The 72089-nt window shown below is 44.4% G+C and overlaps 1 protein-coding gene and 1 pseudogene across 1 annotated transcript; one reads left to right on the top strand and one right to left on the bottom strand.

Moving 5' to 3' along the window:
• Positions 1 to 33280: 33280 nt before the first annotated feature.
• On the top strand, positions 33281 to 47571 carry LOC125541772 (annotated as a pseudogene).
• Positions 47572 to 47797: 226 nt separating this feature from the next.
• On the bottom strand, positions 47798 to 48796 carry LOC125541771 (23.2 kDa heat shock protein-like). The gene has a single exon (XM_048705105.1). The coding sequence runs from the start codon at positions 48658 to 48660 to the stop codon at positions 48001 to 48003; it is 660 nt and encodes a 219-aa protein (XP_048561062.1). The 5' UTR covers positions 48661 to 48796; the 3' UTR covers positions 47798 to 48000.
• Positions 48797 to 72089: the final 23293 nt, after the last annotated feature.

Below are 72089 nucleotides of genomic sequence, written 5' to 3'. Positions count from 1 at the left end.
CAAACCCTAACAAAACTAACTCGATTACATGATAAATCTCATCCAACCCATCACCGTCTAGCAAGCCTATGATGAAATTACTCACGCACTGCGGTGAGCATCATGAAATTGGTGATGGAGGAAGGTTGATGATGACGATGGCGGCGGATTCCCCTATCCGAAGCCCCGAACGGACTCCAGATCAGCCCTCCCGAGAGAGATTAGGGCTTGGCAGCGGCTCCGTATCATAAAACGCGATGAATCCTTCTCTCTGATTTTTTTCTCCCCGAACGTGAATCTATAGAGTTGGAGTTGAGGTCGGTGGAGCACCAGGGGGCCCATGAGGTAGGGGGCGCATCCAGGGGGGTAGGCGCGCCCCCACCCTCGTGGACAGGGTGTGGCCCCCCTGACGTGGATTCTTCCGCCAGTCTTTTTTATATATTCCAAAACTATTCTTCGTTGATTTTCAGGTCATTCCAAGAACTTTTATTTCTACACAAAAATAACACCACGGCAATTCTGCTGAAAACAACGTCAATCCGGGTTAGTTCCATTCAAATCATGGAATTTAGAGTCCAAAACAAGGGCAAAAATGTTTGGAAAAGTAGATACGATGGAGACGTATCAACTCCCCCAAGCTTAAACCTTTGCTTGTCCTCAAGCAATTCAGTTGATAAACTAAAAGTGATAAAGAAAAACTTTTACAAACTCTATTTGCTTATTGTTGTAAATATGTAAAGCCAGCATTCAACTTTTCAGCAAAGATTATGAACTAACCATATTCACAATAACATTTAGGTCTCATGTTTACTCATATCAATGACATAATCAACTAGCGAGCAATAACAATAAATCTCGGATGACAATATTTTCTCAAAACAATCATAATATGATATAATAAGATGGTATCTCGCTAGCCCTTTCTGAGACCGCAAAACATAAATGCAGAGAACCCCTGAAGATCAAGGACTGACTGAAAATTGTAATTCATGGTAAAAGAGATCCAGTCAACGGTAATTGCCTTTGGCTCCTAGCTAGGTGCATATGCACCTATTGTCGAAATACACATTTCTAAAAGTTAAAAAATTTGGAACAAAAATACCGCGTGTATATCCGGACATTTTATGTGTGTGCACAAGGTTTCGGTGAAAAACAACGTTTTTTGTGGCTTGTGTAAAAAAGACAATTTCTGATGCTTCATTCTAACTATTCACAAGGCATTTCTTTATCTTTTCTACACAAGCCACAAAAAAAGTCGTTTTTCACCGAAACCTTGTGCACGGACATAAAATGTCCGGATATACACGCGGGATTTTTGTTTCGATTTTTTCAACTTTTCGAAATATGTATTTCGATAATGGGTGCATATGCACCTAGGAGCCAAACCACCGTTCTCTCCAGTCAAATCATACTCAATGTAAACTAACAATAATACATGCAAATGACAGCGGTGCACTCCAACTGGTGCTTTTTAATAAGAGGATGATGACTCAACATAAAAGTAAATAGATAGGCCCTTCGCAGAGGGAAGCAGGGATTTGTAGAGGTGCGAGAGCTCGATTTTTGAAATAGAGATGAATAATATTTTGAGCGATATACTTTCATTGTCAACATAGTGATACGTCTCCAACGTATCTATAATTTTTGATTGTTCCATACTATTATATTATCAACCTTGGATGTTTTATATGCATTTATATACTATTTTATATGAATTTTGGGACTAACCTATTAACCTAGAGGCCAGTGCCAGTTTCTGTTTTTCCTTGTTTTTGAGTATCGCAGAAAAGGAAAAACCAAACGGATTCCAATTGACCTGAAATTTCACGGAGATCATTTTTGGACCAGAAGAAGCCCACAGAGTACCGGAGATGGGCCAGCAGAGTCCTGAGGCCACCATGAGGGTGGGGGCGCGCCCTACCCCTTGGGCGCGCCCCTACCTCGTGGCCGCCTCGGGGACCCACCTGACTTGTTCCCGACTCCAACACCTCTTATATAACCCAAAACTTCCAGAAAGAAACCTAGATCGGGAGTTCCGCTACCGCAAGCCTCTGTAGCCACCGAAAACCAATCTAGACCCGTTCCGGCACCCTGTCGGAGGGGGGAATCCCTCTCCGGTGGCCATCTTCATCATCCCGACGCTCTCCATGACGAGGAGGGAGTAGTTCACCCTCGGGGCTGAGGGTATGTACTAGTAGCTATGTGTTTGATCTCTCTCTCTCTCTCGTGTTCTTGATTCAGCACGATCTTGATGTATCGCAAGCTTTGCTATTATAGTTGGATCTTATGATGTTTCTTCCCCTCTACTCTCTTGTAATGGATTGAGTTTTCCCTTTGAAGTTATCTTATCGGATTGAGTCTTTAAGGATTTGAGAACACTTGATGTATGTCTTGCATGTGCTTATCTGTGGTGACAATGGGATATCACGTGATCCACTTGATGTATGTTTTGGTGATCAACTTGCGAGTTCCATGACCTCGTGAACTTATGCATAGGGGTTGGCACACGTTTTCGTCTTGACTTTCGGTAGAAACTTTGGGGCACTCTTTGAAGTTCTTTGTGTTGGTTGAATAGAGGAATCTGAGATTGTGTGATGCATATCGTATAATCATACCCATGGATACTTGAGGTGACATTGGAGTATCTAGATGACATTAGGGTTTTGGTTGATTTGTGTCTTAAGGTGTTATTTTACTACGAACTCTAGGGCTGTTTGTGACACTTATAGGAATAGCCCAATGGAGATCGAAAAGAATAACTTTGAGGTGGTTTCGTACCCTACAATAATCTCTTCGTTTGTTCTCTGCTATTAGTGACTTTGGAGTGACTCTTTGTTGCATGTTGATGGATTATTATATGATCCAATTATGTTATTATTGTTGAGAGAACTTGCACTAGTGAAAGTATGAACCGTATGCCTTGTTTCCTAGCATTGCAATACCGTTTACGCTCACTTTTACCACTTGTTACCTTGCTGTTTTTATATTTTCAGATTACAAAAACCTATATCTACCATCCATATTGCATTTGTATCACCATCTCTTTGCCGAACTAGTGCACCTATACAATTTACCATTGTATTGGGTGTGTTGGGGACACAAGAGACTCTTTGTTATTTGGTTGCAGGGTTGCTTGAGAGAGACCATCTTCATCCTACGCCTCCCACGGATTGATAAACCTTAGGTCATCCACTTGAGAGAAATTTGCTACTGTCCTACAAACCTCTGCACTTGGAGGCCCAATAACATCTACAAGAAGAAGGTTGTGTAGTAGATATCACATAACAACTGAGAGATCTCGATATCTTCCATGCTACACACATTATAGGCGGTTCCCAAATAGAATGGTAAAGTTTATACTCTCCCACCACGAACAAGCATCAATCCATGGCTTGCCCGAAACAATGGGTGCCTCCAACTAACAACAATCCTGGGGGAGTTTTCTTTGCAATTATTTTGATTTGAGCATGGGACTAGGCATCCCGGTGACCAGCCATTTTCTCGTGAGTGAGGAGCAGAGTCCACTCCTCTTGAGAATAACCCGCCTAGCATGGAAGATACAGACAACCCTAGTTGATACATGAGCTATTCGAGCATACAAAACAAAAATTTTATTTGAAGGTTTAGAATTTGGCACATACAAATTTACTTGGAATGGTAGGTAGATACCGCATATAGGAAGGTATGGTGGACTCATATGGAATAACTTTTGGGGTTTATGGAGTTGGATGCACAAGCAGTATTCCCACTTAGTACAAGTGAAGGCTAGAAAGAGACTGGGAAGCGACCAGCTAGAGAGCGACAACAATCATGAAAATGCATTAAAATTAATCAACACTGAATGCAAACATGAGTAGGATATAATTTACCATGAACATAAATATCGTGGAGGCTATGTTGATTTTGTTTCAACTACATGCGTGAACATGTGCCAAGTCAAGCCACTCGAATCGTTCAAAGGAGGATACCACCCTATCATACCACATCACAACCATTTTAATAACATGTTGGCACGCAAGGTAAACCATTATAAACTCCTAGCAAATTAAGCATGGCATGAGAAATTATAATCTCTAATTGTCATTGCAAACATGTTTCATTCATAATAGGCTGAATCAGGAACGATGAACTAATCATATTTACAAAAACAAGAGAGGTCGAGTTCATACCACCTTCTCTCATCTCAATCAGTCCATCATATATCGTCATTATTGCCTTTCACTTGCACAACCGAACGGTGTGAATAATAATGATAGTGCACATGCATTGGACTAACCTGGAATCTGCAAGCATTCAATTCAAGGGAGAAGACAAGGTAATATGGGCTCTTTGTTAGATCAACAATAATGCATAAGAGAGCCACTCAACATTTTCATCATGGTCTTCTCCTCTCGACCCCCAAAGAAAAGAAAAGAAACAAAACTATTTACACGGGAAAGCTCCCAACAAGCAAAAGAAGAACGAGAAATCTTTTTGGGGTTTTATTTTTAATTACTACTGCTACAGGCATGGAAAGTAAACTAACTAAAAGCTATGCCTAATTTTTTGGTGTTTCTTAAGGTTTTTCAAACACACAAGAAGAAACCTTAAAAATAAATTAAATTAGCATGGATGATACAATGAAAAAGTATGAGCATCAACAACTGGCATGAGTGTGTGAACATGAATGTAATGTCGGCGGGAGATACGTACTCCCCCAAGCTTAGGCTTTTGGCCTAAGTTGGTCTATGGCCACGACTGGCCTAGTGGAAATCCAAAGTTGTAACTGGGGTCATACTGGGATGCAACAACTATTGCCTCATGAGCTGCAGCTTGGAGGCGGGCTGCCTCCTTCCTCCTCTCGTACTCCTTTGCCTCCTCCTTGGTTATAACATATCTCCCTTTTGTCTGAAAATCAAAGAAAGCAGGAGCAGGGAGAGCAACATGGACGGTGCGCCGTCTATCAAAGATTAGTCGGTACTGGAGGAACCGATCATTCCTCTCAACAAACTGATGACGAACCATATCATTATAATCTAGATAAGCAGGAGGCAACTCAATATCATCCCCGCGTATGGGTATATCAAGAAAGTTAGCTACACGAGTTGCATAAATTCCACCAAACAAATCTCCAGTAAACTATTAAGATGCAACCTACGTGCAACAATAGCCCCCAAGTTGTATTGTTTATCTCCTAATACAACACTCTTGAGAACACTAAGATCGGGAACACACATGTGACATGCCTCATCCTTAACGTTAATGCATCTACCCACGAAGAGAGCAAAATAATGTATGACAGGAAAATGGACGCTCCCTATGGTAGCTTGTGTTATTTCTCTAGATTCCCCCACAGTGATACTAGTAAGAAATTCTTTAGATTCAGATTTGCGAGGTTCACTAGCACTACCCCACTGCGGGAGTTTACCAGCAGTATTAAAATCTTCTAAGTCCATGGTATAAGATTTATCATAAAGATCAAATAGGACATTGTGAGAATTGCGCGAGGATGTAAATTTAAACCTTCTCACAAATGAATCAGTTAAATAGAGGTATTACCGGCACTTATCTGACACGAAGATCTCAAGATCAGCGTTACGCACATATGCGTCAAATTCTTCCTTGATGCTTGTCTGGACCATGAAATCCTCTGACGGCCATCCACAAGGCCGCACTTGAGCCTCCCTTGGTAGTTCATTGTCCGCCTCGCGTATTGCGGGCCTTGGGCCTTGCTTCCTTGAGGAACCACCTTGGTATATTTTCCTGAACATATTTATTCCTCTGAAAAATTTCTGAAATTTTTAGTGACTCAATATAAAAGTGAACCAAACTCAACAAAATTGATAGCAACTACTCCTACAAGTGCCTAGAGGCTATATCATGCATTAAAACTACTTTTGACCACATAAATTTGACATGCAAGCTCAAGAACAGGGTCACCTAAGCAGCAAAAATTTGCAACAAATAAAGCACTAGACAAAAACTAATTGGACCATTAGAGGAGTCACATACCGAAGAACAATCCCCCAAAGCAGTTTTGTGAATGGAGCTTTGAGCAAGGAGATCGAAAATGGCAGCAAGATGAGCTAGAACACGGGTTTGAACTGGTGGATGATTTTCTCTCGAGGAAGACGAAGTGTGTGGGTGCAAGTGGAGGGGGCCCACGTGGGGTCCACGAGGCACGGGGTGATGACCCACAAGTATAGGGGATCTATCTAGTCCTTTCGATAAGTAAGAGTGTCGAACCCAACGAGGAGCAGAAGGAAATGATAAGCGGTTTTCAGCAAGTATTCTCTGCAAGCACTGAAATTATCGGTAACAGATAGTTTTGTGATAAGGTAATTGGTAATGAGTAACAAGTAACAAGTGTAAATAAAGTGCAGCAAGATGGCCCAATCCTTTTTGTAGCAAACGACAAGCCTGGACAATTTCTTACGTAGAGAAAGCGCTCCCGAGGACACATGGGAATTATCGTCAAGCTAGTTTTCATCACGTTCATATGATTCACATTCGGTACTTTGATAATTTGATATGTGGGTGGACCGGTGCTTGGGTACTGTCCTTACTTGGACAAGCATCCCACTTATGATTAACCCGCATTGCAAGCATCCGCAACTACAACAGAAGTATTAAGGTAAACCTAACCATAGCATGAAACATATGGATCCAAATCAGCCCCTTACGAAGCAACACATAAACTAGGGTTTAAGATTCTATCACTCTAGCAACCCATCATCTACTTATTACGTCCCAATGCCTTCCTCTAGGCCCAAACAATGGTGAAGTGTCATGTAGTCGACGTTCACATGACACCACTAGAGGAGAGACAACATACATCTCATCAAAATATCGAATGAATACCAAATTCACATGACTACTAATAACAAGACTTCTCCCATGTCCTCAGGAACAAATGTAACTACTCACAAAGCATATTCATGTTCATAATCAGAGGGGTATTAATATGCATAATGGATCTGAACATATGATCTTCCACCAAGTAAACCAACTCGCATCAACTACAAGGAGTAATCAACACTACTAGCAACCTACAAGTACCAAACCCAGGCTATGAGGCAAAGATTGGATACAAGAGATGAACTAGGGTTTGAGATGAGATGGTGCCGGTGAAGATGTTGATGGAGATTGACCCCCTCACGATGAGAGGATCGTTGGTGATGACGATGGCGATGATTTCCCCCTCCCGGAGAGAAGTGTCCCCGGCAGAACAGCTCCGCTAGAGCCCTAGATTGGTTCCGCCAAGGTTCCGCCTCGTGGCGGCGGAGTTTCGTCCCGTAAGCTTGCTTCTGATTTTTCTCAGACGAAAGACCTCATATAGCAGAAGATGGGCATCGGAGGGCCACCAGGGGGCCCACGAGGCAGGGGGCGCGCCCAGGGGGTAGGGCGCGCCCCCCACCCTCGTGGCCAGAGTGTGGGCCCCCTCTGCTATTTTCTTCGCTCAGTATTTTTTATTATTTCCAAAAATAACTTCCGTGGAGTTTCAGGACTTTCGGAGTTGTGCAGAATAGGTCTCTAATATTTGCTTCTTTTCCAGCCCAGAATTCCAGCTGCCGGCATTCTCCCTCTTTATGTAAACCTTGTAAAATAAGAGAGAATAGGCATAAGTATTGTGACATAATGTGTAATAACAGCCCATAATGCAATAAACATCGATATAAAAGCATGATGCAAAATGGACGTATCAACTCCCCCAAGCTTAGACCTCGCTTGTCCTCAAGCGAAAGCCGGAATCGAAAAATATATCCACATGTTTAGAGATAGAGGTGTCGATAAAAATAAAATACGGACATGAGGGCATCATGATCATTCTTAGAATAACAACATATATATATTGTCATATGATCTCTTATGCTAAAGTAACAATTCAATCACAATTTCAAGTATGAATCATAAACTTCATTGAGAACCAACAAACTCTAATCTCAGTCATTGAGGCAATTGCAATTTATCATAACATAGAAAAGAGTCAATATAAGAGCTATTCAGCAAGTCCACATACTCAACTATCATTTAGTCTTTCACTATTGCTAACACTCACGCAATATTTATGGGTATGGAGTTTTAATCAGACACAGACAAAGATAGGGCTTATAGTTTTGCCTCCCAACATTTTACCTCAAGGGTAATGTCAACCATAATAGTTCATGAAAACTCACATCCAATTAGCTATATATATCTGGATCTTTCCAACACATTGTGCTTGCCAAAGGATAAAATGTAAAAGGAAAGGTGAAGATCACCATGACTCTTATATAAGGTAGAAGATAAAAGTAAAAGATAGGCCCTTCATAGAGGGAAGTAGAGGTTGTCATGCGCTTTTATGGTTGGATGGACAAAATCTTAATGCAAAAGAACGTCACTTTATATTGCCACTTGTGATATGGACCTTTATTATGCAGTCCGTCGCTTTTATTTCTTCCACATCACAAGATCGTATAAAGCTTATTTTCTCCACATTAATAAGTCATACATATTTAGAGAGCAATTTTTATTGCTTGCACCGATGACAACTTACTTGAAGGATATTACTCAATCCATAGGTAGATATGGTGGACTCTCATGGCAGAACTGGGTTTAGGGATATTTGGAAGCACAAGTAGTATTTCTACTTGGTGCAGAGAACTTGGCTAGCATGAGAGTGAAAGGCAAGCTCAACATGTTGGATGATCCATGACAATATAATTTATCTTAGATGTAAGAAAACATAACCCATTACGTTGTCTTCCTTGTCCAATATCAACTCTTTAGCATGTCATATTTTAATGAGTGCTCACAATCATAAAAGATGTCCAAGATAGTATATTTATATGTGAAACCTCTCTTTCTTTATTACTTCCTATTAATTGCAACGATGACCAAAACTATGTTTGTCAACTCTCAACAACTTTTAATCATCATACTCTTTATATGTGAAGTCATTACTCTCCATAAGATCAATATGATCTCTTTTTATTTATTTTTATTCTTTCTTTTTCTTTTATTTTACTTAATTCCCTCAAGATCATAGCAAAATAATCAAGCCCTTGACTCAACACTAATCTTTATTATATATAGCTCACGGACTCGATTACATAGAAGGATCATAAGCAGAACTCACAGCTAGATCATACTAAAACTTTATTCTACTAGATCAAGATATTACCAAAAGGATCGAACTAAGAAAAACAGTAAAGATAAAAGGTGTGATGGTGATACGATACCGGGGCACTCCCCCAAGCTTGGCAGTTGCCAAGGGGAGTGCCCATACCAGATACTCAGTTCTTCTTTGTTGGTGAAGAAGGTGGAGTTGTTGATGATGGATAGTCGCACATCGAGCGTAGGAGGTCCTCCAACTTGCGGATAATGCCCTTGAGTGCGATGATATGCTCCTTCAACAAAATATTTTCACGTGTGAGATACTTGTTTTGTATACGAGCTAACTCAATCATCTTGAAAGCTTCGATCTCAGTTGGGGTAAGAATATTGTGATCAAGTTGAAGGATGTCTTCTGCTGCCGGTACTTGGTCCTCCATGGCCTTCTTCATCCCTTCATCCTTGTTGATATCCATAGGTTCTTCCCTCTTCAGTTCTATCTTCATTAGCCAAGCATCGTTGTCACCATTGTTGGAGGAGGAGGGAGACGACATGATGCCTAGCCTTGACAACCCTGACAGAAAATAGCTCGAAACAAAGACAGGAGATATTTGCGTGATACGGTGGTCAAAACCTTCGGGAGGTTATATAGTGAATTTTTACTGACCAAAAGAAGTATCATGCAAGAAAACGGAGTCCGGAGAGCACATGAGGTGCCCACGAGGCAGGGGGGCGTGCCCAGGGGGTAGGGCGCGCCCTCCACCCTCATGGAAGCCTCGTGTCCTTTCCGGTCTGCTTCTTATTTTCCTATTTTCTTAAATATTCCAAAACGGAGAAAATTGCCATTAGAACTGTTTTGGAGCCGGTTTACTTACCGTACCACGTACCTATTCCTTTTCGGAGTCTGAAACATTCCTGAAAGTGTCCATTATGTATTCCTCCGGGGTTACAGTTTCAATAATATTAGTTTCAACATTTATAGGATTACCTGAGATACGATGTTTGATTCTTTGACCGTTCGCCACCTTCGGATTTGTGCCTTAGAAGTTGTTGATTTTTATGGCACCAAAACGATAGACCTCCTCGACAACGTAAGGACCTTCCCATTTAGAGAGAAGTTTGCCTGCAAAAAAATCTTAAACGAGAGTTGTATAACAATACATAATCACCAACATTGAACTCACGCTTTCGTATCCTTTTATCATGCCATCTTTTAACTTTTTCTTTAAACAACTTGGCATTTTCATAAGCCCGGGTTCTCCATTCATCAAGTGAGCTAATGTCAAAAAGCCTCTTCTCACCAGCAAGTTTGAAGTCATAGTTGAGCTCTTTAATAGCCCAATATGCCTTATGTTCTAATTCAAGAGGTAAGTGACATACTTTACCATAAACCATTCTATACGGAGACATACCCATAGGATTTTTATATGCAGTTCTATAAGCCCATAGTGCATCATCAATTTTCTTGGACCAATTCTTTCTAGATCTATTAACAGTCTTTTGCAAAATTAATTTAAGCTCTATATGGCTAAGTTCTACTTGACACTAGACTGCGGGTGATATGGAGATGCAATTCTATGATTAACATCATACTTAACAAGCATTTTACGAAAGGCACCATGAATAAAGTGTGAACCACCATCAGTCATTAAATATCTAGGGGCTCCAAACCTTGGGAAAATAACTTCTTTAAGCATCTTAATAGAGGTGTTATGATCAGCACTACTAGTTGGAATAGCTTCTACCCACTTAGTAACGTAATCAACAACAACTAAAATATGTGTATACCCATTAGAGGACGGAAATGGTCCCATATAATCAAAGCCCCAAACATCAAATGGTTCAATAACAAGTGAATAATTCATAGGCATTTCTTGACGTCTACTAATATTACCAATTCTTTGACATTCATCACAAGACAAGACAAACTTACGGGCATCCTTGAAGAGAGTAGGCCAATAAAAACCGGATTGCAATACCTTGTGTGCAGTTCTATCTCCAGCATGGTGTCCTCCATAGGCTTCGGAGTGACACTTGTGTAGGATATGTCCCTGTTCATGCTCAGGTACACAACGTCTAATAACACCATCTACTCCTTCTTTATAAAGATGTGGGCCATCCCAAAAGTAATGTCTTAAATCATATAAGAACTTTTTCTTTTGCTGGTATGTGAAACTAGGTGATATAAATTTAGCAACAATGTAATTAGCATAATCAGCATACCACAGAGCAGTACGAGAAACATTTATGACATTTAATTGTTCATCAGGAAAGCTATCATCAATAGGTAGTGGGTCATCAAGAACATTCTCTAACCTAGACAAGTTGTCTGCAATGGGGTTCTCAGCTCCCTTTCTATCAATAATATGCAAATCAAATTCTTGTAGCAAGAGAACCCATCTAATAAGTCTAGGTTTAGCATCTTTCTTTTCCATAAGGTATTTAATAGCAGCATGATCAGTGTGAATAGTTACTTTAGAATCAATAATATAAGGTCTGAACTTATCAAAAGCAAAAACAACTGCTAAAAATTCTTTTTCAGTGGTAGCATAATTTCTCTGGGCATTGTCTAGAGTTTTACTAGCATACTGAATAACATTTAATTTCTTAGCAACTCTTTTCCCTAGAACATCACCTACAGCGTAATCACTAGCATCACACATAATTTCAAAGGGTAAATTCCAATCAGATGGCTGAACAATAGGTGTAGAAATCAATGTTTTCTTAAGTATTTCAAATGCTTCTACACAATCATCATCAAAGACAAAAGTAATATCTTTTTGTAATAGATTAGTCAGAGGCTGAGAAATTTTTGAGAAGTCCTTAGTGAACCTCCTATAAAAACCAGCATGACCAAGGAAACTTCTTATACCTTTGATGTCCTTGGATAAGGCATCTTTTCAATAGCATCAACTTTAGCTTTGTCAACTTCAATGGCTCTTTCGGAAATTTTATGCCCCAAGACATTACCTTCATTAACCATAAAGTGGCATTTCTCCCAATTCAGAACAAGATTAGTTTATTCACATCTCTGCAAAACTCGATCAAGGTTGCTCAAGCAATCATCAAAAGAGGATCCATAAACGGAGAAATCGTCCATGAAAACCTCACATATCTTTTCACAAAAGTCAGAAAATATAGCCATCATGCATCTTTGAAAGGTTGCAGGTGCATTACATAAACCAAAAGACATACGTCTATAAGCAAAAGTACCGAAAGGGCAAGTAAAAGTGGTCTTTGCTTGATCATCAGCTGACACAGGTATTTGAGAGAAACCAAAGTAACCATCTAGAAAGAAAAAATGTGTATGTTTGGATAATCTCTCTAGCATTTGATCAATAAAAGGCAAAGGGTAATGGTCTTTTTTAGTAGCTTTATTTAATTTGCGGAAATCAATTACCATCCTATAACCTGTAATAATTCTTTGCGGAATTAATTCATCTTTATCATTAGGAATGACAGTGATACCTCCCTTCTTAGGGACACAATGGACATGACTTACCCACTGACTATCAGCAACAGGATAAATTATACCTGCCTCAAGGAGCTTTAGTATTTATTTTCTTACCACTTCTTTCATCTTAGGATTCAGCCGTCATTGGTGATCAATAACTGGTTTGGCGTCTTTCTCTAAGTTTATTTTGTGTTGACATAGAGTGAGACTAATGCCCTTAAGATCATCAAGAGTATATCCAATAGCAACACAGTGCTTCTTCAGAGTTTTAAATAATTTTTCTTCCTCCTTCTCTGAAAGGTTAGCACTAATAATAACAGGATATATCTTCTTTTCATCAAGATAAGCATATTTAAGAGTATCAGGTAACAGTTTAAGCTCAAACACGGGATCACCCTTGGGTGGAGGAGGATCCCCTAGGATTTCAACAGGCAAGTTGTGTTTAAGAATAGGTCCTTGTTTAAAGAATACTTCATCTATTTCCCTTCTTTCATTCATGAACATACCATTTTCATGGTCTAGCAAATATTGTTCTAAAGGATCATTAGGAGGCACCGCAATAGAAGAAAGACCAATAATTTCATCCTTACTAGGTAATTCCTCATCACGGGGTTGTCTACGGAATTTAGAGAAGTTAAACTCATGAGACATATCACCCAAACCAATAGTAACAACATCGTTTTCGCAGTCTATCCTAGCATTAACAGTATTTAAGAAGGGTCTACCAAATATAATGGGACAAAAGCTATCTTGAGGGGAACTAAGAACAAGGAAATCAGCAGGATGTTTAGCCTTCCCACACAACACTTCAACGTCTCTAACAATCCCAATTGGTGAAATAGTATCTCTATTAGCAAGCTTAATGGTAACATCGATATCTTCTATCTCAGCTGGTGCAATATCATGCATAATTTCTTTGTATAAGGAAATAGGTATTGCACTAGCACTAGCACCCATATCACACAAGCCATGATAACAATGATCTCCTATTTTAACAGAAATAACAGGCATGCCTACCACAGGTCTATGTTTCTCTTTAGCACCATGTTTAGCAATTCTAGCAGTCTCATCACAAAAGTAAATAACATGCCCATCAATATTATCAGCCAAGAGATCTTTAACAATAGCAATATTAGGTTCAACTTTAACTTTCTCAGGGGGTGCATAAGTTCTAATATTACTTTTACAAACCACAGTTGAAGCTTTAGCATGATCCTTTATTTCTAACAGGGAAAGGTGGTTTCTCAACATAAGCAGTAGGAACAATGGGATTATTATAAGTGATAGTATTTTCTTTAACTTTAATAGGTTCAACTACTTTTAATTCTATGGGAGGATGATATTTAAACCACTTCTCCTTAGGGAGATCAACATGACTAGCAAAGTATTCACAGAAAGAAGCTACTGTCTCAGAGTTAAGTCCATATTTAGTGCTAAATTTACGGAAAACATCGGTATCCATAAAAGATTTAACACAGTCAAACTTAGGTGTTATACCTGACTCCTTACCTTCATCGAGATCCCAATCTTCAGAGTTGCGTTTGATTCTTTCCAATAAATTTCATTTGAATTCAATAGTCTTCATCATAAAGGAACTAGTACAAGAAGTATCGAGCATGGAACGATTGTTGTCACAAAGCCGAGCATAAAAGTTTTGGATAATCATTTCTCTTGAGAGCTCATGATTGGGGCATGAATATAACTTTGACTTAAGCCTCCCCCAAGCTTGAGCGATGCTTTCTCCTTCGCGAGGCCAAAAATTATATATATAATTACGATCACGATGAACAAGATGCATAGGATAAAACTTCTGATGGAATTCCAATTTCAACCGTTTGTAGTCCCATGATCCCATATCATCACAAAGCCTATACCATGTCAATGCATCTCCCTTCAAAGATAAAGGGAAGACCTTCTTCTTGATAACATCATCGGGCATACCTGCAAGCTTAAATAATCCACAAACTTCATCCACATAGATTAAGTGTAAGTCGGGATGTAATGTTCCATCTCCTGCAAAAGGATTAGCTAGCAGTTTCTCTATCATACCCGAAGGAATTTCAAAGTAAGCATTTTCAGTAGGTTGAGGAGCAACTATTTGCTCTACCGGTCGGGGTGAAGATACCCCGAACAAGCCCCTCAAAGGATTACTTTCCATAGTAACAAGTGACAGTAAATTTCAGCACACTATATACATTTTTCCTTACCAAATTCCACCTACCAAACGCGCTTCACTCCTCGGCAACGGCGCCAGAAAAGAGTCTTGATGACCCACAAGTATAGGGGATCTATCATAGTCCTTTCGATAAGTAAGAGTTTCGAACCCAACAAGGAGCAGAAAGAAATGATAAGCGGTTTTCAGCAAGGTATTCTCTGCAAGCACTGAAACTATCGGTAACAGATAGTTTTGTGATAAGGTAATCGGTAACGAGTAAAAAGTAACAAGTGTAAATAAAGTGCAGCAAGATGGCCCAATCCTTTTTGTAGCAAAGGACAAGCCTGGACAATTTCTTATATAGAGAAAAGCGCTCCCGAGGACACATGGGAATTATCGCCAAGCTAGTTTTCATCACGTTCATATGATTCGCGTTCAGTACTTTGATAATTTGATATGTGGGTGGACCGGTGCTTGGGTACTGTCCTTACTTGGACAAGCATCCCACTTATGATTAACCCCCATTGCAAGCATCCACAACTACAACAGAAGTATTAAGGTAAACCTAACCATAGCATGAAACATATGGATCCAAATCAGCCCCTTACGAAGCAACACATAAACTAGGGTTTAAGCTTCTGTCACTCTAGCAACCCATCATCTACTTATTACTTCCCAATGCCTTCCTCTAGGACCAAAAAATGGTGAAGTGTCATGTAGTCGACGTTCACATGACACCACTAGAGGAGAGACAACATACATCTCATCAAAATATTGAATGAATACCAAATTCACATGAATACTAATAACAAGACTTCTCCCATGTCCTCAGGAACAAACGTAACTACTCACAAAGCATATTCATGTTCATAATCAGAGTGGTATTAATATGCATAATGGATCTGAACATATGATCTTCCACCAAGTAAACCAACTAGCATCAACTACAAGGAGTAATCAACACTACTAGCAACCTACAAGTACCAATCCCAGGCTATGAGGCAAAGATTGGATACAAGAGACGAACTAGGGTTTGAGATGAGATGGTGCTGGTGAAGATGTTGATGGAGATTGACCCCCTCCCGATGAGAGGATCGTTGGTGATGACGATGGCGATGATTTCCTCCTCCCGGAGGGAAGTGTCCGCGGCAGAACAGCTTCGCCAAAGCCCTAGATTGGTTCCGCCAAGGTTCCGCCTCATGACAGCGGAGTTTCATCCCGTAAGCTTGGTTCTGATTTTTTTCTCTCGGACAAAAGACCTCATACAGCAGAAGATGGGCATCGGAGGGCCACCAGGGGCCCACGAGGCAGGGGGCGCGCCCCCACCCTCGTGGCCAGGGTGTGGCCCCCTTTGCTATTTTCCTCGCTCAGTATTTTTTATTATTTCCAAAAATAACTTCCGTGGAGTTTCATGACTTTTGGAGTTGTGCAGAATAGGTCTCTAATATTTGCTCCTTTTCCAGCCCAGAATTCCAGCTGCCATCATTCTCCCTCTTTATGTAATCCTTGTAAAATAAGAAAGAATAGGCATAATTATTGTGACATAATGTGTAATAACAGCCCATAATACAATAAATATTGATATAAAAACATGATGCAAAATGGACGTATCAGGGGGGCGCGCCTAGGGGGGTTGGGCGCGCCCTCCACCCTCGTGGGCACATGGTGGGTACCCCTGGTGTGTTCTTAGTGCCAATAATTCTCAAATATTCTGGAAAAATCATATTAAATTTTCAGGGCATTTGGAGAACTTTTATTTTCGGGGTATTTTTTATTGGAAGGATAATTCAGAAAACACACAGAAAATACTATTTTTACTTTATTTAATATAAATAACAAAAAGTAAAAAAGAAGGTACAGAAGGTTGTGTTTTCTAACTTCATCCATCTCATGCTCATCAAAAGGAATCCACTAGCAAGGTTGATCAAGTCTTTTTAACAAACTCATTCCGAATTGCATGAAACCGGAGAAATTTCGAATAACACTAGGTTACCTCAACTCGGATATGCACATCCCCAACAATAATAATATCATATTTCTTCTTGGCAGTAGGAAGAGGAAATTCAAAACCTCCAATAGTAATCGTTGAAAATTTTCCAATAGAACTGATACTGTGGACTTGAGGTTGTTTCCTCGGAAAGTGTACCATATGCTCATTACCATTAACATGAAAAGTGACATTGCCTTTGTTGCAATCAATAACAGCCCCTGCAGTATTCAAAAAGGGTCTACCAAGGATAATCGACATACTATCGTCCTCGGGAATATCAAGAATAAAAAAGTCCGTTAAAATAGTAACATTTGCAACCACAACAGGCACATCCTCACAAATATCGACAGGTATACCAGTTGATTTATCAGCCATTTGCAAAGATATTTCAGTAGGTGTCAACTTATTCAAATCAAGTCTACGATATAAAGAGAGAGGCATAACACTAACACCGGCTCTAAGATCACATAAAGCAGTTTTAACATAGTTTCTTTTAATGGAGCATGGTATAGTTGGTACTCCTGGATCTCCAAGTTTCTTTGGTATTCCACCCTTAAAAGTATAATTAGCAAGCATGGTGGAAATTTCAACTTCCGATATCTTTATTTTATTAGTAACAATATATTTCATGTACTTAGCATAAGGATTCATTTTAAGCATATCAGTCAAACGCATACGCAAAAAGATAGGTCTAATCATTTCAGCAAAGCGCTCAAAATCTTCATCATTCTTTTTCTTGGATGGTTTAGGAGGAAAAGGCATGGGTTTCTGAACCCATGGTTCTCTTTCCTTACCGTGCTTCCTAGCAACAAAGTCTCTCTTATCATAAAGTTGATTCTTTGATTGTGGGTTATCAAGATCAACAGCAGGTTCAATCTCTACACCATTATCATTGCATCAACATGAACATCATTATTAACATCACCACTAGGTTCATGTTCATTACCAGATTGTGTTTCAGCATCAGAAATAGAAATATCATTGGGATTCTCAGGTGTGTCAACAACCGGTTCACTATAAGATGTAAAGTCCTATCATTTTTCTTCTTCTTTTCTTCTTCTTCTTCTTCTTCTTAGAAGAACTAGGTGCATCAGCATTAGTTCTCTGAGAATCTTGCTCAATTCTCTTAGGATGGCCCTCGGGATACAAAGGTTCCTGAGTCATTTTACCCCTCTAGTCATAACTCTAACAACATTATCATTTTTCTTATTATTTAATTCATTGAGCAAATCATTCTGAGCCTTGAGTACTTGTTCTACTTGAGTGGTAACCATAGAAGTATGTTTACTAATAAGTTTAAGTTCACCTTTAACTCTAGACATATAATCACTCAAGTGTTCGAGCATATCAGCATTGCGTTTCAATTGTCTATCAACATAAGCATTGAAGTTTTCTTGTTTAACAATAAAATTATCGAACTCATCTAAGCATTGGCTAGCAGACTTATTATGAGGAATATCACCTTCATCAATTCTATAGAGATAATTTACCTTTACTACCTGTGTCGGGTTATCAAGACCATGTATTTCTTCAATAGGTGGTAAATTCTTAACATCTTCAGCTTTAATACCTTTTTCTTTCATAGGTTTCTTTGCCTCTTGCATATCTTTAGGACTGAGAAATAGAATACCCCTTTTCTTTGAAGTTGGCTTAGGAGTTGGTTCAGGAAGTGTACAATCATTTTCATTACTCAACATAGTATTAAATAGCAATTCAGCTCGGTCAACTGTTCTTCCCCTGAAAACACAACCAGCACAACTATCCAGGTGGTCTCTGGAAGCATCAGTTAGTCCATTATAAAAGATATCAAGTATTTTATTTTTATTGAGAGGATGATCAGGAAAAGCATTAAGTAATCGGAGAAGCCTCCCCCAAGCTTGTGGGACACTCTCTTCTTAAATTTGCACAAAATTATATATTTCCCTTAAGGCAGCTTGTTTCTTATGAGTAGGGAAATATTTAGCAGAGAAGTAATATATCATATCCTGGGGACTATGCACACAACCAGGATCAAGAGAATTAAACCATGTTTTAGCATCACCCTTTAATGAGAATGGAAACAACTTAAGGATAAAGTAATAGTGAGTTTTCTCATCATGAGTAAATAGGGTGGCTATATCATTTACTTTAGTAAGATGTGCCACAACAGTTTCAGATTCATAGCCATAGAAAGGATCAGGTTCAACCAAAGTAATTAACTCCGGATCGACAGAGAAATCATAATCCTTATCGGAAATAAAGATAGGTGAAGTAGCAAAAGCAGGGTCATATTTCATCCTAGCATTCAAAGACTTTTCTTTAAGCTTAGCTAATAATTTCTTAAGATCAGATCTATCATTGCAAGCTAAGAAGTCTCTAGCAGTTTCTTCATCCATAACATAACCCTCAGGCACAACAGGCAATTCATATCTAGGGGGAGAATCTTCATCATCACTTTCATCAGTATTATCAGTTTCAATAATTGCATTCTCTCTAACCCTAGCAAGTTGTTTATCAAGAAATTCACCTAGTGGCACAATATTATCAAGCATAGAAGTAGTTTCATCATAAGTATCATGCAAAGCAGAAGTGGCATCATCAATAACATGTGACATATCAAAATGAATAGCAGGAGTAGGTGTCGCAAGTTTACTCAACACAGAAGGTGAATTAAGTGCAGAGCTAGATGGCAGTTCCTTACCTCCCCTCGTAGTTGAGGGAAAAATCTTGGTTTTTTTATCTTTCAAGTTCTTCATAGTGATCGGCAGATATAAATCCCAAGTGACTCAAAGAATAGAGCTATGCTCCCCGGCAATGGCGCCAGAAAATAGTCTTGATAACCCACAAGTATAGGGGATCGCAACAATTTTCAAGGGTAGAATATTCAACCCTAATTTATTGATTCGACACAAGGGGAGCCAAAGAATATTCTCAAGTATTAGCAGCTGAGTTGTCAATTCAACCACACCTGGAAACTTAATATCTGCAGCAAAGTATTTAGTAGCAAAGTAATATGATAGTAGTGGTAACGGTAGCAAAAGTAATAGTTTTGGTTTTATAATGATTATAACAGTAGCAACAGAAAAGTAAATAAGCGAAGAACAATATGTGAAAAGCTCGTAGGCAATGGATCAGTGATGGATAATTATGTCGGATGCGATTCCTCATGCAATAGTTATAACATAGGGTGACACAGAACTAGCTCCAGTTCATCAATGTAATGTAGGCATGTATACCGAATATAGTCATACGTGCTTATGGAAAAGAACTTGCATGACATCTTTTGTCCTACCCTCCCGTGGCAGCGGGGTCCTATTGGAAACTAAGGGATATTAATGCCTCCTTTTAATAGAGTACCGGACAAAAGCATTAACACTTAGTGAATACATGAACTCCTCAAACTACGGTCATCACTAGTAAGTATCCCAATTATTGTCACTTCGGGGTTAACGGATCATAACACATAATAGGTGACTATAGACTTGCAAGATAGGATGAAGAACTCACATATATTCATGAAAACATAATAGGTTCGGATCTAAAATCATGGCACTCGGGCCCTAGTGACAAGCATTAAGCATCGCAAAGTCATAGCAACATCAATCTCAGAACATAATGGATACTAGGGATCAAACCCTAACAAAACTAACTTGATTACATGATAAATCTCATCCAACCCAGCACCGTCCCGCAAGCCTACGATGGAATTACTCAAGCATAGCGGTGAGCATCATGAAATTGGTGATGGAGGAAGGTTGATGATGACGATGGCGACGGATTCCCCCATCCGGAGCCCCGAACGGACTCCAGATCAGCCCTCCCGAGAGAGATTAGGGCTTGGCGGCGGCTCCATATCGCAAAACGCAATGAATCCTTCTCTCTGATTTTTTCTCCCCGAACGTGAATATATGGAGTTGGAGTTGAGGTCGGTGGAGCACCAGGGGGCCCATGAGGCAGGGGGCGCGCCCCCACCCTCGTGGACAAGGTGTGGGCCCGCTGGCCTTGATTCTTTTGCCAGTATTTTTTATATATTCCAAAAATATTCTCCGTTGATTTTCAGGTCATTCCAAGAACTTCTATTTCTGCACAAAAATAACACCATGGCAATTCTACTGGAAACAACATCAGTCCGGGTTAGTTCCATTCAAATCATACAAGTTAGAGTCCAAAACAAGGGCAAAAAGTGTTTGGAAAAGTAGATACGATGGAGACGTATCAGCATCAGACTCAAACTCTGCAGTAACTGACGTTGGCTCACCTTGATCTGGTATTTGCAATGCTGACAGCAGTTCCTCGATAACATGTAACTGTACTAAGGTAGGACACTTATGACCAGGCCCAAATTTTTCGCCACACTTGAAACACTCTTCTCTTGCCCTGCATTGAGCTCTCAGGTTGTCGACCCTGTCAGTTAAATAGTTTTATCATCATGCTTCTTATCAGGCACAACACCAAGTATCCCTTGATGCACATATGACTTAGACTTAGACCCTTTTTGCTTCTTAGCCTGGTCCTTTGCCAACAAGGTTTCCTGAATCTGTGCCAACTGAAATGCAGAATCCACAGTACCTTCCTGATGGAAGGCAAAGAACAAATCAATTGTCCTGGCATACTTGTTCTTGTTGAATTTAGCAAAGACCGCAACACACAATGCCAGCCTGTTGTCAACAATATGCATAGCTTCATATGTTTGCAACCAGAAGGCTGGCTGCATTTCCCTGGAAATGCATAGTCGCAAAGTCGACCCACAAAGTCGGCTGGACTGTATACATGCGAAAATATTTCTCACACTGCTTCTTCCACCACTTCGGGTTCTCACCATCAAATTTAGGAAAATCCGAGCGAGGCAAACGGGCAGAGAAACGAGCACTAGAAGGAAACTGAACTGAATTCGGAGACAGACACTGCTCATCATCGTCAGATAACTCAGGCAATTGTTGACCCTGGGGCTTGGACTGCTCACCCGTGTGCAGGGAAAATCTGGGAAGCAGAGGACCACGTTGCTCGAGCCCGTGATGCCGAGGATCAGCCCGATGCACATCATGTCGAAGTGGATTGAGCCGCTGCTGCTGGCGTGGCGGATCAATGGATGGGGGCGGTGGCCGCTCCAGCACCTCCACGCGCTGCAGGACAGCCCCTAACGACTGCTTCATGGTCGCCACCGCCTCATCAAGTGACGTGTTTGAGAGAAGCACGCGCCCCATCATCGCCTCCGTACGGTTGAGCCTTGCCGTAGTGGACTGGGCAAGCGCATCAAACGCTTTGGCCAATGACTCCGCGTACGTATCAACTGCCTCACGCAGCTCCTGCACCGAACGCGCCGTCTGCTTGCCCGCCTCCGAGACCGCCACACTCTGGACGATAATGTCCTTGACGAGCTGCTGCAGCTCCGCCAGCGACAGCTCCGCCGAGGCCATGCGACCCGAGAGCGCATGCTTACCAGATATCGCTGTGGAAGAAACTCTGATTCGATTCGCCCTGATGCAGGTATGCAAAGGCGTTTTGCGTGTATTCCCGAAGGATCCGCACCTTTTGCCAGGAATTAGGGATCAAATTGCAGGAACACCGAATTGAGAGAAAAAAATTGCGAGAAATCCGAGGATCTAATACAAGGCTCTAGATACCAAGTGCTACCATCAGGTAGAACTCCCTAGCCATGGCTGGGGTCTGGATCATCGAACTCAGAGAAGGAAACGTGGGACGGAAGGAAGAGATGAGGAAAGAGGTTCGATTCATAGGAGGAGGAAGATAAGGTTTGTCCAGTACAATGATCGATGCCCAAACACGGCTGCCTAATGACCGCTTATACTGTAGCCACCGCTTGGCTCACATGCTCACCCTCCGGCCCACACACAACCGGCCCACACACAACCGGCCCATATATAAGGAGCGTAGCATGCGGCTACCTACTCTCTTTTCCCCTTTCCCCTGTTCTCGTGTTCGTCCTGTACCAAAGAATTCTTCTCCAATTCATGTAATCTCTTGTACCTAAGCTACTACTTCAGAGAGCTAGATCAAGAGAGGATCACTGGTATCTTTACATCTGGTATCAGAGACCATCCTCCACCCTTCCTCGCGCCCCAATCTAGCTCTGTTCATGGAAACACGTCGTCTACGTCAAGCTCGACCCCAGATTGAAGCCATGGATCCCACCATGAAATAGTACATGGTGAAGATCACTAGTTCGATGGAGGAGTTCCACATTGAGCTTCGCAACAACACGACATCAGTGCATGCAAACATCGCTAGGCTGGACAATCTGGTCGCCAGGCGGCATGATCTGGAGCGCCGCGTCAACCACCTCAGCGACGCGGTGGCGGATCTCCAGCACCGGCGCGCGCCTGCGGCGGCGGCGCTTGGTGTGGCGGCTACGGGCCCCCCTCCAGGAGCCCTCCCTTCCCTCGGCCAGCGACCCTCCAAAAGTTGCAAGGCGAGTGTAGGAGCTGCCCCACAGGTTGGATGACCGCGACAACACTTTTCTACATCGGGAGAAGACGCCGGTGACACCACTGATGACCCTCCCGGGCATAGGTCAGTGCTCGACCCACTCTCCTGTCCCTGCGCCCTCTCCTTTTGCTGATGCCAGTCAACTGCTTGCTGGGTTGGGGCAAGCACATCCTTCTGTTGCATTTCCACAATTCAGTGGAGAGAATCCTAAACTCTGGAAAACATTGTGTGAGCAGTACTTCAATATGTTTTCGACCCATTCCTCATTTTGGATGCCGATGGCAGCCCTCAATTTTTCTGGATCAGCATCCATTTGGTTGCAATCCATTCAAAACAAGCTTGCGGGGGTCGATTGGGAATCATTTGCTTCTCTCTTGTGTGCTCGTTTTGGACACGATCGACACCAACTATTAATTCGTCAATTCTACACCATTCATCAGACTACATCAGTGGTTGATTACATTGAGAAATTTGAGCTTATTGTTAATCATTTAGCATCCTATTCTGACACAGTTCATCCTTACCATTACTTGACTCGTTTTGTCGAGGGCCTTTGCACTGATATCCGGGCGGTGGTACTCATCCAACGACCGCCGGATTTGGACACGATGTGCTCACTGGCGCTGCTGCAAGAGGAAGTGGTGGACTCAGCGCACCACCACCACCACCGCCAACCTTCTACGATGCCGCGTGCCAGGGATGCAACATTTTGGGCCAGCGCTCCCCTCCCGTTGCCTCCTCCGCCGCCTCCTCGACAAGTTCCTACTCCAACAAGTACACCTGTGGTAGACCGCCGCGGTGTGGACGGTGCATGGGCGGACAGTGCAAAAAATCAAGGCCCTTAGAGACTATCGACGAGCTCGTGGTCTCTGTTTCAAGTGCGGTGAGCGATGGGGCCATGACCACACATGCCCAACTACAGTCCAGCTTCATGTTGTGGAGGAACTACTGGAACTTTTTAATGTGGAGGCAAGTGCAGAAGAGGATTCCCAGCATGACAGTGAAACAGTCCGTGCCATCTCGAAACAAGCACTTACTGGAGAAGTGTCAGCTCGAGCATTTCAGTTGCACGCATGGATCCAAGGGCACGAGGTGCTCATGCTCATTGATTCTGACAGTTCGATCTCCTTCCTCAACAGTCGCCTGGCAGCGGAAATGGAGGGTGTTCAGCACATGCGAAAACCTTGTCGAGTAAAAGTAGCTGATGGAGGCGAGCTCTCATGCTCTCAGTGGCTTCCCAACTGTGCTTGGTCCTCTCAGGGTCATGACTTTTCCACTGACATGAAAATTCTCTCACTGGGCACTTATGATGCCATATTGGGGATTGACTGGTTGGAAGCACACAGCCCAATGATTGTTGATTGGATAGCCAAATCTGTGATAATCAACACTCCAGACGGTACAGTTCATATTCAAGGGCATCAGGTAGATAGATCAAGTTCAGTAATCGACAGTCTCCAACTCCTCAGTCTGCTCAAGCAAGGAGCTGTTTCTCATGTGGTTCATTTGTACCAAGTGGAGCTCACATAAGAAGATCAACGTGCCACGCCAAAAGCTATTGCAATGCTGCTTAAAGAGTTCCCTGATGTGTTTGCAAAACCCCAAGGCCTAGCCCCCACAAAAGTGTGAACACCACATACCTCTCATGACAGGGGCGCAACCTATTAATATTCGCCCGTATAGACACAAGCCAGAGCACAAAACAGAGATTGAGAAGCAAATTGAAGAAATGCTCAAAGCTGGAATAATCCAAAGGAGCTCTAGCCCATTTGCATCCCCAGTGATTTTGGTCAAAAAGAAAGACGACACATGGAGGCTCTGTATAAACTATCGCCATCTCAAAGCAATGACTGTGGTGGCCAAGTTTCCGGTGCATGTCATTGAAGAACTTCTGGATGAACTCCATGGGGCAGTATGGTTCTCCAAACTGGACTTGCGGGCAGGTTATTATCGGATCAGAATGGCTGAAGGGGAGGAGTTCAAAACAACATTTCACACCCACTCCGGCCACTTTGAGTTCAAAGTGATGTCAATGGGATTGGCTGGAGGACCAGCCACTTTCCTTGGAGCCATACATGATACCTTGCAGGCTTTGTATCGCAAATGTGTGCTTATGTTCTTTGATGATATCCTTGTATTTAGAAAAACATGGCAAGACCATCTGATGCATTTGCGCCAAGTGTTACCGCTTCTGAGAAGAGATCAATGGAAAGTCAAACTTTCCAAATGTTCTTTTGGACAACAACAGTTGTCCTACCTGGGTCAAACAATCAGTGACAAAGGGGTGGCTATTGATGCAGACAAGTAAGCGCAGTGCAGAAATGGCCACAACCCACTAATGCTAAAGAAGTGCATAGCTTCATGGGCCTTGCTGGATATTACAGGCATTTTGTTCGAGGATTTGGCATCATCACGCGACCATTATTTCAATTTCTCAAGAAAGGTGTGTCGTTTGCGTGGACAACGAATACGGAAGAGGCATTCCAGACGCTGAAGAGCAAGCTAGTGGATGCCCCGGTGCTGTCCTTGCCCGATTTCAGCAAGAGTTTTATTGTGGGAAAAGATGCTTGTGACACCGGCGTAGGCGCTGTTTTGCAGCAGGATGGCCACCCCATTGCATTTATGAGCAAGCCTCTCACCCCAAGTTTCAAGGGTTATCCACATACGAGAAAGAGTATCTAGCTATCACCTTGGCAGTCGAGCAGTGGCGTCCATACCTGCAGCATAAGGAGTTCACGATCCTCACTGACCAAAAAAGCCTCATTCACCTGGAAGCACAACGCCTGTCCACTCCATGGCAGCAGAAGGCAATCACTAAGTTGCTTGGGTTGCAATACTGTATCAGATACAAGAGAGGGATTGAAAATGGGGCCGCAGATGCCTTATCACAAGCTAAGCATGCAAAACACGTCTGGGTCGTGTCTGTCTGCCAACCAACTTGGTTACAAGATATTCTGCACAGTTATAACTCAAATCCTCATGCTCAGCGCTTGTTGGAATAGTTGGCAATCCGACTAGATCCTAAGAATAGATTCACAATAGTGCAAGGGATTCTCAAATTTCGCAACCGCATTTGGCTTGGCGGCACCACAACACTCCAGCAACATATTATATCAGCCTTTCATGACAGCCCTATGGGCGGGCACTCAGGGTTTCTAGCCACCTACATCAGAGTACGCAAACTCTTTGCATGGCCTAAGACGAAGACACATATCTTGCAATATGTACGCTGTTGCCAAGTCTGCCAACAGGCAAAACCAGAGCAGGTGGCCTATCCTGGATTACTGGAACCTTCACCAGTACCAATAGAGTCATGGGAATTAATCTCAATGGACTTCATTGATGGATTGCCGCAATCCGGGCAATATAACTGCATTTGGGTCATCGTTGATAAATTCACCAAATTTGCTCAGTTTCTGCCATTGGCTCACCCATATACGGCCTCCAAGTGTGCCTTGCTCTATATGACACAAATATACAAGAACCATGGGTTCCCTGGGGCTATCATATCTGACTGTGATCCGGTGTTCACAAGCCATTTTTGGCAAGAATTGTTCAAGTATGTTGGGATAACATTGAAGATGAGCTTAGCCAATCACCCGCAGACGAATGGACAGACCGAACGAGTAAATCAATGCCTGGAAACCTTCCTTCGCAGTTTCACACATGCATGCCCAAAGAGATGGAGTTTCTGGATTCCCTTGGCACAGTTCTGGTACAACTCTTCAGAGCATTCGGCAATAGGTATGTCTCCCTTCTGAGCAATGTATGGACATGAGCATCGTCACTGGAAGATCACTTCCACCAACATGTGTGATGTGCCCTCTTTGCGTTCATGGCTGGACGAATGCGCCACAATGCAAAACCTGTTGCAACAGCATCTGAACCGCGCCACGCAATACATGAAGCAGCAGGCAGACAAGAAAAGAACCTTTCGGGCTTTTACAGTGGGAGAGCAAGTGTTCCTCAAACTTTAGCCGTACATACATACTTCGGTGGTGACCAGAGCCAATCACAAACTTGCTTTCAGATATTATGGTCCATACCAGGTGCTCGAACAGATCAACTCGGTAGCTTACAGGATACAGTTGCCTGAGGGAGCTCGTGTACATCATGTGTTTCACGTTTCACAGCTCCAACATGCACTTCTGCCAGGTATGGATGCCAGTTCCCAATTACCCACTCTCACTGATATACCTGCAGTACCAGTGCAAGTTCTCCAGAAACGTTGGCGTGACCAACGGGGCATAAGACGGGAGCAAGTGTTGATCAGGTGGTCAAACCCCCAGGCTCTGGCCGACTCCTGGGAGGATCGTATGGAACTCCAGGCACGCTTTCCGACAGCAACGGCTTGGGGGCAAGCCATGTCACAAGAAGAGGGGGATGTCAGCCTCCCTGATGTACCAAGGCCACCAACCAGCATCCACACCCAGGAGGACCCAGCCACCAGTACCAGCACACGCCCCAGGCACTCGCTATCATGGGCCGGAATGTGCCAACTCTGTTCAGATGGAGGGATCAACTACTTAAGCCAGGAGGAACGAGACCAGAGTCATCCAGAGGATCAAGGCGAACGGCACCGGCGGCTACCTACTCTCTTTTCCCCTTTCCACTGTTCTCGTGTTCGTCCTGTACCAAAGAATACTTCTCCAATTCATGTAGCCTCTTGTACCTAAGCTACTACTTCAGAGAGCTAGATCAAGGGAGGATCACTGGTATCTTAACAACCTGCTTCTCTCTTACACTTAGCTCTGAAGTCGCCACATCCTCCAACTATTCAGAAACCTGACTGTTATCTGAAAACACGGGATTCACCAAGAGTATTGGCAATGAACATGATGATAGTTTGAAGTATAAAGTATACAAGCATATAACTCGCACGTCTCACATAATTTGCAGTTCTCAACTGAGCCGGGGCACAACAAATTAGTATTACAGTTTTGCTAAAGCACATCTAGATGTGCCATAAGTATTGCACATCTAAGTCCTATGTCACTGATCTTGCGCGGAGATTTGTGTGGATATTTTCTTTTTTCTTTTTCTTTTTGTTTTTATGCTTGATTGAGTCACTTAGATGTGCAATAACTAACACAATGTAAAAAGTGTCCACATAATTTAGAACAGAAAACTCGTACCATTCAAAAGAATATTCATGCATTGAAAAAATGTTTGTTATATTTTCACAAAATCTTAATATAATGTAACAATGCCTGCGTAAGTCATAAAGAATGTTTCATATGATTAAAAATATATATTTAACACATAAAATATACAAATGTTCCAACAAAATGCTCCTGAGTTTTTATGAAAAGATTTATACAATGTAAAAATATTCTTGCAATCTATAATACGTAAATAGTTCATCCCCACCATCTTATTTGTCTTCACATGCAATCAGCCATACTCCACCTGATACACCCACTGAATGGGACTATCTTTTTTCTGTTGATTCAGTGCATATGAAATAAAATAGTTATTGTGAGGACACTACAATATCTGAATCTAATTGATGGTCCTGTGTGCGTACATATTCAGAAAATGGTTACTATTTTTTTTCTTTTGATTCAGTGCATATGAAATAAAATACAGTTTTGCTAAAACACATCTAGATGTGCCCTGGTTATTGCACACCTAAGTGATTCAATCAATCTAAAAAGAAAAAGAAAAAGAAAAAAAGAAAATACCCACACAAATCTCCGTGGAAGATCAATGACATGGGACTTAGATGTGCAATACTTATGACACATCTAGATGTGTTTTAGCAAAACTGTTTAAAGAATGCGAAGAACACCTTTTCAAGTGCTATCTACTTTTTCTAAAAGTTGCACAAACATTATTTTTACACTACATGCACAGTTTTTAAATGTGTGGACATTAAAAAAATTTAAATAAAGTAATTTTGAAATATCTATATTTTTGCAAATACAAAAAAAGTGAAATAAGAAGAAAAAAAGGAAAGGAAAAAAATGAAAGAAACAGAACGAGCTAACTTTTTTAGGCAAACTCACAAAGCTTTTATTGCACCGTCACGTTTATAGGGAGAAAGGAAAGATCTCCAGGATGGCCTAACCAAACACGGCGACCGGTCCCTAGAGTTAAAACATGCTTTGTTAGTTTGCAGACCTCGATATTCGAGATTCCTTTGCACCTGCAAAAAAACAAGAAATAAAATTACTAGAGTGCTCCTTGATCTCATGCACCACTGCTCCATAAGATGATGAGGTCCCTTTCTAGATCGCATCAACAGCTAACTTGCAATCGGATGCCACAGTTTTTAAGGGACATTTACATCTATGCTCTTAATTTGCGCCTACTCTCAGATTTACCACTAATTTCAAAGCCTGCTCAAATTTGCCCCTCCGCTGTTAGGTGCACTTACAGAAAATACCCTTCTGTGCCGTTACCGTCCGGTCAAAGCAGGTCAAAGCCGGTCAAAGGGCTTTGACCATCCTGAAAAAATAGCAAAAAAATTCTAAAAAATCTGAAAATTTGTGGGATCAAAGATACTCAGGTTCGCAAGGTGCGTGCAAAGTTTCGTGCTGTTTGTACATTCCAAGAGCTCGTGTCAGAGGAAAAACAATAAATATGTAAGCCTATGAACAGTAAATTCAAAAAAAATAGTAAGAAAATTCAAAAAATATGAAAATTTTTGGCATCAAAGAGGCTCGGGTCTGCAAGCTGCGTGCAAATTTTTGTTGTGTTTGGACATTGGAGGGGCTTGTGGAGAAAAAAACAAAATTTGGCTCGGGAAAAAACTTGGGAAAAAATGACTATTTTGTTTTTTCTTGCTAGAGCTCCTCGCATGTCATTTGATCACAAAAACTTGCAAGCACCTTGTGCACCCAAGCCACTTTGATGCCAAAAAATTTCATATTTTTTTAATTTTTTTTGCTATTTTATTTCAAATTTATTGTTCACAAGCGTGCAGATTAACTGTTTTTCCTCGCCACGAGCTCCTAGAATGTCTAAATAGCACGAAAATTTGCACACACCTTGGGCACATGAGTATCTTCGATCTCATAAAATTTTAAATTTTTAAGATTTTTTTGCTATTTTTTCAGGACGGTCAAAGCTATTTGACCGGACGGTAACGGTGCAAAAAGGCATTTCTATAAGGGCATCTAACGGTGGAGGGGCAAATTTGAGCATGCTTTCGAATTAGGGGTATATCTGATTAGGTGGTTCGAGTTAGGGACAGAAATGCAAATGGCCCTTTTTTTAAATGTAGAGATCACCTGCCTGCTAGGACCGGTCCAGTAGCGTGCCGTGCAGAGGCGAGGGGACTCTCGCACTCGCTCCGGGCTAGCTATAGACATGCCCCCATCACTGTGCGTTATGGCTGACTGTGCGCCGCACCAGGTCGCTGTGCATCAGCGCCGTCACGCTGGAACACATTGTAAATTTGAAAACCCTAAGTTTTCAGATCAAACAAAAAGTATAACGAATTTGGTGTGTGAAGTCGACAATTGTTGTAAATTTATACGTCGTGGTTCAGCTACCAAAGTATAATCTCACGTCTCAAACTCACAAGTGCGATTCGTCACCTAGCGGGTAAGAGCATCTCCATTGTGCCCGCCCAAATATGCCCTATATGTTTTATCGATGGGTTTGAATATTTTTAGGCCTTCAACACATGTGTCCACATCGAACCGGACATTGGTGGAAGAGCATCTCCATTGAATATTTTTAGGCCTTCAACACATTTGAAATCTTCAATTCGGCCTCAAAACGAGGGACGCTTTAAGAGAGTTCGGACGTCCATCACATCAGAGTTCATCACCTTGGACACACCTAAAACCTCGCCCGGTGCTCGCAGTTTTTACATTGATGGAAGCTTGCCGGCCTCCCACCTGCCCGCATTCATGCTCGGCAGGCAATGCATCGCCCGAGGATCCTATCTCGGTTATTAGAAGCAGGCCGACAAGCCCCAAACCCTAGCTGCCTCCAGTTTCTCTCATTTCAACCCGTCCGTACCACCGCCACATGGAGCAGAGCCCTTCACCTCCACATTCACATTTCCATTGTTCGCCGCCCCCATGATTCATTCGAAGATAATGTGGTACAAGATGTTGACATCGAAGCGCCATACGGAAATCACGGTGGGGACATGCGCCAGACCCACAATGCAGTGGAACAACCTCCAAACTCTCCAGAGCTGAGACCGGAGAAGGAGGAAGGAGAGCAACCCCATGGTAGTAGAGAAGGTCTAGGAGGAGGAGGAGCCCACAGAAAAGGAGGAGGCAATGGTCAATGATGCCTTGGCCGGTGGGGTAGACGTCCTCTTCTCCATGTCCGATACGGAGGATCAGTTCCACCTCGCGCTACTCTAGGAGCACCACGTGGTGGAGGCGCAATAGGAGACGAAGCGCGGGGATGACGTAGGTGTGGCATCGCTCCTTATGGACTAGGAAGTCGTTGGCAAGAACCAGCCGATGTACAACATGTCCGCACAGAGCCACTGCATGGTCGAGCGAGAGAACCACAAGATCCACATCAACGACGTGCAGTGTGTCGTCCTCTTCTCATAGCTCTTCCACTCCCGGGTTCATCGGGATGTTGTGGATACGTTCCGCCGCCAACAATGGCGAGGCCGACGGCTCCAGGGTGATTGATCTCACTTCTTACAGAGAAGAGTAGGATTTAGAGTAGTTTTTGATGACCTCTTTTGCATTCTAAAAGTTAAGAACTGTTATCCATCAGCGTTGCATGAATCAATGTCCGCCTTATCTAAGGCCAAACCCAACGTATGACCCCAAATGGCCGGTTGCCTCTGTTTGGGAGTAAATGGACATAAAACGCGACACAACGTGTGGGAGTAAACAGACAAACGTCCATTTTTTGTCAGCTTTTGACCCATTCTCGGCCTAAATTTGGGTCGCGTTTGCGTCAAAATAGACGCACGCGGACAGGCGGAAACATGTGTCCTTGTCGTCCTTTGGCCCGTCATCGGGGGCACAAACGCCCTTTTTTTCTCTTGCCGCTTGAATCTATCCCGTCGGTGGTTCGCCGACAAAGACAAGCTCGATCGTCACCTAGGCTAGGCACTCGCCCAACGGCTCGTCGACTCACCGTTGCCGGTCATAAAGGGCTACGACTGCCCGCGGAAAGCCGTGCGATGTGTTTCTACCACATCGGAATATCCGGGATGGATGTTCTTCAAGTGCAAAAAAATGGGGTATGTGCTTCTTTTTGATTCGGTTGTTCACCGGATTGAGCGCAATCTCGGTAGCTCATTGTTTGCTCAAATTTGTGTGTAGGATGGATGCAAGTTTTGGTATTGGAAAGAAGAACAAATCGGTTTATTGATAGAACGAAATTTGATAGATGTTCGTGCACTCATTGCTAGAATAGAGGTTACAAATGAGATTAGATGTAAAACAACGTATACTTCTTTAGAACCAAAGAAAATGTGCAAGCTCGAGAAGCCGCGGATCAACAATGAAGACATAGAGAAGATATTAATCTAACTAGTGAGAGCAGTTACGGAAGTTGAATATCTTTTAAAATCTTTAGTTATGGTTCTTATTTTCTTTGGTCTTGCTATTCTAACGAAAAATTGATGAATTATGTACTACAATGTATCAAAATATTGTTTATGAAATAAAAATGTGTTTTCAGTGATAAAAAAATGTACACATAGAAACTCCGGCCGGCCGTGACGGACCACATGTGTTCGCGCGTTGAATGCACGGCTAGCGCATCCAATAAAACGGCTGGACGCTGCCCCATTATCCTACCCAAACGGACAAAATTCAGACAAAACAAACACCCGCTTAAACTGTGCGTTGAAGTTAGCCTTAAAGATTGCATTGAATGGGCGACGTCCGGCCGAATTTGGGCGGAGTCGTCCGAACACTCTATGGACTGAAGGCATCCGACCGGTGATCACCGTTAAAGATGCCCCAAGGTCAATGCGTTTATTTAAAGGAAAACGAGCATCGTTTCTGACGTGATCGGTGCATTTGTCCGTTGGTCCTGTGTAAGATTCTTGTACGAGATATACCTCGAAACGAAACATATATGTTCTTGTAGAGTACTAAATTAGGGGTTGACAAGCTTGATGAGGATGCATGATAGCTATCTCGATTTAGAAACAAGCGGTACCATGGAGCTATCAAAGATTTCCTATTCCTTAACGATAGCGACAAGCCAACATCCAGAAAGGTTGCCACAAAAGGGAGCAGGGGCCGGAGAGTCGAAGGATATGGCGACGTTTACCGCTGCAGTCCGACATGTTCTGGTGCTCAACCAGCCGACGGCCGAGCCATGGCAACAACTTTCCCTGCACCTACACTCTCAGCGTCGACGATGTGGTAATCATGATCTATCAAAACAACAATACATATTCCGTTCCTTAACTTGTTGTTGATTAGTGTAGATTTGATCCTTCGATTTTAAAACCAAACAAGCCCCCTAAGGTTCTATGAATCGAGACGACCGGGAGGCGGAGACGAGGCCACCAGAGGCGGCCGGACTACCGCCGCTGGCTCTTCAATCCCGTCCCGGCGGCCGTGCAGCTACACATCAGATCCATCCGGTGTCTCCTATTACCCTAGCGGCGGCGTCGTTGGGCGGAAAGGAGGAGCCGACGGGATCGGGTGGCGCTCGTGGCGATCTGCCGCGCGGTGAGATCGGACGGGTGGAGGCGCGATGGGTGCAGTGGCGGGCGTTTTTCTCCGACGGGAAAGATCCTGTCATTTGGATCGAAGGGCGTCTTCGATTTACTCCGCGCTCGCGATGGATGGCTCTCCTTGATCTGGAGAACGACGTCCTCGCTGGCGATTATCTCCCGGACGGCGGCAAGATTGAGGTTGGTTTTAGATTCATTCTCGATTTTTATGAAGTGGTCGTTGGAGAATGTATGCAGGTGGATGTACAACCGAAGTCACTGGAGGACGGAGCCGATGGTTCATGCAAGACCGGGAGGGCGGTTTTGGGCGCTTCTGGAGAGTGATGACGAGGAGGAGCAGGTCCAGGGCCATATCCCCATGAAGAATGCCGGAGTTCCCCTGGCCTTGCAGATCGCTGGTTCGTCGCCGGAGCCTAAGATCAAGACCGAACGGCGGCGCTCATCATCTCAAACTTCTAGACCGGCCATGAAGCCGTGGAGCGGTCCAATTCCTAAGGTAATGCGAGAACTGGTAGTGTTGTCAGACTTTTTGCCAAAAAATTGGTCTCTTGTCACGCGGAAGAAGAAGAAAGCACGGCGGCCGCCGGTGGCGCAGGCGCCGGAGCCGGTGACCGACCGTTCGTGCGTGATTCGGGCGGAGCGGATCTTGCGTTTGAACGATCTGCTGGGACCTGACGGACTAGAGAAGGTGGGCCTCTGTGCGGGTGCACTAGCGTCTGGGCCGTCGGGTGAGGGAGATTTGGAAGTGGGCGGGCCAGGATTAGCGGGGCTAAAGGCCCAGGCAAAACCGGCTGGCGTCGAACGGGCTGTGAGGCTTACGTGCATGAGATCGCATCGGTCGGCGTGTAGTCGCATGCACGTTTGGGTCCTCTCTGCCGAAACGTTGTTATCGCTAGGGTTCACCGCCGCGGACGGATCGGTTTTCCTTCGGCTGTGCGTGGACGAGCGAGGCGGGCATCGGGCGACTCTGGCACGCTTGTGACGACGGCAGGCGAGAACGAGATGCCGCCCAAGGCTCAGCCATCGGCGAAGACTCAAGCGGCGTCGGGGGCCCAGACTACGGCTGTGCCGGCTGCTGTGGCGCCAGCGCGGGCTGCGGTTCCTGCTGCCAGGGCTGCGGCGCAGCCGCCGCCAGCAGTTGCGCCCCCTCTGCCGCAGCGTTGGCCTAGACAGATGGCTGGCGGGCGGGGTGGTGCTGCCAATGGCGTAGGTGGCCGTGGTTCGGGCGCATTTGCAGGTGACAGCCGCAACCCACCCCCCCTGTGGTCAGTGGGGTGATGATGGCTACAACGCTTACGGACATGGCTTTCATCGCGGTTCGTCGTCCACCGATGGTGGGCGGGGCTATGGTTGGAATGATCACGGTGCTACCGGTCGAGGGTTTCAAGGACCACCGGGGAATTTTGTTGAGGGTGCGGTTGGCCCGAATAATCGATTCCGGGGACGCTACCGAGGTGGTCGTGGTGGTCACCGGCGGCCTCCTCCTCCGCGCAACCTGCCCGTTGCCTCAGGGCAGGTCACGACACTTGAGGAGATGTCCACCGATGATGCTGGTCTTACTCAGGCTGTGGTGGAGACGGTTCGGGCCCTCGCCGATGTGGCAGTACCGGTGACCACTCAGCCTGATGATGCTGCTTCCGACAAAGGTTCGAAGAAGGCCGGGGGTGACAAGCCGTCCAAATGGGCGACTAAGAAGAAAAAGCTGCTCTGTTACCGGTGTGGTGAGACGGGACACTTTATGGTTGATTGCTCTGCTGAGTTATGTGATATTTGTCAGAAACCGAAACATGTGGCGGCGGAGTGTCCGCTTCTTCTTGGGCCCAAACCGACGGTTAACATCTATGGGCTTTGTTGTTCTGAGTTGATGTTTTTTGAGACACCAAGTGTGGCTCCGGTGGCTCCTGCCATTGAAACCTCCTTCCCTGGGGTGGTTAAGGTGGTTAATGGACCTCTCACTGAAGCTCAGATTATTCAGCAGTTGCGGGAGTTGGCACCGGGGAACTTTAACTGGTCTCTTGTGAAGTTATCAGAACAGACTTTCAAAGTGGACTTTCCATCTAAGGAGGATCAGAAGAGGATTCTCAAGTTTGGCATGAGTAGAGTTACCAGCACAAGTTTTGTGTTACAGTTCGATGAGTGGAAAAAGAAGGAGCCTCAGGGTATGCCGCTGACTCAGATTTGGGTTCGTTTTTCGGGGGGGCCATCTGAACCTCTGGATAACTTCTTGGTCACATGGAGCCTGGGATCCTTGCTCGGTAAGACGGAGCAGGTGGATATGCCCTTCACGCGTGCTCATGGTGTGGCGCGCTTGCTGGTTAGTGTGGCTAACATCGAGTTCCTACCAGATGTGGTAAGATGGACTTACGAGGGCATTGCTTATATGTTGGATGTCGAATATGAGGACCCTGATCTGTTTCAGGAATTTGAGGAGATTCATCATATGGATACTTCTGAGGGGGGAGGTGCTCCTGGGAACCAGGGTTGTAGTGCACAAAATGATGGTGACAAGGCTTCCGGGCCTATGGATTCGACTAAGGCAGGAGAGTCTGCTCAGGGGAAATCACCGACTGTTCCGTCTAATATGTTGCAGCTTGGATCCGTAGGAACTTTTTCAGCGCCTTCTCGTCTTTGGAGTGATCGCGTGGATATGGATGATCCGTCCGAACATTTTGCCGCCGGTGATTACGGGGCATGACTCTGTTTTGATCTTTGACGGACCGGGAGGAACCACTGGACAGCAGGTTCATGTTACTCCTCCTTCATCTCTGTTGCCTAGGATGGAGGTGACGGCCTCGCTGGACGCTTCGGCGGATATGGGCGGTCGGGAGGACCCGCCCTCTTGTGCTATGTCTGCACCGACCTCGAGGGGGCCCAAGGCCTGCACGGTGGCTAGGGGCTCCTTGGGCTCTCCGGCGGGTATGGGTGGGGCATGCGGGCAGGAGGCCCGGTCCCCTGTGATGCTGACGGCGGCGGCGCCCACGGCGGGCTCGGCATTCATCTCCACGTCACCGCGCGCGGGCGGAGGTGTGGCCGTGTAGGAGGCCGCCGTCACTCCGTGCCCCGTTGCGGTGGGAGGGTCGGGTGACGCGGCCGTCTCACCGGCTTCCTCTCCGGAGCACCGCGCGAGGGTTTCCCCGGTCCCTGCGGTTGGCGGGTCGCCCGTGGACAGGCCGTGGGAGTCGTCGCCGTTTTGTTCTCCTGCCCCGGTGGCTACGGCCCGGGGCGCCGCTGTTGGGGGACGGGCAGGAGGCCTTTCCCCTAGCAGAGCTTCACGCAAGGAGGTCATCGCCTTTGGCGGTATCCCGGATCCTGTCTCCCAGGGGAGGCGGGTCAGCGGGAGGCTGCAGGAGCAGCCTGACGTTGATGACATGCAGCTCAGGTGTGCTTTGAGGGCTGCCAAGTTGCGTGACGTCGAGATCTCCACCGGTATGTCTGTTAATAAGTCGAATTCCATTTTGCATTTTACTAATGATGAAATTATTCATAATGCAAATCAAATAGGAGTTTCACTTGGTAATAATGATATTGAGATATCTAGGTCGGTTAACGACATTCTTCATTTGGAAGCTGAACGTGCGGTAGATATGATTCGTCACATTGCTGCAGTTAAACCTATGAACGACTCGGAGATAGATGCGCTTGGGGTTAGGGTTCTTGATGGCTTGTGTGCCGATCTTGACCCTGCATTACCCGAGACGAAGGAGGACACCAATCCTGAGACGTTTCTTCATGTAGATGAGCCCTTGGTGCTAGAAGCAGAGAATGAGGGTGGTGATCAGGCTGATGGTCACATTAAGCCAAAACGGACGTGGAAACAGAAGGTTTATCCAGCCTCGGCAGCGCGTAGGAGTGCTAGGATACGTACTGCCAAAAAATTTCATGATGAATTATGAGAGGCATTTTCTGGAATAGTAGAGGTCTTAGAGACTTGGCTAAAAGAAGGTTTCTAGCGGATGCTTCTCTTGAACATCATTTGGATTTTATTGCATTGTCTGGGACTGGAAGAAGCAACTTCACTTCACAATTTCTTGCCACTTTGTCCGGGGGGGGGGGGGTAGATTTTGACTGGCATTGCCTCCCCCCTCGAGGAAGATCCGGTGGGGTTTTACTTGGGGTTAAGTGCGAAACGTTGGAAGTTCGGAGTGTAGTTTTGGGGGAGTTTGCTGTCAAGTTTCGAGTTAGAACTAAGGCAGATGGGTTTGATTGGGCTTTGGTGGCGGTTTACGGAGCTGCGCAACCAGAGCTCAAGCCAGATTTTTTGGTGGATCTGGTTCGTGTTTGTGGTAACAAACAGCTTCCTCTCTTAGTGGGGGGGGGGGGGGATTTCAACATTATCCGAAGAAAAGAGGAAACGAATAATGACAATTTTGACGGCAGATGGTCGTTTATGTTTAACACTATTATCGAAAGCTTGGATCTCAGAGAGATAGAGCTCTCGGGTAGGAAATTCACTTGGGCTAATTCGTTACCGGTACCGACGTTTGAGAAACTTGACCGTGTCCTAGCAAGTGTCGAATGGGAATAGAAGTTTCCTTTGGTAATAGTGCAGGCATTGACACGAGGTGTCTCTGATCATACACCATTACTAGTCGACTCCGGAGTTCAAACTTTTGTGGGAACAAGAACATTTTCTTGTTTGAACTTGCTTGGTTTGAAAGAGAAGGGTTCCTCGAGTTGTTAGCTCGGGAGTGGGCTAAAGACTCAGGAGGAAGGACACCCATCGAGCGATGGCAATGCAAGATTCGTCATCTCCGAAGGTTCCTTCGTGGATGGGCTAAGCACATGCATGGGATTTATAAGGCGGAGAAGGAGAGACTTCTTCTACTTATTCAAAACCTTGAAGTTAAAGCAGAAACTTCTATCTTGGATTCCAGTGAGTTGGAAACAAAGATAGAGGCGGAGATGCGACTTAAAAAGCTTCTTCGCGAGGAGGAATTGAAGTGGGCGTTGCGATTAAGGTTCGCAAAATAGTACAAGGCGAGGATAATACTCAATTCTTTCATATGATTGCTAATGGGAAGCATCATAAAAAGAGAATTTTCCAACTAGAACAAGACGAAGGGACGATAGTTGGTCAAGACAATCTGAAAGTCTACATTACCAATTATTATAAGTAGTTTTTTGGTCCTCCGGAAGAGAATTTTGTGTCGTTAGATGAGTCTAGGGCTGAGGATGTTCCTCAACTTGAGACTGCCGAGAATGAGCTCCTGACTGCTCCTTTCTCGGAGAAAGAGATGTTTGAGGCCATTGCACAAATGGAGAATAACAAGGCTTCAGGACCGGATGGGTTTCCGGCGGAGTTCTACAAAAAGTGCTGGCATTTTATTAAGGAAGATTTGATGCCCATGTTTCAGGAGTTTTTTGAGGGACAGCTTCAGTTGTTTAAGCTGAATTTTGGAACGATAACTCTTCTTCCTAAGAAGACAGAGGTTGTTCGCATTGAGCAGTTCAGGCCTATATGTTTGCTTAATGTGAGTTTCAAAATCTTCACCAAGGTCGGGGCGAACAGACTTACGCAGATTGCGCACTCTGTAGTTCATCCGTCCCAGACTGCTTTCATGCCTGATAGAAATATCCTTGAAGGGGTTGTTGTCTTGCATGAAACGCTCCATAAAATCCACTCAAAAAAACTTGATGGCGTAGTTTTTAAAGTGGATTTTGAAAAAGCATATGATAAAGTTAAATGGCCTTTCCTTCAACAAGCTTTGCGTATGAAAGGTTTTGATCCGGCCTGAAGAAACCAGATTGATTCCTTTACGCAAAAAGGGAGTGTAGGGATTAAAGTGAATGACGACATAGGACACTATTTTCAAACACACAAGGGGCTAAGGCAAGGAGACCCGATGTCACCGATCCTCTTTAACATAGTGGCTGATATGCTGACTATTTTAATAAGTCGGGCAAAGGATGCAGGGCAGGTAGGTGGCCTGGTTCCACATCTAGTTGACGGAGGGATATCCATTCTTCAGTATGCTGATGATACTATCATCTTTATGGAGCACGACTTGGCGAAAGCAAGAAACATGAAGCTGCTGTTATGCTTATTTGAACAATTGTCTGGGCTCAAAATTAACTTCCACAAGAGCGAATTGTTTTGCTTCGGAAGAGCAAATGAGGACCAGGAAACGTATAAACAATTGTTCGGCTGTGAATTGGGTTCATTACCGTTTACGTACTTAGGTATACCCATTCATCATCGTAAGCTGACTAACTTTGAGTGGAAATGCATCGAGGATCGTTTTGAAAAGAAACTAAGCTGTTGGAAAGGGAAGCTCATGTCATACGGAGGACGATTGATTCTGATTAATTCGGTCCTTACCAGTATGCCTATGTTTCTCTTATCCTTTTTCGAGGTTCCAGTGGGTGTCAGGAAAAGGTTAGATTTCTACCGATCTCGATTCTTTTGGCAGAATGATGAGCTTAAACGAAAGTATAGGCTTGCTAAGTGGGATATAATCTGTAGGCCGAAGGACCAAGGGGGTTTAGGTATTGAAAATCTGGAAGTCAAAAACATATGTCTCCTTAGCAAGTGGCTATTTAAACTGTCGTCTGAGACGGAGGCTACTTGGGCACAGATTTTGCGTAATAAGTATCTTTATGCTAAAACCTTGGCCCAGGTGAATGTGAGGCCTTCCGACTCACCTTTTTGGAAGGGTTTGATGAGAGTCAAACAATTCTTTTTCAACAAGACAAAATTTATTGTCGGGAATGGTGCTACTACGAGGTTTTGGGAGGATACGTGGCTTGAGGAGACCCCCCTTGAGGGGACTTCAATATCCTACTTTGTACAACATTGTGCGATGTAGAGAAGCGTATGTTGCAACTGTTTTACAATCCACTCCCCTCAATATTAGTTTTCGAAGGACGCTAGTTGGAAATCGTTGGGAGGCCTGGCTCCATCTTGTTAGACGTTTAATGGAAGTCCGGCTGTCCCAGCAGCCAGATCAGCTGTATTGGAAACTTACTAAGAACGGAGTGTTCTCGGTCAAATCAATATATCTGGATGTCATAAACTCTAGCGTCATCCCTTCCTCGATACACGTTTGGAAAGTAAAGGTTCCCTTACGAATCAAAGTGTTTATGTGGTTTGTGCATAAACAAGTCATTTTGACTAAGGATAACCTGGCAAAACGCAACTGGGTGGGCTCTTCTAGGTGTAGCTTTTGCGATCATAACAAAAACATCAAACACCTCTTTCTCGATTGTCCGTTGGCTAAGATTCTGTGGCGGTCGATTCATATTGCGTTTAATATTAATCAGCCCACCTCTATCCAACATGTTATTTGGAACATGGCTTGATGGGGTCGATTCCGATACTGCAAGACACATTCGTGTTGGCGTTTGTGCTTTATTTTGGGCAGTATGGAACTGCAGAAATGATTTAGTCTTTAACAGATCAACAAACATTCACTTTTTGCAGGTTATCTTCAGGGCCACGGCGTTCATCCGTATGTGGTCGCTACTCACTCCGACGGAGGCCAGGGAGCGTTTGGTTACTGCGTCTACCCGATGGGAGATGGTAGTTCGGGATATTTTCAACCGGTTTGGATGACGGTCATGTAATAGGATAGGCATGTAGTGCTCCTATTGTATTTGCCAGCCGGTTGTGGCTTTGGTTTTTAGCTCTTTTGAGCTTTTGTTTATTTTCGCACCACGTTACTTGGAGACTTTGTTACTGGATTATCCTTTTAATAATATGAGCCGTATGCATCTTTCTGATGCAGAGGCTGGGGTAAACCCCCTTTTCGAAAAAGAAAAAAAAAGTTTGGACTTTGGAGTGATGTTGAACTAGAAATTTAGGCCGGAAATTTCTTCATGCGTACTACATCTAATAGTGATAATGTGCTTATGTTCATCATTTTAACTTAATATTCCATATGACTTGGATGTTCTTTTCCACTTGTCATGCTTGATATTCAGGGCTCGTGCTAAGTACCAAATCTCCATCATATCCTGAGGCGGAAGTGCATGAATGGAAAGGTGGTGAATACACACGACACACGGTGAGCTTATATACATATGAAGTAACTCATTTTGAGCTGAATAATCACTATTACGCACAAGCTAACAAACATACCTATTGAACTAACCCTGAACAGAACTTCCTACAGGATGAACCAACCCAGATACAACAGATGACCAATGACATAAGAATGGCACTGGGTCATTGGGCGATGCTGAGACGTCAATGAATGTTTCAGCCTACGACACGGCGTTGGTCGCCCTTGTTAAGAACCTTGACGGAGGAGATGGACCGCAATTCCCCTCGTGCATCGACTGGATTGTTCAAAATCAACTACCAGATCCATGCAAAAAAAATCAGATTTTTTTCCTTTTTACATGTTATATCACTTGACTGAGACTTCACTAAGTCCTAGTCGACTGAGACCTAGCTAGCCACATCCCTTGTATTATAGTCTGTATTTTGAAGGTGTTGTCAGGTTTTCACCCCATAGTACACTTCGCTGAAAGTGTACAGGTTCTTTGACAGTGTTTGAACTCTCTCCCCCCTTTCTCCGTTCTTGACTGTCAAACTATTGTTGTATTTTCGTTATGCTTAGTAAAAGAAAGGGGCGTGCATTGCTCGATGCAGAGACTGAGGTCATTCTCCTTTTCAGAAAGAAAAGTAAAGGGTTGGCCTGCTTAAAAAAACAGATATATCAAGCCCTCAACATCTTTTATTCATTTTTAAAGGAAAGACCAAATGTGTAATTTAGAGATGACCATTTCTGTTGTAGGTGTGTCATTTATCCAAGAAAATATGAGCAGGTTGGTAGAAGAGGAACAAGACTGGATGCCATCCGGCTTCGAGATTAACTTCCCAGCCCTCCTAGAGAAGGCCAAGGACCTAGATTTGGACATCCCGTATAATCACCCTGTTTTGGAAGAGATATACGCCAAGAGGAATCTAAAGCTCTCTAAGTATGCATACCTACACCCCTAAACCTGGATTTCATTTGTACATTGATATGTAACTAAGCAATCATCTTTTTTTTTAGAAAAGGGGGATGACCCCCGGCCTCTGCATCTGGTCGATGCATACGGCCACTTTATTAATTATTATCACAAAACCTTACAAAGCCATACAACAGCAAGACTAAAGCCACCGTCTAAGCAACATCTGTCGCTACACCTATTCAAATGATGAAGGGGCGCAGATAGCCTGGGCCTAATACCAAACAGACATCGCAGCCAAACCTAAACATCTAAGACCTGAGGTCCCAACCAAGACGCCTGCCGGGTATGGGGCACCTACCAGTCCGGCGCACTCCTCAACCAGGACGCCTGCCGGGTATAAAGCCGCTGCAGCCACCTGCCACAAACACATCTTCAGAGCTACCAGAACTAAGCAATCATCTGAATCAAATTGTAGGATACCTCTGGATGTACTACACGCCGTACCAACGACACTACTTTTCAGCGTGGAAGGAATGGCAGACTTGCAACTGGACTGGGAAAAGCTACTCGAGTTGCGTTTTCCAGACGGCTCCTTTCATTCCTCTCCTGCTGCCACAGCTGCTGCACTCAGTCACACCGGCGACAAGGAATGTCTTGCATTCCTGGAACATCTCGTCAGAAAGTTCAAGGGGGGAGGTAAAATCACTACTTCTTGCACAACCAGCACGAATGCACACTTTTCCCTTTGTATTGGCCCATACTAATATTGCCATTCAAATGAATTCATTTTCTTTCAGTGCCCTGTTGCCACCCTATGGATACTTTTGAGCAACTATGGGTGGTCGATCGGCTGATGCGTCTGGGGATATAAAACCACTTCACAGCTGAAATTGAGCAATGCTTAGATTTTATTTACAGGTAACTTGAACTGGGTCCTAAAATACATTCAGTCAAGATTTTAGCCTAACTACTTGTCCGGCCTATATAAAACTAGTTACTCCCTCCTATCCAAATTAGTTGACGCAGCCTCTATACAATACTTACATTGTATAGAGGCTGCCTCAATTAATTCGGACTAGAGGGAATAATTAGCCTGGCCAAACCATCAAAGTATCATAAGATATTATCAAATATATATATGACCCAACCATACATCTTCTCAGAACCTAGTAATTAGGTCATTGCCTACCACAAATGTCCATTTGTAAACGAATTCATTCTCGACTCCCATGATACCTTTCCAGAAGGGTGAATTGGTTGATTCAGCCTGATCCTCAGCGAGAGTTTTAGATTATAGGTATTTATTCCTAGCAAGTCCTATCAAACTCTGTTCTTAGTAAGGACTCTCTCCGTTCACTATTATAAGATGTTTTAGATATTTTAATATGAGATACATACAGACCGAAATGATTGAACAAACACACTAAACGTGTTTACTTACATCCGATGTTTGTGGTAGACATTGGGTCGCTCAAGGTTTACCTACACACTAAAACGACATTTCTCTTCTCAAAATGAGTGAACAAAATATGTTTTTGTCTCTCAAGTTCCCCAAAAGAATAGATTTGGTCCCTCAAGGTTTTTTGGTAGACGTTTGGTCCTTCAAGTCTCAAAACCAGATAAGTTTCGTCCAAAACCAGATTTTGAACATGTTGACCGGGTTTGACCGATGAATAGTAAATTCAAAAAATAGCAAAAAAACTGAAATTTTGTGGCAACCAAGAAGCTTGGGTGTGCTAGGCGTGTGAAAATTTGTGTGGTGTTTTGACATTCAAGGAGCCCATGGCAAAAAAAAACAAATTATGGCTTAAAAAGCCAAAACTTGTGTTTTTTTGCTAGAGCTCCTTGGGTGTTATTTGACCACAAAAATTTACATGCACCTAGCACACCCAAGCATCTTGGTTGTCATAAAATTTCAGAATTTTTTAAAATTGTTTCCTATTTTATGAATTTACTGTTCATCCGTCAAACCGGGTCAACGTGCTCAAAATCTGGTTTTTGACCAAACTTATCTGGTATTGAGACTTTTGAAGGACCAAATGTCTATTAAAAAAAATCTTAAGGGACAAAATCTATAATTTTGGGGAACTTGAGGGACCGAAAACATACTTTTCTCCTAGAAAAAAGATGGAACATCTTATAATAGTGAGCAGAGGGATTATCTTAACAGACACTTATTTCTAATCTCTATATCCTCCACCCCTAGACCTCCTTGCTCCTTACTCCTTACTCCTTAGGACGACTTATCACATCCCACCTAGTCAGGCGGAATTTACGCTTATGTTCAACTTTAAAAAATAGAACTTAAAATAATTTGGAAGGCATGGATGCTAGTTTGAGAGGAGCTATATGTATACACTTTGAACAGCCGCTGGACTCAGAAGGGACTAGCTCATACCGTGCACTGCCCAATCACGGATATTGATGACACGGCCATGGGTTTCCGTCTGCTCCTTCTGCATGGCTACGACGTCACTCCATGTAACTACTCCATCTAAATGGTGCTTTGGCATGCAACTATGTTATGTTGGATCTACTTTGACTAATGTGCATCTACAATAATGCAGCCGTGTTTAAGCACTTCGAGCAGGACGGCAAGTTCTTCTGCTTCTCCATGGAGATGGAGACCAACCACGCATCTGTCACCCCAATGTACAACACATACCGTGCTTCTCAGCTCATGTTCCCAGGTGATGACGACGTTTTGGCACGGGCTGGGTGCTATTGTCGAGCATTTCTCAAACAGAGACATGCCTCCAACAAGTTGTATGACAAGTGGATCATCACCAAGGACCTGCCAGGTGAGGTATGTGCCAACCAACTCTAGTTATTTGTAAGCAATTCAGCCAGACCATTGACAATAAAAATTGCCCAAGCCATTGCCATGGATATCATCACTCTTGGCTGCCGGAACATTTGTTGCAAAGAAATGAAAAAAATCTTCAGAATCCAAATCCAAACTTTGTTTCATTCAAGGAGATTTGAGCATTCTCCGTCACATAATTAGGAAGAAGCATAATACTTGCTTCCAAGCTTGGATAGCATCCAAATTCTGATTTTCTGTCATTAGGTTGCCTAGAGCTGGTATTGGTTGACCCATTTTTTTCATTAGTTAAGTTTCCTATTATTTATCCCCCCCCCCCCCCCCCCCCCAAGCCCCCCCATATTTTCTACCATACTTATTCTGAAAATACCATAGAATATTTTTTCTACTGTTTAGAGCTTCAGAAAACAACAGAGTAATATGCAATTCTATGGTGCCTTGTACTACTTGTAAAAACAGGTCGAGTACACATTGGACTTCCCCTGGAAAGCAAGTTTGCCCCGAATTGAAACAAGGATGTATCTTGATCAGTATGAAGGCAGCACCGATGTTTGGATCGCCAAGGTCCTCTACAGGTAATTACCATCCTATATATGCACTCTCTGTCTCAAAAAGCCTGTCTCTTGATACAGATGTATCTACACATTTTGGGACATAGGTAATAGTATTCAGCTAACTTGTGATACTAGACCAATCGTTAATAGAAATTTCTGGTGGCCAAATATTGGTCACACCCTTGGTTCTGACACTTCAATTTTTCAGAATGGATCTTGTGAGCAATGACCTGTACCTTAAAATGGCAAAAGCTGATTTCAGAGAATACCAAAGGCTTGCCCGACTTGAGTGGAATGGCCTCAGAAAGTTAGTAGAGGCACTTTTGCCACCTCTATCCTCAAGTTCAACTAATTAGCTAGCACATATATACGTACATGACAAGTATTCTTATTCCAAGAGTGCTTGCCTTTGCCTGTATGCGCAGGTGGTATTTCAGGAACCACCTGCAGAGGTATGGTGGGACTCCAAAGAGCACTGCGCGCTGACGACCTACTTCTTAGCCGCAGCAAACATCTTCGAACCAAGCCGAGCATCAGAACGTCTAGCATGGGCTCGCATGGCGGTGCTTGCCGCGGCGGTGACCTCTCGCTTCCGACACACAGGGTATACAGCTTGGTAGTTTTCCTTCTCCGGAATTTTGTTTTACGGAATATATGTCTAGATTTGGCGGTACGAGTTGGGGATGCCACAATCGCGAGGTGTTCTACGTGGATGTTTTTTCTTTCTTTTTCCTCTTTACAAGCTAATTTATTCGGTATTCTTAATAATTAATAATATACAACTGCTTGCATCACTCGATAAGAGGCCGAGAATATTTCCCTATTTTTTTTCATAAAAAATGTAACATGTGCCTGGCTGTGTGCACGCATTGCAGTTGCAGGGGACCAAAGGATTCAACGGAGAACCTTGAAGAGCTTATCGACCTTGTTTCCTTTGACGACGCTTCCGGCAGCCTTCGTGAAGCTGTAAAATTCATCAAACCCTACCCTTAGATATATATATACAGCTGGTATTATGATGTTGATATGAAGCAGCCGAGCTTCTTTTTTCTTTGGTAACTGCAGTGGAAGCAATGGCTCATGGCATGGACTGCAAATGGGAGCCATCGATCCATTGACGGGGATACAGCACTGCTGCTGGTTCGCACAGTCGAGATCTGCTCGGGAAGGCATGTCTCCGCCGAGCAGAAACTGAACCTTTGGGACTACTCCCAGCTCGAGCAGCTCATCTCTTCCATCTGCCGCAAGCTTGCCGCAAAAGTTCATGCTCAGGTGCGTATGTACATGCATCGTATACCCTGAATCCATGTATACGTGTACGTTGCATACTTGTATGGTATCTGTAACAAAAAAATGTTCGATTCTGAGAACAGAATGGTGGAAGTGTGGGTACAGAGGACTTGGACCGGCAAGTTGATTTGGAGATGCAAGAGCTGTCTTGGCGTGTTCATCAGGGTGCCCATGGCATCAACAGAGAAACCAGGCAGACTTTTCTCCACGTTGTGAAAAGCTTCTACTATTCGGCTCATTGCTCACCTGGAACAGTTGATGGCCACATCACAAAGGTCATATTCGAGGATGTCATCTAGGATGAACCACCTTCTGTCCTGTCTATGTTCCTGTTGGTGAAGAAATAAATTGTGCTTGTGGAAACAAATCTCACTGTTAATCTGCCGCTCTATCCAGTCCAGATAATGTCTAGACATAGTTATGTATAGATCTGGTCCATCTGGATGATTCATAGTATATCTCAGTGTGAATGAATGTATTGATGAGAGAAAAATCAATCAATAAAGTATGAATGTTCTCAACACGGGCAAAACAAAGTGATCTGTGGTTTCTTATTTCCTCGGTGAACTTCTCTTACATGCTAGAGTGAATCGACTACTCAGTGTCGCTTTTACATTCAAAATAGTACATCACATTTTTCCACACGCTGTACTGAGAAGCGGAACTGACAAGCGCGTGCTAGAAAGTGGTAAGAACATTGGTACTCTGCGCAGTGCAGAGTTCAGGATTCAGAGCTCGACTTTCTTGGTCTGGCGCTCTTCGCCTCCAGCGGCACCGGCGTCGCCGATGGTCTTCTTGGCAGCGGAGCTATCGTCGCCCCCGGCGATGCCAACCACGCGCGGGCCCTTGATCTGTTCGGGCGCCAGCTTCCGGAAGCGCACGGTGAGGACGCCGGCGTCAAGGCTCGCGGCGATGGAATCGAGGTCCGCGTTGTCGGGGAGGCGCATCTGGCGCCAGAACTTGCCGTAGGAGCGCTCCTCCCGGTGCCAGTGGTCGCCCTTCCGTTCTTCCACCTCCCGCCGCCGCTCGCCGCTGATCCGCAGCACCCGGTTCTCCTCGATCTCCACCTTTAGGTCCTCCTTCCTCATCCCTGGCACGTCGACGACGATCTCGTGGGAGTCGGAGGTCTCGCGCCAGTCCACGCGCGCCATGGACACCATGGCCACGTCGTCGCGGTCGAAGCCGAACGGGACGTGCTCCAGGATCCGGAACGGGTCGGCGAGAAGGGCTACGTCCTGGAGCGGCGATGCCACCGCGTCATCGCGGGATCCACGACTGCCGCCTCCGCTCCCGAACCAAGGGAGGATCGCGCCGTCCGCCGGCGCCACGGCGAGCGACATTGCCGCCACGGCAATGCAGCCAAGCGCCAAGAAGCATCGAGTCGACATTGCTACCGAGCTCGAGGACGCCCTTCTCTGAGATGCTACGCTAGCCGTGTGTGCGCAAGCGCTCTGTGTCGGCGTGTACTCTTCGATCTCGTGGGTCGTGATTTGTTGCCTTGTGGAATGTGACAATGAGAGCAGGTGACTTGATGACGACGGACGGCGAGGGTGTCTTCCATTTATAAGGGCTTGGAAAGCTGGGAAGCGGTGGAAGGTGGAGAGGTGGCGAGCGAGCGAGAAGGTTCGTCAGACAAGGGCGGTCGAGAGGTTTCGAGCGTGTTCAGAGGTTGGCGATGGCGGGAGAGAGTTCCCGAAGTCTCCACTCCCAATGGGCCAATCGACGTTCCTGCTAGTAGAGGGGGAGTCTCTTTTTTTGCGAATAAAGTGCAGAGGGAGTCTGGTGGGCTTATACGTAGTTTTTCCTTAAGAGTCTGGGCTCAAAATGTAAGAGCAGACCAGTCCTATTCGGCCTGTAGGTCACTGAATATCTTCTCTTTGTGCCAGCCCATGCCGGATTTCTTCGCGAGAAACAAACGAAGAAGTACTCCTTCGGAACCCTGCAACTGCAAGGGTCACACGAGGTGGACTGAAAGCTGATAGATAGCTTTGGATCGGGTAGGCTAGATCATCCGGTAAACCTACCTTCTACTTGTCCAGACGAGGAACTCCTAGTGCCAGCCATGAAGACGGTGGCCAGTGAAGGCAAAGAATGAATGGCGGCGATGGTGTGACTTTCCATGAGCACCACGCTAACCCTAAATCAGCAGGGAGTGTCGGTAGGGATTGTGGCACGATTAACCTCGTAAGTCGTGTCTCGACCCCCACATCTGTTTATATAGCGCGGGTCACAGGGGCCCACCAACTATGGTTTGGTTGGGCGCCCCCGATCAGGGCGCGAGTCAGGGGCCCGTTCGACCCGTTGGGTTCGAACGGGAGAGAGATCAACCTAACATTCTCCTTCTTATCTCAACTTTACTTTTAACTTTATACTTTATAGTTTATTTGTTTCATCACATATTGGTACATAGAGCATGTTTCATCATCACAGCTTAAATGTTGATAGAATCATATAACAACAACATACGTTATGTTCAGAAACAAATTTTGTTCCTTTTGGGCCTATCCGGAAATCATAAGGCTTTCCCTTCAACCCATGCCGGCTAAGTGTTCCTTGAACACATTGGGTGGTAAACGTTTCGTTAGCGGACCCGCAAGCATATCCTTTGTCCTTATATGCTCGAGACTTATAGTTTGATCCTGAATTTTATCTTTCACAACATAATACCTTATCTCTATTATTTTGACAGCATTACTCGACTTGTTGTTGTGAGCATAGAATACTGCGGATTGGTTGTCACAGTACATCTTTAGTGGTTTGTGAATACAATCTACCACTTTCAAGTTAGGTACAAATTTCTTTAGCCATATCGCATGCCCCGTGGCTACGAAACATGCTATGAATTCTGCATACATTGTGGATGATGCAACTATCGACTGTTTGGAGCTTTTCACGAAATAGCTCCCCCCCAGCGAGAGTGAAGACGTATCCTGACGTGGATTTTCTATCATCTCTGTCCCCTGCAAAATCTGCGTCTAAATACCCTTTTATCTCTAGGGAATCACTTCTCCTGTATATTAGCATGTAGTCCTTCGTGCCTTGCGCATAACGTAATGCTTTCTTTACCATCCTCCAGTGCTCCATGCCTGGATTCTCTTGATATCTACCGAGTACCCCGCTGATAAAAGCTAAGTCAGGGCGGGTGCACACTTGTGCATACTGTAAGCTGTCAACTGCCGAAGCATATGGTACTGCTTTCATTTGATCGATCTCGTACTGGTTCTTGGGGCATTGGAATTTCCCAAAACTATCGCCCTTGACTATTGGAGCAGGTGTGGCTTTACTCGCATGCATATTATACTTTTTAAGAACCTTTTCTAAATATGCTTTCTGCGATAGTCCTAAGACTCCATTATTCCTATCTCGGTGAATTTCTATGCCCAAAACATATGATGCTTCACGAAGATCTGTTATGTCAAAATTTAAGGATAAGAACTTCTTTGTTTCTTGTAGTAGACTAACATCACTGCTAGCAAGCAGAATATCATCAACATACAAGATTAGAAAAATATATTTTTCATTTTTAAACTTTGCATAAATGCAGTTACCCTTAATATTTGTTTTAAATCCAAAACTTTGAATCGTTTGATTAAACTTTAAATACCACTGTCTAGAGGCTTGCTTTAACCCATAAATGGATTTCTTCAGGCGACATCCCATATTTTTCTTGCCTTCCATGATAAAACTCTTAGGTTGTTTCATGCAGACATTTTCTTTTAAATCCCCATTAAGAAATGTCGTCTTTATGTCCATTTGATGTAACTCTAAATCAAAATGAGCAACTAATGCCATTATGATTCTGAAGGAATCCTTACATGAGACTGGAGAAAATGTCTCATTGTAATCTATCCCTTCTCTTTGTGTAAATCATTTTGCCACGAGTCATGCTTTATACTTTTCTATATTCCCTTTAGAGTCATACTTAATTTTGTAGACCATTTACAGCCTATTGTTTTGGCTCCTTTGGGAATTTCCTCTAAGTCTCAAATATCTTTGGAACTCATCGATTTCATCTCGTCTTCCATTGCCTCCATCCACTTCGATGAATGAGGACTTCTTATGGCTTCTTCATATGAGGTGTGATCTTTTTCCATATGAACCATTTCTGTGTTATAAACTTTAAAGTCAGTAGAAATAGTTGTCTTTCTTGGTCTTGTAGACCTTCTAAGGGCCTCAGTTTCTGGCACATTATGTGCCTCAACTTCTGGCACTTCTTCTAAAATTTGCTGCTGCACCTCCCTTTCATGCTCAACAACGGGTTCAGTCGGCTCCTGACGGACAGGTTCCGGGTCTGCTCCCATAGTTGTCATGGGTGGAGTTGCAACTGGTAGTGAGAAAAATGGCTCCTGAATCATCGGATTAGGTGCATGCACCCTCTTCTCCTCAAGGACAATTTTCTGAGCTACCAAGCTCCCCCTCATCATTTCGTCCTCTAAGAAGACTGCATGTCTCATTTCTACAAACTTTGTATATATGTCTGGGCAATAGAAACGAAAACCCTTTGATCTGTCTGGATAGCCAATGAAGTGGCAACTTACTGTTTTGGGATCTAACTTTGCAATGTTTGGATTAAACATTTTGGCCTCAGCAGGGCACCCCCACACCCTGAAGTGTTGTAGGGAGGGCACCCTTCCTGTCCATAGCTCATACGGTGTTTTGGGTACCGACTTGCTTGGTACTCTATTGAGAATGTGAATGGCGGTTTTAAGCGCCTTCATCCATAATCCCAATGGCAAGTTGGAATAACTCATCATGTCGCGCACCATATCCATAAGTGTACGGTTGCGCCTTTCAGCTACTCTATGTTGCTGAGACTCGCCCGGCATTGAATACTGGGCTACTATGCCAGTCTCCTGCAAGAACTTCGCAAAAGGTCCAAGGACTTGACCATATGGAGTGTGCCGACCATATGGAGTGTCCAGGGCTACTTTATTCTTTTATCATGCTGAGTTTCAACTTCAGCTTTGAATATTTTAAATTTATCCAACGCTTCAGATCTTTCTTTGATTGGATAAATATAACCATAGCAAGAGTAATCATCTGTGAATGTTATGAACGAGTCATATCCATCCACACTTTTCACCGGAAATGGTCCACAAATGTTAGTGTGGATGATTTCTAGTGTGCTTGTGCTATGGATTGCACCTTTTTTGATTTGTTTTATATAATTTCCTTTAATGCAATCTACGCATTGTTCTAAGTCTGAGAATTCTAACAGAGGAAGAATTTCACTTTTGACTAATCTTTTTATTCTCCCCTTCAAAATATGGCCCAAGCGACAGTGCCATAATTTCGATGAGTCGAATGTTCTCTTTCTTTTATTTTGTTCTTTATTCGACGCGGAAACATGTACTTTCACATTACAAACGAAATAAACTTTTTCACGAAGTGATAACAAATAAAACTCATCGTGTAGTAAAGCATCACCCACATAAGCATTATTATACCATATGGCACACTTGCCATGTCCAAAATAACATTCATAATTGTCTTTGTCCAAACATGAAACTCTAATTAAGTTTCTATTACATGAAGGAACATAAAGAACATCTCTAAGTAGAAGCTTGAATCCATCAGCTAACTCCAAGGAGATGTCGCCGACAGCTTCAACTTCCGCTTGAATTCCATTTGCTACTTCAATGCCTCTTTCTCTTCTTAGCATAGTCCAGGTCGAATGGAATCCCTATAAACAATTTGCAACATGAACAGTTGTGTTACGGCATATCTCTCTCAAGGTAGTTTTGGTGATTGATGACAACATGTTTGCGGACTAATCTTGTGCTTTGAATTATTCACAGATTCTCCCCTGGAACGAGACGCCTTCTTCCCCTCGGAGTGTATTTCAAGACGGTGTAGCTCTTTCGTTTCTTTCTCGGTGGACTAGTTGCGTAGAGGGCACCGTACTATCAAGAGGGGGTCCGCTGGGGTTTTGCATGGGTGGAATCATCACGTACACATCAGCTTCTCACCCTCCGAGCTTTTCCTTTCCATTGAAGAGATCTCTCCGCTCGCTTCCTTGTCCTGGCTGGGTCAAAGCGGTAGTACCGTGCACCCAGCGGTAGTACCGCTGAGAAGCCACAAGCGGCAGTACCGCTCCGCAGCGGTAGTACCGCCCGTGGCTCCACAGCAGTAGTACCGCTGGGGGCCTGGCACCTCCGCCTTGTCCTCAGCTTCTTTGAGAGATTTCTTCTCTCTCGCGCGCCCCAGCGGTAGTACCGCACTGCCTGCGGTACTACGGCCGAAGGGTCACAAGCGGCAGTACCGCTCCGCAGCGGTACTACCGCCCTTGACCCCACTGCCGTAGTACCGCTGGGCAGTCTGGTTCCTACTACCTCGATTTGAGAGGTCTTTTTCTCGTGTTGGATTTTGCTGCACTAGTCACAGTTGTAGTGGCGGTAGTACCGTTCCAGGAGCGGTAGTACCGCCCTACCACCGCGGTAGTACCGCATTTGGGTCCGTTCCCTACTTGTCTCCCCAGCGCGGCAGTACCGCTGGCTGGCGCGGCAGTACCGTTGTCCTGGCGGTAGTACCGCCCCCTCTCAGCGGTAGTACCGCCCTGTGCGGAGCTGGTTGATGGGGGGCAACGGGATTGTTGCCCCCACTATAAAAGGGAGTCCCCTTCTTCATTCTCACCTACCTCTTCCTCCCCCAAGCTCCATTTATTTCTCAAGCTCCATTAAATACTCCAAGCTTCATTTTTGCCCGATCTATCTCTCTAGCCAATCAAACTTGTTGATTTGCTCGGGAGTGGTTGAGAAGGCTCCGATCTACACTTCCACCAAAGGATTTTCGATTCCCCCACTCATCCCTAGCGGATCTTGTTACTCTTGGGTGTTTGAGCACCCTAGATGGTTGAGGTCACCTCGGAGCCATATTCCATTGTGGTGAAGCTTCGTGGTCTTGTTGGGAGCCTCCGATTAAGTTGTGGAGATTGCCCCAACCTTGTTTGTAAAGGTTTGGTCGCCGCCTTCAAGGGCACCAATAGTGGAATCACGGCATCTCGCATTGTGTGAGGGCGTGAGGAGAATACGGTGGCCCTAGTGGCTTCTTGGGGAGCATTGTGCCTCCACACCGCTCCAACGGAGACGTACTTCCCCTCAAAAGGAAGGAACTTCAGTAACACATCCTCGTCTTCACCGGATCCACTCTTGGTTATCTCTTACCTTTACTTGTGCAAGCTCTTTAGTGTTTCTACCCTTGCTTGCTTGTATGCTTGTTGTTATTGCATCATATAGGTTGCTCACCTAGTTGCACATCTAGACAACCTACTTTGATGCAAAGTTTAATTTGGTAAAGAAAAGCTAAAAATTGGTAGTTGCCTATTCACCCCCCCCTCTAGTCAACCATATCGATCCTTTCAATTGGTATCAGAGCCTCGTCTCTTTATTAAGGACTTTACCGTCCAAAGAGTATGGTTGATACCGTAGACGGTGTGGAGGAACACTCCGGTGTGAATCTGATCTCATCTACGGGAGATGGGGGGACTTCGGTCTCTCGTGAGGAGTTCAATGTGGCCTTGGAGACATTGAAAACCTCCATGACGACCGAAGTTGAAAGCATGTTTACTAAATTTCTTGAGGGGCTTAAACTATCCACCGCACCGTTGAAAGTGGGTGATTCTGCCAACAAGGTGTCGGATGCTATCCCCGAAAAGGGGGAAGCTAGTAGTGAAAAGGCTCCTTCTTCTAGTGGCAAGAATGGCACCAGCATCTTTGCCCATGTGGAACCACCACTTGTTTATGGTGGACCGGTTCCTTCCACTCATTTGAATCATGCCGGTCCTCCCCCTAAGATTGTGAAAAATGAGGATTTTTATTCTTGGGTTTACCGCTTTAAACGTCATTTAAATCATGTGAACACTAACCTTTGGAGAATCATTGAAGAAGGTTTCTATCCACATGATCCAAGCAACTTCACTCCTCGAGAAGCCGCGGACAATCAATTCAATGAGAATGCTCTCTTCATCATTCAAGATGCAATTCCACCCAAAGACCTACCTCATCTTCATCCCTTCGCCTTGGCCAAAGATGCATGGCATTGTGTCGTGTCTCTTTACCGGGGAAGCGCAAGCATTCAACGCTCCAACTATGAAGTGGTACAAGATGAGGCCAATGAGTTTGCAATGAAGGAAGATGAAGAACCTCGTGAGCTTTATCGGAGAGTAACCAAACTCACGGTCTCACTACGAGATCACGGGAGCAAGGACACGGATGACAATTGGATCAAGCGCAAATTCCTCAAGGCAATGATGCCCTACCACAAGGCCATGTCCTCCGTCATTCGTCAAAGACCGGACTTCCACACTTTGACCTCAAGCGAAGTGTTGGATGAGTTTGTGGCCATGAACATTTTGGACAAGACTGCCGACAATGCGGTGCTCCGTTCTCAACGGGCAAAGAAGCCTAACCTTGCATTGAAGGCCAAGCTCACCGTGGAAGAAGAAGAAGAGGAAGAAGAGGAGAGCAACCCCGAAGATACGAAGTATGCATATCATGAACACATGGCACTTGCTTCAAGGCAATTTTGGAGCAAGAAAAACTCGAGGCCCAACTTTAGCAAAAACAACTCGAGTGGCACAAGGGGCAAGCAACGTGTAAGGACTTGCTACAATTGCGGCAACGTGAGTCATTTCGTTGCGGAATGCCCGTATGAGAAGAGGGAAGACAATGGTGGCAAACTCATCCGAAAGGACAAGGCCAAGTCGTTCCCCAACAAGAACAACTTCACCAAGAAGAATCCTCTCAAGGCTTTGGTTGTGCAAGAAGAGTACAATGAGTATGATGACGATGATGAAGATGATGAGTCTGTTGCCATGGCCTCCGTTGCCATTGCAACAACGTCACGGGTGTCTCTCTTCGACTCACCCAACGAGAGCATCACCGCCAAGTGCCTCATGGCTAAAGCCACCAACAAGGTAACCTCCAACATCAAAACTACCATCATTAATCATCCTTCCCTAACGGATAGCATTAATGAACTTGAGGGAGCTAATGTGGAGGCTAACGAGTTTGAGTCCTTTATGGGCAAACTCAAGGGAAAATCCAAGAAGCACTTTGTTGCTCTCTTGGAACAACTTGGTGAGGCCAATGACATGATCGAGGCTCACGAAGACACCATCTCTAAGATGGAAGGGCATAGTCGTGACCATGCCGATGAGATTTCAGATCTTTCCAATGCTCTTGAGGAAGAGCGTGGTCTTCGTTTGGCTCTTGGGGAGTCACACAACGTTGATCATGCTAAGTTAAAGAAAGATTATGATCATGCCCTCATTGTTTCTCGTGTGCTAAATTCCGAGAAGGCCAAACTCGGGGTTGATCTTGCTATACTCAAAGAGGAGTTTGATATACTTGACAAGGCCCACAAGGCCTTGACGTGTATTCACGCTAGTCTCAAGGAGTCTCATGATCAACTCCAAGTGAAGCTAACTAAGGAGAAAGAAAATTTTCCTCATATGGTTTTAATTGATAATGCAAATGCTACTAACCCGTGTTGTGAGCATATACATCTTGTTGAGGAAAATGCTAAGTTGAAGGAGCAACTTGAGAGAGGTCTTGCGACTTGCATACAAGGCAAGAAGAACCTCAACGATCTCTTGATCAACCAAAAGGGAGGTGTGGCCAAGGAAGGGGTTGGGTATGTGCCCGACTCCAAGAACAAGAAGAAGAATGACAAGACCAAACGACCTCCTCCCCTCATGCAAACTTTTGTGAGGGAGGGAGAGAGTGCCCCCGAGGAGAAGAATAAGAACAATGTCATCCCTCCCAACAAAGCCGGCGATTTTAATCCTTCTTATGTGTTATGCCGTGCAAGTGATGGGCATGTTTATGCCAAATTTGTTGGTTCTCTTCATGAGTACATTGAATGGTCTATTTGGGTTCCTAATACCCTTGTTACTAACATCAAAGGACCCATTACAAAATGGGTACCTAAAACCAAGCATTGATCTCTTGTAGGTGTTTGCTTCCGGTGGTGGATCATGGTTGCTCGATAGCAGAGCTACAAATCATATGACCGGAAGCAAGGACTTGGTGGTGGATGTGCACAAAGTTCCATCTATGCCCACCAATGTCGAGTGGGGTGACGCCTCATCCTCTAAGGTATTGGGACTTGGTAAGGTGGTCATCTCTCATGATCTCATGATCGAGAAGGTCATGCTTGTTGAGTCCCTTGCATACAATTTACTTTCTGTTCGTTAACTTGCAATCATGGGCTTTGCCACTTTCTTTGATATCGATACCATGGCCCTCTTGTGGAGCAAGACTCTTAAAGTAGCTTTTGTTGGGCATGTCGAGAACGGTCTATATGTGATTAACTTTTGGGAGCGACCCACTAAGACCGCGACATGCCTAATGGCTAAAGTTGATGTGGGATGGCTTTGGCATCGCCGTTTAGCCCATGTCAATATGAGATCTTTGCAAAGTCTCCTCAAGGGGGACCATGTCCGTGGACTAACGAATCTTAGTTTTGTTAAAGATCGTGATTGCAGTGCCTGTATCGAAGGAAAGCTACATGAGAAGGCTCACCCTCCCACGACTATCATTTATTCAAAGAGGCCCTTGGAGCTCCTTCACATGGATCTTTTTGGGCCCCCATCCTTCGATAGTCTTGGAGGTAGGAAGTATTGCTTGGTGATTGTAGATGACTACTCAAGGTACACGTTGTTGGGTTTCGTAGTAATTTCAAAAAATTTCCTACGCACACGCAAGATCATGTGATGCATAGCAACGAGAGGGGAGAGTGTTGTCTACGTACCCACGCAGACCAACTGCAGAAGCGATGACACAACGTAGAGGAAGTAGTCGTACGTCTTCACGATCCAACCGATCAAGCACCGAAACTACGGCACCTCCGAGTTCGAGCACACGTTCAGCTCGATGACGATCCCCGGACTTCGATCCAGCAAAGCGTCGGGGAAGAGTTCCGTCAGCACGACGGCGTGGTGACGATCTTGATGCACTACAGCAGCAGGGCTTCGCCTAAACTCCGCTACAATATTATCGAGGACTATGGTGGCAGGGGGCACCGCACACGGCTAAGGAATAGATCACGTGGATCAACTTGTGTGTTCTAGGGTGCCTCTGCCTCAGTATATAAAGGACTAGAGGGGGAGGCTGGCCGGCCAAGGTGTGGCGCGCCAGGAGAGTCCTACTCCCTCTGGGAGTAGGATTCCCCCCCCCCCCATCCTAGTTGGAATAGGAGCGGGGGGAAAAGAGAGAGAGGGGGCCGGCCACCTCTCCTAGTCCTAATAGGACTAGGGGAAGGGAGGCGCGCAGCCCATGTAGGGCTGCCTCTTCTCTTTTCCACTAAGGCCCATCATGGCCCATTTAGGCTCCCGGGGGGTTCCGGTAACCTCCGGTACTCCGGTAAAATCCCGATTTCACCCGGAACACTTCCGATATCCAAACATAGGCTTCCAATATATCAATCTTTATGTCTCGACCATTTCGAGACTCCTCGTCATGTCCGTGATCACATCCGGGACTCCGAACAACCTTCGGTACATCAAAATCATAAACTCATAATATAACTGTCATCGAAACCTTAAGCGTGCGGACCCTACGGGTTCGAGAACAATGTAGACATGACCGAGACACGTCTCCGGTCAATAACCAATAGCGGGACCTGGATGCCCATATTGGCTCCTACATATTCTACGAAGATCTTTATCGGTCAGACCGCATAACAACATACGTTGTTCCCTTTGTCATCGGTATGTTACTTGCCCGAGATTCGATCGTCGGTATCCAATACCTAGTTCAATCTCGTTACCGGCAAGTCTCTTTACTCGTTCTGTAATACATCATCTCGCAACTAACTCATTAGTTGCAATGCTTGCAAGGCTTAAGTGATGTGCATTACCGAGAGGGCCCAGAGATACCTCTCCGACAATCGGAGTGACAAATCCTAATCTCGAAATATGCCAACCCAACATCTACCTTTGGAGACACCTGTAATGCTCCTTTATAATCACCCAGTTACGTTGTGACGTTTGGTAGCACCCAAAGTGTTCCTCCGGCAAACGGGAGTTGCATAATCTCATAGTCATAGGAACATGTATAAGTCATGAAGAAAGCAATAGCAACATACTAAATGATCGGGTGCTAAGCTAATGGAATGGGTCATGTCAATCAGATCATTCAACTAATGATGTGACCTCGTTAATCAAATAACAACTCTTTGTTCATGGTTAGGAAACATAACCATCTTTGATTAACGAGCTAGTCAAGTAGAGGCATACTAGTGACACTCTGTTTGTCTATGTATTCAGACATGTATTATGTATCCGGTTAATACAATTCCAGCATGAATAATAAACACTTATCATGATATAAGGAAATAAATAATAACTTTATTATTGCCTCTAGGGCATATTTCCTTCAGTCTCCCACTTGCACTAGAGTCAATAATCTAGTTCACATCGCCATGTGATTTAACAGCAATAGTTCACATCACCATGTGATTAACACCCATAGTCCACATCGATATGTGACCAACACCCAAAGGGTTTACTAGAGTCAGTAATCTAGTTCACATCACTGTGTGATTAACACCCAAAGAGTACTAAGGTGTGATCATGTTTTGCTTGTGAGATAATTTTAGTCACCGGGTCTGTTATATTCAGATCCGTAAGTATTTTGCAAATATTTATGTCAACAATGCTCTGCACGGAGCTACTCTAGCTAATTGCTCCCACTTTCTATATGTATCTAGATTGAGACTTAGATTCATCTAGATTAGTGTCAAAACTTGCATCGACGTAACCCTTTACGACGAACCTTTTGTCACTTCCATAATCGAGAAACATATCCTTATTCCACTAAGGATAGTTTTTGACCATTGTCCAGTGATCTACTCCTAGATCACTATTGTACTCCCTTGCCAAACTCAGTGGTAGGGTATACAATAGATCTGGTACACAGCATGGCATACTTTATAAAACCTATGGTTGAAGCATAGGGAATGACTTTCATTCTCTTTCTATCTTCTGCCGTGGTCAGGCTTTGAGTCTTACTCAACTTCACACCTTGTAACACAGGCAAGAAACTTTTTCTTTGACTGTTCCATTTTGAACTACTTCAAAATCTTGTCAAGGTATGTACTCATTGAAAAACTTATCAAGCGTCTTGATCTATCTCTATAGATCTTGATACTCAATATGTAAGCAGCTTTACCGAGGTCTTTCTTTGAAAAACTCCTTTCAAACACTCCTTTATGCTTTGCAGAATAATTCTACATTATTTCCGATCAACAATATGTCATACACATATACTTATCAGAAATGATGTAGTGCTCCCACTTCACTTTCTTGTATATACAGGCTTCACCGCAAGTCTGTATAAAACTTATATGCTTTGATCAACTTATCAAAGCGTATTCCAACTCTGAGATGCTTGCACCAGTCCATAGATGGATCGCTGGAGCTTGCATATTTTGTTAGCACCTTTAGGATTGACAAAACCTTCTGGTTGTATCATATACAACTCTTCTTTAATAAATCTATTAAGGAATGCAGTTTTGTTTATCCATTTGCCAGATTTCATAAAATGCGGCAATTGCTAACATGATTCGGACAGACTTAAGCATAGATACGAGTGAGAAACTCTCATAGTAGTCAACACCTTGAACTTTGTCGAAAACCTTTTGCGACAATTCTAGCTTTGTAGATAGTAACACTACTATCAGCGTCCGTCTTCCTCTTGAAGATCCATTTATTTTCTATGGCTTTGCCGATCATCGGGCAAATCCATCAAAGTCCATACTTTGTTCTCATACATGGATCATATCTCAGATTTCATGGCCTCAAACCATTTCGCGGAATTTGGGCTCATCATCGCTTCCTCATAGTTCGCAAGTTCGTCATGGTCTAGTAACATGACTTCCAGAACAGGATTACCGTACCACTCTGGTGCGGGTCTCACTCTGGTTTACCTACGAGATTTGGTAGTAACTTGATCTCAAGTTACATGATCATCATCATTAGCTTCCTCACTAATTGGTGTAGTAGTCACAGGAACAGATTTCTGTGATGAACTACTTTCCAATAAGGGAGCAGGTACAGTTACCTCATCAAGTTCTACTTTCCTCCCACTCACTTCTTTCGAGAGAAACTCCTTCTCTAGAAAAACTCCGAATTTAGCAACAAAAGTCTTGCCTTAGGATTTGTGATAGAAGGTGTACCCAACAGTCTCCTTTGGGTATCCTATGAAGACATATTTCTCTGATTTGGGTTTGAGCTTATTAGGATGAAACTTTTTCATATAAGCATCGCAACCCCAAACTTTAAGAAATGACAACTTTGGTTTCTTGCCAAACCATAGTTCATACGGTGTCGTCTCAACAGATTTAGATGGTGCCCTTTTAACGTGAATGCAGCTGTCTCTAATGCATAACCCCAAAACGATAGTGGTAGATCGGTAAGAGACATCATAGATTGCACTATATCCAATAAAGTACGGTTATGACGTTCGGACACACCATTATGCTGTGGTGTTCCATGTGGCATGAGTTTGTGAAACTATTCCACATTGTTTTAATTGAAGACCAAACTCGTAACTCAAATATTTGTCTCCGCGATCAGATCGTAGAAACTTTATTTTCTTGTCACGATGATTTTCCACTTCACTCTGAAATTCTTTGAACTTTTCAAATGTTTCAGACTTATGTTTCATCAAGTAGATATACCCATATCTGCTCAAATCATCTGTGAAGTTCAGAAAATAACGATACTTGCCATGAGCCTTAACACTCATCGGACCGCATACATCAGTATGTATTATTTCCAATAAGTCAGTTGCTCGCTCCGGAGAACGGAGTCTTAGTCATCTTGCCCATGAGGCATGGTTCACAAGCATCAAGTGATTCCGAAATCCCATCAGCATGGAGTTTCTTCATGCGCTTTACACCAATATGACCTAAACGGCAGTGCTACAAATAAGTTGCACTATCATTATTAACTTTGCATCTTTTGGTTTCAATATTATGATTATGTGTATCACTACGATCGAGATCCAACAAACTATTTTCATTGGGTGTGTAACCATATAAGGTTTTATTCATGTAAACAGAACAACAATTTATTCTCTTACTTAAATGAATAACCGTATTACAATAAACATGATCAAATCATATTCATGCTTAACGCAAACACCAAATAACACTTATTCAGGTTCAACACTAATCCCGAAAGTATAGGGAGTGTGCGATGATGATCATATCAATCTTGGAACCACTTCCAACACACATCGTCACTTCACCCTTAACTAGTCTCTGTTTATTCTGCAACTCCCGTTTCGAGTTACTAATCTTAGCAACTGAACTAGTATCAAATACTGAGGGGTTTCTATAAACACTAGTAAAGTACACATCAATAACATGTATATCAAATATACTTATGTTCACTTTGCCATCCTTCTTATCTGCCAATCACTTGGGGTAGTTCCGCTTCCAGTGACCAGTCCCTTTGCAGTAGAAGCACTTAGTCTCAGGCTTAGGATCAGACTTGGGCTTCTTCACTTGAGCAGCAACTTGCTTGCTATTCTTCTTGAAGTTCCCCTTCTTCCCTCTGCCCTTTTCTTGAAACTAGTGGTCTTGTCTACCATCAACACTTGATGTTTTTTTTCGATTTCTACCTTCGTCAATTTCCGCATTACGAAGAGCTTGGGAATCGTTTCCGTTATCCCTTGCATATCATAGTTCATCACGAAGTTCTACTAACTTGGTGATGGTGACTAGAGAATTCTGTCAATCACTATCTTATCTGGAAGATTAACTCCCACTTGATTCAAGCGATTGTAGTACTCAGACAATCTGAGCACATGCTCACTAGTTGAGCGATTCTCCTCCATCTTTTAGCTATAGAACTTGTTGGAGACTTCATATCTCTCAACTCGGGTATTTGCTTGAAATATTAACTTCAACTCCTGGAACATCTCATATGCTCCATGACGTTCAAAACGTCTTTGAAGTCCCGATTCTAAGCCATTAAGAATGGTGCACTAAACTATCAAGTAGTCATCATACTGAGCTAGCCAAACGTTCATAACGTCTGCATCTGCTCCTGCAATAGGTCCGTCACCTAGCGGTGCATCAAGGACATAATTTTTCTGTGCAGCAATGAGGATAAACCTCAGATCACGGATCCAATCTGCATCATTGCTAATAACATCTTTCAACACAATTTTCTCTAGGAACATATCAAAATAAACACAGGGAAGCAACAACGCGAGCTATTGATCTACAACATAATTTGCAAAATACTACCAGGACTAAGTTCATGATAAATTTAAGTTCAATTTAATCATATTACTTAAGAACTCCCACTTAGATAGACATCCCTCTAATCTTCTAAGTGATCACGTGATCCAAATCAACTAAACCATGTCCGATCATCACGTGAGATGGAGCAGTTTCATTGGTGAACATCATTATGTTGATCATATCTACTATATGATTCACGCTCGAACTTTCGGTCTCCGTGTTCCGAGGCCATATCTGTATATGCTTGGCTCGTCAAGTATAACCTGAGTATTCCGCGTGTGCAACTGTTTTGCACCGGTTGTATTTGAACGTAGAACCTATCACACCCGATCATCACGTGGTGTCTCAGCACGAAGAACTTTCGCAACGGTGCATACTCAGGGAGAACACTTCTTGATAATTTAGTGAGAGATCATCTTATAATGCTACCGTCAATCAAAGCAAGATAAGATGCATAAAAAGGATAAACATCACATGCAATCAATATAAGTGATATGATATGGCCATCATCATCTTGTGCTTGTGATCTCCATCTCCAAAGCACCGTTGTGATCACCATCGTCACCGGCGTGACACCTTGATCTCCATCGTAGCATCGTTGTCGTCTCGCCAAGCTTATGCTTCCACGACTATCACTACCGCTTAGTAATAAAGTAAAGCATTACATCGCGATTTCATTGCATACAATAAAGCAACAACCATATGGCTCCTGCCAGTTGCCGATAATTCGGTTACAAAACATGATCATCTCATACAATAAAATTCAGCATCATGTCTTGACCATATCACATCACAACATGCCCTGCAAAAACAAGTTAGACGTCCTCTACTTTGTTGTTGCAAGTTTTACGTGGCTGCTACGGGCTTAAGCAAGAACCAATCTCACCTACGCATCAAAACCACAACGATAGTTTGTCAAATAGACTCCGTTTTAACCTTCGCAAGGACCGGGCGTAGCCATACTCGGTTCAACTAAAGTTGGAGAGACAGTCGCCCGCAAGCCACCTATGTGCAAAGCACGTCGGGGGAACCGGTCTCGCGTAAGCGTACGCGTAAGGTTGGTCTGGGTCGTCTCGTCCAACAATGCCGCCGAACCAAAGTATGACATGCTGGTAGGCAGTATGACTTATATCGGCCACAACTCACTTGTGTTCTACTCGTGCATATAACATCAACATAAATAACCTAGGCTCGGATGCCACCGTTGGGTTTCGTAGTAATTTCAAAAAATTTCCTACGCACACGCAAGATCATGTGATGCATAGCAACGAGAGGGGAGAGTGTTGTCTACGTACCCACGCAGACCGACTGCGGAAGCGATGACACAACGTAGAGGAAGTAGTCGTACGTCTTCACGATCCAACCGATCAAGCACCGAAATTACGGCACCTCCGAGTTCGAGCACACGCTCAGCTCGATGAAGATCTCCGGACTTCGATCCAGCAAAGCGTCGGGGAAGAGTTCCGTCAGCACGACGGCGTGGTGACGATCTTGATGCACTACAGCAGCAGGGCTTCGCCTAAACTCCGCTACAGTATTATCGAGGACTATGGTGGCAGGGGGCACCGCACACGGCTAAGGAATAGATCACGTGGATCAACTTGTGTGTTCTAGGGTGCCTCTGCCTCAGTATATAAAGGACTAGAGGGGGAGGCTGGCCGGCCAAGGTGTGGCGCGCCAGGAGAGTCCTACTCCCTCTGGGAGTAGGATTCCCCCCCCCCCAATCCTAGTTGGAATAGGATTCCTTGAGGGGGGAAAGAGAGAGAGGGGGCCCGGCCACCTCTCCTAGTCCTAATAGGACTAGGGGAAGGGGGAGGCGCGCGGCCACCTTGGGCTGCCCCTTTCTCCTTTCCACTAAGGCCCATCAAGGCCCATATGGTTCCCGGGGGGTTCCGGTAACCTCCCGGTACTCCGGTAAAATCCCGATTTCACCCGGAACACTTCCGATATCCAAACATAGGCTTCCAATATATCAATCTTTATGTCTCAACCATTTCGAGACTCCTCGTCATGTCCGTGATCACATCCGGGACTCCAAACAACCTTCGGTACATCAAAATGCATAAACTCATAATATAACTGTCATCATAACCTTAAGCGTGCGGACCCTACGGGTTCGAGAACAATGTAGACATGACCGAGACACGTCTCCAGGTCAATAACCAATAGCGGGACTTGGATGCCCATATTGGCTCCTACATATTCTACGAAGATCTTTATCGGTCAGACCGCATAACAACATACGTTGTTCCCTTTGTCATCGGTATGTTACTTGCCCGAGATTCGATCGTCGGTATTCCAATACCTAGTTCAATCTCGTTACCGGCAAGTCTCTTTACTCGTTCCGTAATACATCATCCCGCAACTAAATCATTAGTTGCAATGCTTGCAAGGCTTATGTGATGTGCATTACCGAGAGGGCCCAGAGATACCTCTCCGACAATCGGAGTGACAAAACCTAATCTCGAAATACGCCAACCCAACATCTACCTTTGGAGACACCTGTAATGCTCCTTTATAATCACCCAGTTACGTTGTGACGTTTGGTAGCACCCAAAGTGTTCCTCCGGCAAACGGGAGTTGCATAATCTCATAGTCATAGGAACATGTATAAGTCATGAAGAAAGCAATAGCAACATACTAAACGATCGGGTGCTAAGCTAATGGAATGGGTCATGTCAATCATATCATTCAACTAATGATGTGACCTCGTTAATCAAATAACAACTCTTTGTTCATGGTTAGGAAACATAACCATCTTTGATTAACGAGCTAGTCAAGTAGAGGCGTACTAGTGACACTCTGTTTGTCTATGTATTCACACATGTATTATGTATCCGGTTAATACAATTCCAGCATGAATAATAAACATTTATCATGATATAAGGAAATAAATAATAACTTTATTATTGCCTCTAGGGCATATTTCCTTCACACATGGGTGTATTTCTTCAAGAGGAAGAGTGAGACCCAACAAACTGTCATTGACTTTGCAAATGAAGCACCACGTCAACACAATGTAAAGATCTTGATAATAAGAAGTGACAACGGCACCGAGTTCAAGAACTACACCTTGGATGAATTTCTTAGTGATGAGGGAATCAAGCATCAATATTCCACACCATACACCCCTCAACAAAACGGTGTTGCGGAGAGGAAGAACTGGACATTGATGGATGCGGCAAGGACCATGATGGCGGAGTTCAAGTCTCCATACAACTTTTGGGCCGAAGCCATCAACACCGCGTGTCATGCATCCAATCGGCTCTACCTCCGCAAGGGCTTGAACAAGACTCCATATGAGATACTCACCAGTAACAAGCCCAGCCTCAAGTACTTCTGGGTATTCGGGTGTAGGTGTTTCATTCTCAAGAAAGGTGTTCGGTTGTCTAAATTTGAGGCTAGAGCTTATGAGGGCATATTCGTTGGTTATGCTACAAACTCTCATGCTTACCGTGTCCTCAATAAATCCACGGGACTTATTGAGGAGACGTGTAATGTGGAGTTTGATGAGAATAACGGCTCCCAAGTGGAGCAAAATGGCACTTGTGATGTAGGTGATGAAATTCCTCCTCAAGCCATAAGAAGAATGGGTGTTGGTTTCATCCTACCCATTGAGGAACCCCTTGTGGCCGAAGGAGAAGGACAATGCTCCAGTCAAGAGGAGCCATCACCAACCCAAGGCCCACATGCTTCCGAAGAACAAAGTGAAGGCCCTCAACCTCATGAACAAGACCAAGGGCAAGATCATACTCAAGACGGTGTTGACATACCAAGTGATGCCCAAGGTCAAATTCTCTCCCCCGAGCAAGTTCAAGATCATGAACAAGCTCATGACGGCGCTCAAGATGATCAAGTAACCACTCCTCAACTCACCACCAAGGAGGAATTAGAGCGTCGTGCCGCCAAGGTTGCTTCCAAGCTCTCCACCAAGGATCATCTCATGACGAATGTGCTTGGAATCTTAAGAAAGGGGGTAAGCACTCATAGACAATTAGCAAACTATTGTGAGCATCACGCGTTTGTCTCTTGTGTGGAACCCCACAAGGTCTATGAGGCGCTAGAAGATCCGGATTGGCTCAATGCCATGCACGAAGAACTCAACAACTTCGAGCGCAACAAAGTGTGGAGATTGGTGCCAAGGCCAACAGGGAACCACAATGTCATTGGAACCAAGTGGATATTCAAGAACAAGCAAGATGCCCATGGGATTATCATTCTCAACAAGGCTCGTTTGGTAGCACAAGGCTACTCCCAAGTCGAGGGTATCGACTACGGTGAAACCTTTGCTCCCGTTGCTCGTCTTGAATCCATTCGCATGTTGATTGCATATGCTTCTCATCATAACTTTAAGTTACAACAAATGGATGTGAAGAGTGCTTTTCTTAATGGTCCCATTAATGAATTGGTTTACGTCAAGCAACCCCCCGGGTTCGAGGATCCCTACTTTCCCGATCATGTGTATCAACTCGATAAGGAACTCTATGGCCTTAAACAAGCCCCACGTGCGTGGTATGACCACCTTACCGAGTTGTTACAAGACCGTGGTTTTGAAGTTGGGCTAATCGACCCCACTCTTTTTACTAAGAAGGTCAAAGGGGAGTTGTTTGTGTGCCAATTATATGTTGATGATATTATCTTTGGTTCTCCTAACAAAGCTTTCAATGAGGAATTTGCCGCTCTCATGACCTCAAAGTTCGAGATGTCCTCCATGGGAGAGTTGAAGTTCTTTCTAGGGTTCGAAGTGAAGCAAAGAAGAGAAGGAACCTTCATCAATCAATCCAAATACACTCAAGACATGCTCAAGAGATTCAAGCTAAGTGACGTCAAGCCGGCCTCCACTCCAATGCCCACCGAGTGCCAACTTGACTTAGATCCCAATGGTAAAGTGGTGGATCAAAAGGTATATCGTTCCATGATTGGATCCTTGCTTTACCTTTGTGCATCTAGACCGGACATCATGTTGAGTGTGGAAATTTGTGCACGGTTTCAAGCCGCACCTAAGGAAAGTCACTTTGTGGCGGTCAAACGAATCTTTCGATATTTGGCTCATACCCCAAACTTTGGCTTATGGTACCCAAGAGGATCAAACTTCAAGCTTGTAGGGTACTCGGATTCCGATTGGGCGGGAGACAAAGTGGATAGGAAGTCCACTTCCGGAGGGTGCCAATTCCTTGGTTGCTCTTTGGTAAGTTGGTCTTCCAAAAAGCAAAGTTGTGTGTCTCTCTCGTCCACTAAGGCGGAGTATGTTGCCGCCGGTAGTTGTTGTGCACAACTTCTATGGATGAGGCAAACTTTAAAGGATTACGGTGTCACTTGTGACAAAGTGCCTCTTTGGTGTGACAATGAAAGTGCCATCAAGATTTCTCTCAACCCAGTGCAACACTTCAAGACGAAGCATATTGAGATTCGGTATCACTTCATCCGGGATCACATTAGGCGAGGAGGGATCGAGATCAACTATGTCAACACTCATGACAACCTTGCAGATATTTTCACGAAGCCCTTGGATGAAGCAAGATTTCGCGAGTTAAGGCATGAGCTAAATATCATTGATTCGAGCAATGTGGCTTGAACCTGTGCACACCCTACCACGCTCAATTTGTTGTCTAGTTTAGGTGTAGGCATGGACATAGGGGGAGTGTTGTTCTCTCAATGAACTCTCCCTCCCCCCATTATGCATAAATTGATCAAGTCTTTCATTTTAGCCATTGTTGATGGCACTTGTGCTTAAAAGACGAGTTTTGGTCATGGGCCCAAGGTTAAAATCTTCGCGGTGCCATACCTTTTGACTCAAACATAGGTGGCCTCGGCCACCGCCCTCTTTTGAAGAGGTGTGTCTTGGTCGTTTGCTGGTGTGTTTTTTCTCTTGCCGTTTTTGTCGTTTCGTCGAGCTAAAGCCGTGTCTGTTTAGTTGCCATGGCGTGCTGGGCGGTACTACCGCTGGTGGTGCGCGGTACTACCGCTTATAAGCGGTACTACCGCCCCCCAGCGCGGTACTACCGCTGAGGGATGGAACCAGGGGGTTAAGTCGGGGCAGGGGGAGGTATCTTCTCCCCCATACCCATTCACTTCGCCCCTCTTTTATCTTCCTCTCTCCAGCCTCTTCTCGCCGCGGGAGGGCTCCGGCGGATTTCCGTCTCCGGGGCGTCCCTCTCCATTTCCTTTGGTGGAGTCGATCCCCACCTCGTCCTCTTGCCATGGATGCCGGTATTGCCCCCGTTCTTTCTTTCGTTTTGTCTCTTTTTCAGTTCTTGTTTCTTAGGGGCAATGGTGGTTGCATCTCTAGATTTTTGGCTAAATCTAGGCTTGAGTTGGTTGGAGAAGGCAACTAGACTATCTCGATTAGAGTTTGGTAGGATTATTTTTGAATTTGGTAGGCCGGTAGTGCCGGATCTGACTGTGGTAGTAAGAACCCGCTGTTTCACCGCCTCGTGCTATATGAAACTGCTGTTTCTCCGCCTCAAGCAGTACTACCGCTCCTCTTGGAGCGGTACTATCGCTTGACCTAGAGCGGTACTACCACTCCCTTTGGGGCGGTACTACCACTTGGGGCGGTACTACCGCGGGCAGGTCACGGTACTACCGCTGAATGCCAATTTCCATCATTTTCCTGCTATACCTTGATCTTTTTGTTGTGTTTGTTGGCTTATGCTCGTTCTTTCTGGTTGTTTCACGTGTTCTTGTGTTTGGCTCCAGGTGATGACCGTTCCGAGCAGCAAGGTCGCCGTATCAACCCCGGGCGTGCCACGTCAAAACGCTACCGCACCTCAGAGCCAGCCGGTGGTTCCTCGAGCACCCAACCGCCTCCAGTAAGTGCATCTGCAAGTGTTCCTCCACCTCCTCAGCAATCAAAGAGAGCCGCCAACAAGCCAAAAGGGAAGACTGTGACTGAGATGACCAATAAGGAGTTTTAGGAGAAGCGTCGCCGCAACCCCTATGCGGTGGACCAAGAACCCACTTTGGTCAACCGCCCGTTCTGGAACCGTTTTCAGTTTGCCATCTACTTTGATGTGATCAAGGCCAAGAAGAATCTTTTTGTTGATGTTCGCTCCATTGACACTGATGCTATGGAGAAGGACCCAGAGTACTTTGGCGAAGCTCTTCAGATGTGCACTCAGCTGAACATTCTCAGGATCATGCAATTCAACAAGGATTTCGATGCGGATTTGGTGGCTCAATTCTATGCCACCGTCCATCTTGGGACAGATGTCGACAGGACTCTGACATGGATGACCAATGGCAAGCTGTTGTCTGTCAAGTGGAAGGCTTTCATGGAGTTACTTGATGTGGTGGATACCGGGCTTGAGACTCCTGTCGGGTTCCGTCCTCACCGCAATGCTACATCCACCCACAAGCAAGCCCTTTGGCCCTACTGCACTGTGAAGGTTCACCCAGTAACTAAGAAGAAGACCTATGAGTTGTCTCCGTATCTGGACATTCTTCATCGCATATTCCGTGAGACTCTCTTCCCTCGGATCGGGAATCTGGATATGGTCCACTCTTACCTCGTGGACATGCTCCTTTTCTGTCAGCATGAGAAGGAAGCAAGCACTGGAGAGAGCCTGGATATCTCTCATGTCATGTGGTCTGAACTTCTATCTGTCGTGTCTGAGCACAAGTGTCCTATCTATGGTCCATTCATCATGAGGCTCATTGAGAGGGACTGGCCACAGACTTATCCCAGAGTGCTGCTAGAGACTGGAGACTTGGTTTCTCATGAGATCAAGCGTCTGAGGAAGAAGGACAACTGGACAGCGCCTCACACAGGGGGTCCATCTGCTACTGCTACCACAGGGGGCCCGTCTGCTGCTGCTGCTGCCATGGGGACCGAGGGTGAGGCTGCTACTGATGCTCATGAGGAGGACTTTGGCCCCTCTAGTGCAGAACCGTCGTGGGCACAGAAGCTTAAGCGCAAGATGAAGAAGCTTTTCTGCATGGAGTCCCATGGTCAGTACATGACTCATGTGGCGGAGAAGCATGCCAGGACGCGCCACAAGGAGCTCATGCGTTAGATGGGAGCAACAATTGCCAGTGGGTCCGAGGGTCAGATCACTGAAGAGGAGGACTGGATTCATCAGAATTGCCACTGGACCGACTCCGATGCTGAGCAGTTTTCGACCCACAACGAAGATGCAGAGATGTGATGTTCGAGATCTTCCTCCTCCCATCACCTGGAGTCGTAGTGTCACTCTATGCCCTTTTTGGTGTCTCGCTGCCAAAGGGGGAGAGAGTGTAGGGATTTGCTTCTTGTGTCATGCTTTGAGTCGTCTTGTGTTTTCTTGTGTGTTCCTTCTTTGGTTTGGTTTGGTGTGAGACCTAAGTTCTAGTCATATGGCGTAAGACATATGCTCCCTCTCGCTACCTTATTACTTATGTCATTTCAGAGTACTGTAGTTTATTATGAGATGCATGCTTGTCCTGTTTATTCTCTTCTCTCATATATTTTGTGCTTAGTATTGTTGGACTATAAAATATAGGGGGAGTGTTGATCCGAATGTGTGTGTCATGCCATCTCTTGGTGCACACATTCTGGGGGAGCCCGTCTATATTTTGTAGT

Source organism: Triticum urartu, chromosome 2 (assembly GCF_003073215.2).
Source record: "Triticum urartu cultivar G1812 chromosome 2, Tu2.1, whole genome shotgun sequence".
Classification (NCBI taxonomy): Eukaryota; Viridiplantae; Streptophyta; class Magnoliopsida; order Poales; family Poaceae; genus Triticum; species Triticum urartu.
Note: the sequence above shows the minus strand (reverse complement) of the source record. Positions and strands in the feature narration are given on the sequence as shown.

What these genes read in the sequence shown, in the direction of transcription:
- LOC125541771 (XM_048705105.1), bottom strand. Translation starts at nt 48,660, where the DNA reads ATGTCGACTCGATGCTTCTTGGCGCTTGGCTGCATTGCCGTGGCGGCA.